We start from the raw sequence: 72,089 nt of genomic DNA, 5'->3' as shown, positions 1-72,089 counted from the left end.
ATATCTTATACTGTGTTTGCTGTGTTGGTCTATGTCTGTCTTGCACTGTTTGGCGAAGCTGCAGCCCTTATTTCATTTTTAATATGTGCCTGCACATTGTTTTTAATGACAATAACTTGAATTGAATTGAATTGAATTGCATGCTGGGTCTTCAGACTAAAAAGATCAACCAGCCACTGTACATTTCAGTCCACAAAACGTACTACTGTATGATAGTGCTGTAGCAAAGCAGGTAAGTGTAAGCTCTACTCGGTATAAAATTGGGTGGAGTAGAAAAAAACTGCAAAACCATACTTGATGAGGTTCACATTCACATTCAGCACGTCATTCTGCCGTTGAAACTACTATCCACCAGTACTGGTTTCTGCATGCATTTGTCACCATAAACATTTAACCAAATCAGCCAAGACTGAGATGCACTTGATGTCATGTGCTAAAAGTGCCTGTGAAATCTCCAGAGTGATTTCAATATCACTGACGCTTATGCGCCCTACATCTACAGTGCAAAACAGAAAGCAGTATGTGAGGCCACGAGTACACATTTTGTCCTTTTGCCATAGTTCCGTCATCAAGCAAACATTTCACATCCTGTATTCCCCTTCCCTTTTTTTTTTAAAATTTTTACCAATAATCATACGGTACAGTTTTGTGGCAACGTCTATGCAAGAAGATGCGTCATGTGCTTTTGCATGCAGTACTATCCCTGGGTCCACTTTTCTTTGCATTTTCTCATTATCCCTAAGTGTTGTCACTGACTGTTTCCACTAAGTGTTTTATTTCCCAGACTGTTAAAACACTGTCTACCTGTTGCACGCCTATCCCTCCTGGAATAGTTCCTGTTGCTGTTCCTGAGGTTTCTCCCATTTCCTCATACAAATTGATGGTCTATGGATAAAAAAGGTGTAAGCCATTGTCACTTACTATATCTACCTATTTCTCACCGTATGAATGTAAAACCCTCTGACTGAGACCGCAACTGACTTAAGGCAATACAAATAAACTTGACTTGACTAGTTCCCAAACAAACGAGCCTTCGCTGAAGACCTAGATGTAATACTGCACAAGGCGATAGGACAACATTGCATTTGAGAGAGTGCAAATAACATACAGATCCATCACAAACAAACATAAACACACAGTCTGCTGTACGACAGTATGAGTCACAGGAACTCGTGTAAACCAGCTGGGCTACTCTATGACATCAGTGGCACAACATAACAAAACTGTGTTAAGAGCAACTTCCCTACATGAAGAGGAGCCGTACTTCTCTTCCTGTAAAGGTGGAACCATACTGCTGGTTGTAAACTCGATTAAAAAAACATTTTTAAAAACGCACAGTACTGACCAACCTACACTGACAAGAGAAACGGGCCTATGGCTAAAAGACTGTTTTGTTGTTTGCCAACATTTATGGTGAAAGGCTTGACGTGTGTCAATATCAATAATGCATTAACAACATTGATTGAACTCCAATAAACAGAAGCAGACCCACCTCCCCCCCCGGAAAAACAACTGAAACCAAAACATTATCTTACATCAGTCCAGTCCTCTAGAAAACATAGTTCATGGGCGTTTACTGAGAGACCATTTACCTTGGTTCAGCAAGGGCCAAACACAGTCTTATAGGTAAAAAGTGCTGAATACATTATTGTGCAGAGACTGATGTTAGAATCTGCTTGCTAAGGATGGTTGACGCAAATACAAGCCAATATTCAGTATGACGGCCTATGAGAACATATAACAGATAAATGTATCCACTATAATGTGCACACACAGACGCGCGCGTGCACACACACACTATCTCTCTATCTTTGTGTGTGTGTGTGTGTGTGTGTGTGTGTGTGTGTGTACATACACACAGGGTGTTGTGATGCATCTAGTGCAGCAGTGTGTAGTTGGAGGGAAGGTGCATGTGTTCTTCCAACCCGCTTGTGTCCTTCCTGCCCTTAGCTTGCTGCCGCTGGCTAGCCTTTGTGGTGAATAGGGAAGCATCCTAGTGTGTAAGCCTTCCCTTTCCAGTACATAGCCTCTCCTTCACCAAGACTCCTGCCAGGCCTCCCCGTGGCCACACATGGTAACTGGGGTCTTGCGGCCCCAGGCTAACTTGGCAGGGGATCTCGGAGCAGCAGTGGGCCCCAGAGATATGGTGTGCAGGCCCACCCTGGTGGACACGCCCTGGCACCTATCAACCACTGTCCCGCTGCCTTGTGGGTGAGTCTGGAAGACATAAGGCTAAGGGAGCTTACCCCAACAGAAAAGCAAGCTGTGGCGGCACGCTTCGAGGCGGTTTCCAAAAAACTGGATTTCCGGCAGCCCCCTGCAGTTGTGTGGAGGTGCCGGTCGTCTAGGGATCCCCCTTGCCATCGGAAACTTCTCCTCTACAATCAAGTCATGTGGCGTTGGGAGAAGCGCACCCCCCATGCCACTTTAAAAACCATCTCTGCGTAGGTATCTTCTGCTATCTGAGTCCTCAAAGGACCCACAAATAGAAGAAGATGGTCATCATTGGGCACGATGGACAACCAGCAAGCAAGTGTGTGTGTGTGTGTGTGTGTGTGAGGGGTTCCCCCTTTTTCTCCCCAATTGTATCTGGCCAATTACCCCACTCTTTCGAGCCATCCCGATCACTGCTCCACCCCCTCTGCCGATCCGGGGAAGGCTTGCAGACTACCACATAACCCCTCCGATACATGTGGAGTCACCAGCCGCTTCTTTTCACCTGACAGTGAGGAGTTTCACCAGGGGGACATAGCACGTGGGAGGATCACACTATTCCCCCCAGTTCCCCCTTCCCCTGAACAGGCGCCCCGACTGACCAGAGGAGGCACTAGTGCAGCGACCAGGACACATAACCACATCGGGGTTCCCACCCGCAGACACAGCCAATTGCGTATGTACGCCTGACCAAGCCGGAGGTAACATGGGGATTCGAACTGGTGACCCCATGTTGGCAGGCAACGGAACAGACCGCTATGCTACCCAGACACCCCTATCGACCTATCTTGCTCGTCATACATCATGTTTTCAACTCCTCCACTATAACAATAAATACTACTAATACTTCTTTTGCCATCTCAGTAGTAACAAGACTTCCTTCCCATCATGGCAAAGCTTTTTGGTATTTCATACTGGCCAATTCATTTAAACTGTATGACATACTATGAAGGTGTTCACATTATGGAAAGTATAAAGTGAGGCCCGTCAAAATCAAATATCACAATATTTTTTTGTCTTTATACCTCGCTATCATTAATGTGGTGATATCATAGGGAGGATTACTGGTGCTTTCATAAAATACTTTAATGCAAAAAACTTGGAGAAATGATTATTAGTAATGTGGATATGATGACCCAGCAGGTAGAGGCATTCATTTCTCATTTCACTAAACTAAAACAGTTCATAAAATCATCTCTTTACCATAATGCAGCCTTTAAGACCAGAGAATGACATTTAAGTTATAGGATGACAATACAACCAAAATCCCAGAAGATATCTAGTCTCATATCATGATTTTGATATAGTGTTATATTGCCCAGCCCTAGTATAAAATGCCTGTTTCCTCTATAAAAAAACCCACATCATTTCTGTTAGGTGATGACTGTGCAGTATGTCCAGTCACCAAGCTAGCAAGGGCATTAATTCAGTATTATCGTTCACTGTATTTCACTTGTATTGTGATGATATAAAGATAGTGTCATAACATAACGTAACATAACATATCATAAAGCTATTATCTAAAACATCACACAAATTGAGGTCTGAAGTATCTGAAGGAGTTGAATATGAAAACTAGTTTTGGTTTGATATTAGTCTTTACATTACCAAAGAGTTCATTGTGGCAAAACTAGTTGGATTCTCTTTTTTTTTTTATCCCCCCCCCCCCTTTTTCTCCCCAATTGCATCCGGCACAGTGGCGCAGTGGTTAGCGCGGTCACCTCACAGAAAGAAAGTCCTGGGTTCGAGCCCCAGGGTAGTCAAACCTTGGTGGGTCGTCCCAGGTCGTCCTCTGTGTGGAGTTTGTATGTTCTCCCAGTGTCTGCGTGGGTTTCCTCCGGGAGCTCCGGTTTCCTCCCACAGTCCAAAAACATGTAAGTCAGGTGAATTGGCCGGACTAAATTGTCCCTAGGAATGTGTGTGTGTGTGTGTGTGTGTGTGTCTGCCCTGTGATGGCCTGGCGACCTGTCTAGGGTGTCTCCCTACCTGCCGCCCAGTGACTGCTGGAATAGGCTCCAGCATCCCCACGACCCTAAGAGCAGGATAAGCAGTTAAGATAATGGATGGATGGATGGATGCATCCGGCCAATCACCCCACTCTTCTGAGCCGTCCCGGTCTCTGCTCCATCCCCTCTGCTGATCCAGGGAGGGCTGCAGACTACTACATGCCTCCTCCGATACATGTGGAGTCTCCAGCCACTCCCTGTTCCCCCTCCCTCTTGAACAGGTGCCAGAGGAGGCACTAGTGCAATGACAAGGACACATACCCATATCTGGCTTTCCATCCACAGACAAGGCCAACTGTGTCTGTAGGGACAACCGACCAAGCTGGAGGTAACACGGGGATTCGAATCGGCGATCCACGCATTGGTGGACAACGGAATAGGCCGCTATGCTACCCGGACGCCCACTAATTGGATTCTTAAACGTGATATTTTTGCATACCTAAGCGGATATCATGATGTATATCAATGCTGTGTATAGTTACTTGTGATTCACATGATAATCTTTTTTTCCATATTGGACCTTGCTACTTAGAAGGCCAATGGCCCTTTCTGCCCTGGACACTGGCATGCTTGAGCAACCAGTTACAAATATGACCGATCAATGACAGATTCAGATCAACTTTATTATCCCACATGGGGAAAGTCATTTGGTCCAGAGGTCCAGACATAAAGGCACCATAAAATCACAACCAATATAATACACAATAAGACCACAACATAATCATAGTAAAACCCATTTGAAATAGATTTGATCACATGGACTGTTGTCTGTGAAAAATCAGCCTTATAAGCTTTGTCTGCAGAGTCCTAAATTAATGTTTTGGTTCACCAGCCAAATGTCTGGTAGATGAAAATTTCTACCCGCCAAACTTTTTTTTTTACCAGCCAAAAAATAAAATTAGATTTTTGTGTTGCGTATCATACATACAGTTAATCTGCATGATAGCAAATTAAGGTGGTGAATAAAAACAGTGGTCATAGCAGATTGTAAATGAAAAATAATTTCATTTCATTTTGTAATTGATAATAAAACAGTTCAACAAAGCAATGTGCAAGAAAGTGCAACAAATTAACATGCCTGTATGCATTTAACTATGCATTTAATTTGAACTTCAAAGTATGGGTTCAAAGTATAGGTCCCACCCCCAGTCACATAATGTTGTTCCTAACGTTAATGCTAGCTACTGTAGTATGCAAGCTGCTATTGTCTGACAGGACTAGAGATGTGATTCACTTTGTGCGCCTGTGAGCTCCGGGCTCGCACTCTTTACGTGTGAGCTGTTTCGTGCACCAAGTTCATTCATTCGTGCGCTGTATGAGCAACCAAGGCTGATATTTTGCTACTAATCTTACTCGCGCTGAACCATCAATGCTGATATTTTATTGGAAAAAAGTCACCTGCCCAAGTGTCTGGTGGCTTCTGAAACTTACACGCCAAATGAAAATTCTAGCCGCATTTGGCGCTTGACGGGTGTTAATTTCAGACCCTGTGTCTGTATACGTCTGTTAATGTTTGCTTTTAACTGCTAACGTTTTTTTTTTTACTGTGTGCCGAAGGAAAGACATCCATTACATTTGTGTATTATTCCATGTACATCTCCACCCCACCACTTAACTACTTCAGCCCAGTGACGGATGAACTACATTTTCTCAAGGAAGGTAAGTGTTGGGTACATTAAGTGCCTGCAATAGACCTTTACAGCTAGCTAGTGACTGTTAGTCGTGATGGCAAAAAATAAATAAATAAATATACACACACATTACACCGACTTCTGTCACAATATATCACACAATATCAATCAATCAATCAATCAATCAATTATGTAATTCCAAGTCCGGAAGACTTTAACTGTTGAAAGGTCAAAAACAAAGCCGCGTTTGCTAATTTCTTGGAGGAAATAGTGTTTTCTTAAAGCTAATTTTTAATTAATGGCATTAAGACGACATGGCCCTTTTGTCTAAGCACACAAAATAGCAACACATGTAGAAGAGTCATGTTGCACCTTGCATCCATCAGCACATTTGCACATCTTACAGGGCCAGACTCTGCACATCTGAGCCCATCCACTTATGAATCTTATATGACAAGAGCCAGCCATAGCTAACAACATAAACACTACCTCTGAATAAAAACTTTGGCACTATAACACTTCATTTAGCCAAATGATTTCTTTAAGGCATCTTCCAAGGAAACGTTTTTGTTTCCTTGAAATAAGACAAAAGAAAGAGGAAGGACAATTTTACTGAAGGACCAGTATCGTAATAGTCACTAACACAGAAAATGACCGCTCATGGCACACTGTGTAGCTTTCTTATCTATGCTTGGCTCATCATGTTCTTTCTTCCTCTGTCACTGTTTTTCTTTGCGTCATCCATCATTCTCAAGCATACATAAAAAGACAAAATGGGAGGAAGGAGTCCAACTCTGATCTAAATATAATTAATCAATATGGCGGCGGGCACGATCATTGCAGACTATAACTCAAATCTTTGTGTAATGGCTGCATTGTTCAAACAAAACTGGGAGGATCCAGTATTTGAATATGAACATGTACTCTAGCCTGTCCTGGAAGCCTGCCCAGAAGCTTTCTGTGGCCATTGTGTGTATATGAGCGAGAGTGAGACAGAGAGAGAGACTCAACATGTTACCACTATACTTGTTAGTACCCTTCTCTTCCAAAAAGTTATGTTTCAAAAGATAGGGTAGTTTATGGTTTTCTTACTGCCACAATGTGGACATCATGACAGCTACCACAATGATTTGCATCTTCACACCATCTATACTTTATTTGCATCATTCTCGCGTTTTCATTCCACACAGGCAAATTCTCTCTTATGATGATGACTTATTGCGAGTGGCTTCAACTTCCATTTCAGGCCTGTTTCAGAACTCATCTCACAACTGTTCCAGCAACTGTGTGAACATACTAAAGATTCCTTACTGTAACCATTTGTCAAAATGTTTAAATATTAAATCAAGACATATTTAACAATGAGATCTTGAAGTCTTCTGGACAGAAATAAATCTAAACATGGCTAAAAATGTGTACCTTAAAGTCAACTAAAGATGCACTGGTATTATTTGCCAGACACCTAAGGTACTCTCAAGTAAAGCTGGGTCTATCGTAATTTCAAACTTAGCCAGCACAAGTGACCAAACGTTACACAACATGCATAAACAATGGCATTATCAACTATATCAGAGCTGCCAAGCGGCATTATTCAGGGGCTCAGCAGCGAAATAAAATAATGCAAGCATGTATAGAACATAAAAAAGTTTACTGTTAAAGTGAGGCATCTGACTTATTATTATTAAAGTTATAGCTGAAATGTTAAGACACTTAAATATTAGCAGATATATGACACTTGCATTTGTGCACATACAGAGGTTTTCTCCACTCCTCACACACTGACAGTCCCCCCAGCATAGTTTCAGAGCTCCTGTCTCGCCTTTCTGCATAGAACCAGCTCCTTCAGCTCTTAGAGCAGATGGATACCATTCATCTCAGGCCTTTTGTGACGAAGTCGTGACGCAGGAAGTGCTTCATTTACATCACCACCCCCGCTTCAGCAAATGTGATATAAATTAGGTTTGTGCTACAGTACTAATGATAAAAGTAAAGGAATATATCACAAGCCAAAAGAGGAATCAGAATCAGATTTATTGAAGTAGTTCAAGATCATACAAGGAATTTGGCTTGGTATGTTGTGCAAGACGGAAAAAGTAACAGCAAGCAGCAAAGTAAAAGTTAAAAGAAAAAGAAAATATAATTATATACATATATTAACGAGATAAAATAAAATAAAAATAGATGCAATAAGGTGCAAACACTGGGAATATGGCAAGTACTCTATTTACAAAATGTAAAATGAGAATTTTATATAAGAAGTTATTTACAGAATGGGAAGTTGTTGCAAAATAAGAGTTATTTGCAGGGTAGTGCAGCTTTATGCAAAGTGTCCGTGTACAAAGGACACAGTAGGGCAGATAGATATATTGCACTGCGTTTATTTGTGCATGTGAGTGTGTGTGCATGTGTGTAGGTTTATGTCATGTTGTGGTGTGGCGAGAGGGTCAAAGGGGGTGGGGGGCAGTGTCAGTAACTGTGGGTGTCTGGGGGCTTGTTGGAAAGGCCTACTGCTGTAGGGAAGAAGCTGTTCTTGTGGTGTGAGGTTCTGGTTTGTATAGACCTTAGCCTCTTGCCAGAGGGGAATGTTTTGAAGAGACCATGGCTTGGGTGGGAAGGGTCAGCCATTATCTTTCTTGCTCGCCTCAGTGTCCTGGAGGCACACTCGTCTTGGAGGAAAGGCAGGTTGAAGCCAATCACCCTCTCAGCAGAGCAAATGATACTCTGCAGTCTGTCCTTGTCCTTGGCAGCAGCAGCAGCGTACCAGATAGTAATGGAGGAGGTGAGGGTGGACTCAACAATGGCGGTGTAAAAGTGCACCATCATTGGCTTTTGAAGGATGAACTTCTTCAGCTGCCGCAAGAAGTACAACCTCTGCTGTGTCTTCTTGGTGAGAGAGCTGATGTTCAGATCCCACTTGATGTCCTGGGTGATGATTGTCTCCAGGAAATGGAAAGATTCCACAGTGTCGACTGGGGAGCCACACAGACTGATGGAGGCAGGTGGGGCTGGGTTCTCTCTGAAGTCCACAACCATCTCCACTCTCTTTAGAGCATTGAGCTCCAAGTTGTTTTCGTCGCACCAGGACAACAGATGGTCAAGCTCCCACCTGTAGGCAGACTCTTCCCCACCAGAGATGAGCCCAATGAGGGTGGTGTCATCACTAAACTTCAGGAGCTTGACTGACTGATAACTGGAGGTGCAGCTATTTGTATACAGGGAGAAGAGTAGAGTGGAAAGGACACAGCCTTGAGGGGAACTGGTGTGGATGGACAGGGAGTCAGAGATGTGTTTCCTCAGCGTTACGTGCTTCTTCCTGTCAGATAGGAAATTGGTGCTCCACTTGCAGGTGGAGTCAGGTACGTGCAGCTGGGAGAGCTTGTCCTGCAACAGATCCGGGATGATGGTGTTGAAAACGGAGCTGAAATCCACAAAAAGGATCTTGGCATAGGTTCCTGCAGAGTCCAGGTGCTGGAGGGTCAGGGTGACGGCTCTGTAGTCATTGAGACTTTTGGTCCTTGGTTTTTTTGGGGATGGGGATGACGGTGGATGTCTTGAAGCAGGCTGATATGTGGCATGTCTCCAGTGAGGTGTGGAAAATGTCTGTGAACACCGGAGACAGCTGATCAGCACTGTGCTTCAGGATGGAGCGAGACAGAGTCTGGGCCAGCAGCTTTGTGGGGATTCTGTTTCCTGAACAGCCTGTTAGCATCCCTCTTTAGGATGGTGAGAATAGTCATTGGGTGGGGGAGGAGGGGGCCTTCAAGGTGGGCAGTTGTGGAGATCTGGGCCCCTGCTGAGGTGGGGGAGGAGGAGCTGGTAGGTGGAGTCAGAGGGGATGGTGTCAGGACTGCCCCATTGTCTTTCAAATCGACAATAGTACTACTCATTGAGATAGTTGCCAGGTGCAAGTCATTAGTAGAATGGGGGCTTTCGGTTTATAGTTGGGTGATCTGTCTGAGGCCCTTCCAGATAGAAGCCAAGTTGTTTTCTGAGAACTGTTGTTGAAGTTTCTCCTTTGCACACAAATAAACATACAGACAATGAAGCAGTACATGAACAGAATCAGGCTCTACAGTTTCCTTGAGTAAATGAAAGCCCGCCAAACAAATTGACATACCGTATATCTTTTATGAGCGCTTGAGCAATTATAATAATTCATAGTTTTTTCATGGTGTTATTGGTCAAGTAGAGAAAATCTATCATATGCAGTTTTGGCAGCCATTTACAGTTTCACTGAGCACTTCTCTTACAATAAATAAATGTGTTTCTTTGGAACTGAAGACATCAATGCTCAATGGTTCCTTGTGTGAACAATCTTTCCTCAACTTCTTTCAGCTTGTTCCCCGTTTCTCAGGGGTCACCACAGCGGATTGTATGGTTTCCATCGGTACCCTGTGAGTGTACACAGCACCAATGGTGGCCGTTGTTAACCCGAGCCACAGCCAATCCGGTATGGCGCCTCGACCGATCCGGTATGGTCTTGTCAATCTGCATAATGATTTGGCAAAGTTTTATGTAAGATGCCCTTCCTGACACAACCACTATGACACAACCCTATGGATGGGGCACAGGTAAAGTGTTGGATGCCGTCCCAGTATTCATGGACTTGCGCCCATGCCTGTCGCTATTTCTATGGTCATCCTCTATGTAGGATAAGAAGGCTTGCAAAATTGCTCTGTTTCTCTCGAGACACCTACAAAAAGAGGATGATTTACAGGCAACGATTCATGTTTCTTTGCAACTATCTTTCCGGAACAAAATAGATAAAAAAAAGATGTTAGTTTGCCCGCCCAGCCACAACTCAAACACTAAATGAAATGGCAAAATTCTGTATATAGACATTTATATTTTCCCCCTGACTTGATGAATTTATGTTTTGCCCTAAACCAATGAATACCTTCAAAGCTTCTTCCTCTTTTGTCTTAGCTTACTGAATTTAATACAGGAAATTGTAAATGTGACGTCATGCAACAGTTAAACATGCCCCATGCACAACCTAGTTCCCAGACATATGATCACCCGAAATGCACGGAAACCACACAGATTCAAGCCCACACAAGCAGAAACACACAAGCACATGCAGACACTCACCCAAACACACGCGCGCACACACGCACAGAAAATAATTAATACAATACAAGCTCAGTCACACACCTACAAACCCACACAAACACACAATGGCTTGAGTGAAAGATGCTACAACCATTTTAGAGAGCACTGTTTGCTTCAGAATAAAAATTAAGTTCAACATGGTTTTTCATAGCAAAGCAAAAGAGAAATAAAATCAGCCACTCTGCTGTAGAAGTACAGAAATAAACTAACATACTGTTCATACTGAGTGAATATGCCGCGTTCAGAAGGAAGAAAGGAGTCTTAATGGTGAAGATTGTGACATTCATCTCTTATAACAAGAGGGAAGAACCTATTTGAACTCTTGTGAAAATGGGTTTCTTATGTAGGAGAGTTGAGCCTGCACTGAAATCTGTTTCCAACAGAAAACTAGAAATTTGTGGTCAAAAAAAAAAAGACGTGAATTTGCCCTTGTGCGTGCATGCATTTGTGCACATATCTTCATGTGACATGATCATGTGATATGAGTAGTTAGAAAGCTTAATGTCCCCACAAATAAGTACCACACCGGGACTCAGGGTTATACGTAATGATGGAATAAGCCGAAGTTTGTCTTTGATACAACTGATCCGTGCTGTGTCCAACATGACTTGGAGATCAAAACATTCAAACAGCAGATCTCTCCACGCCCGGTCTGCTGGACATTGACGCACACCGGCCTGCAACATGTCCGACACGCCGTCGTGCACAACAAGATTAACGATAAAGTAGAATATGAATGCTTTTGTTTTATGACCGATCCATACAAACACAGGGTCACAATGCCAAAAAAAGAACCGCCGCACTTGAAGCAAGCATTATTATCAGAAATAAGCCATAAACTCTATGACTTCTGGGCAACATCCTCAGCTGACATGCCAACCAAATCATATTTTCAAAACAATTTCTAAGAATACTTTTGGACCACGGTTCCAGCTGTTGACATTTCACCAAGCGGAAACTCAACAACACTCACCAGAAGACATCAAATAGAGATGCAAACCGGTCTTTAAAAAAACGGTCTGTATTTTTTTTATTATTTATTTAAGTTTTTATTGAGTTTCTTTAAGGAACATATATTCAAATGAGACAGTACAACAGACCAAAAAAAAAAAAAGAAGAAAAAGAGAAAAAAATACATAAGAACTAAAACAGTAATGACTTAACAAAACTTCACAGCATTTCTGGTCTTTATTTTAAAGTGAATATCTATAGAATAAAGACCGTTAACAACCCTGCACACAGAAAAGCCAGCGTACCTGTTGGACACACAGCAGGCCAGATCAATTTTCAGACACACACACACACACACACACACACACACACACACACACACACACACACACACACACACACACACACACACAAAATGAGACTCTGGAATGTTTTTCCAAACAAACAGAATAGTTATTCCTGACACGCTGTAAAAACGGAAGGTACATATTTGGCAAGTACCGAGTAAGACGTTAAGCTGAAAATGTATTAAAATGCTTTGGAGTGGCTTTTAAATAAAACACATTTAGCAAGTATAGTGTTATTTGATGTTGCTTGAATAAACCCAAGTTTGACAAGGGCTCAGTAAAGTAGAATCGTGTACACACAGACACAGCTTCTGAGGGAAACATACTCAGACATGACTTGTCCATTCATAAATGGAAAATAATAGAATGAGCTTAAAACCTAAAACTTGACTCATTTGTAAGAACTGGCCATTAATACATAGCAGGGCTCCCTGGCGTGGGCTATTATGTCTCTGTCTGGGTTGGATATTTTGGTGTATGCTGAGGCAAAGTCAATAGCTTTGTTTAGTAGCTCTTTAGTTATGAAGGGGTAAAACTCACAAATATCGAAGCATATAAATGTATGCCTGCTCTTGTCATCTATGCCCCTAAACCATTCCAATACTTGGTTGGTGTTCTTCCACTGGTTTAAGGGAACCCCCTTCAGAATCGTCCCGTTTCATATTTTTAATAAAAAAAATGTTGCTTAGCTTACCTATTTCAGGTTTGGTGGGGTTCATAAGCCTACATGTTGGTTTGTTTTTAAAATTTGGCTTGTGGTCTTTCAGGGTAATAAAGGCTTGCTTCTGGGAGGTGACATCAATGTGGTTGCCCAATTTCAGATCCGATGCAATTTTTTTTCCCTATAACTAAAGTGACGTCTCTTTCGGCAGACTTCACGGCCTTCTTGAATGATTTGGTGACGTTGCTATGTAGAAGATTGTCATATTGATCGGGCCCTAGTTTATAAAAAAAAAATGTTTGTGCACACAATGAAATTTTCCCACCACAAATGAGGGGTTAACTATTGGTTAACGACAAACAACTGAAGATACTGGTTTAGAATAATCCCAAATCACAGAGACAATAACGTAAACAAAAATGAACCAATTTGAGAACACTCCGTGCCAAAATACATCACACAAATAGCGGCGTGGCATTGCCATGAAATTAAAATATTGGTAGTTTTTGTGTATCAGTACCACACACCATTCAGCTGTCTGGACGTCAGATAAAACCCCGGAAACGGCCTCCAAGTAATGGTGGCAATGACTGGACAAAAGGGAGTGTGCTCAGTCACACCGAATAAACTCCGGCCACAGAACTCACATCAGTTAACTTGAACACGCCCTGTACATGCAGTTTGTGTGTAAAAAAATTTTTTTTTAAAGAATCATTAAAAAATTAAGTGCACTAGCTACATATGTCTGAGTTGGGAGTTGAATTTTGAGCTTTTTAAACATGAAAAGTATGTCCACATGTTGAGGAACACAAACAGAACTTGGTTATATGAAGATCAGATCAGAGAGCATGGTCTTATTATGCTTAGTCCTACTTGGCCACTGCGACTTCTCCTTCCAGATTATTTAACCTGGACCAGTTTCTATCATTTAAAACCCTTTAGAAACAGTAGTTGCCTGAGCAGTTTTCACACAAATTTTGATTAGTTGAATTAGTCCCACGGACACAAAAATGGGCCTCAGGATGTTAATTCAAGTATGTTAAATATGTTAATAACAAAGGTGTAATGCCTTCAAAAGAGCAAGGTGAGTATTTACACCTACACAGCATCAGCTTTAATGTTACAGGATAATTCATCAGATGTCCTTGGTAATCAACACTAGTATTCTGCTAGCGCCACAAATCAACCACAGGGGAACCTTGGATGGTAGGGGAACCTTGGATAGTAGTTATTAAAAGGGATCATAAAAGAAGGTGACTACAATGCATTGAAAATTATAAAAGAAACGTTGTGCCCATGGAAGGAATGTATCGCTCAAACTGATAATTTCACATTTGTCTTTTGACAAAAGACTAATGTCTGTCTTGAGATGTAGAAATCCCACTTCTTCAACGGTGCTTCTTTCTGTCTGCTGACTGGACAAAGGTCACAGATTGCCCTCATGTACAACCAAATAAAATCAATAAATGATGGCCCACACTTGGTGACTCTCACAAATCACCCCAATAAAAAAAATATATCAAGAAATGTGATCAAAACAGTAGGAAAAGTTCCTCATTAGGAAATGAAGAGTTGTGCTCGCTTTAAACCAAATCCTCAAAACCACCTCACACATGTCAGAAAATATTAACAAAATGCAAAGAATGGAAATAAAGTGGAAGATTTTGACTATCTAAGGTCACGCTGAGCTTTCGGCTTATAAGAACAGATAAGGTGGACGGCAACAGATACACAAACACAGATATAAATATAAGCACCATAAAGACACATGCAATATATTTCAAAATATCTCTCAATTTTGCCCTCTGTGATAAGATATAAAATCCAAGAGAAACAGCCAAGATACTCCCAATAGAGTGTTTTCTGGCTAACTTTGTGCAGGAGAGATTTCTGTTACTTAGGCATTGCTGTAGGTGAGTGTACATGCAGGTTCATGTGAGTGCACAAGAACTGTGTTGCTTCAGCTTTCTAAACTACATGTTGAAACACTGTTAATGTGACATCTATTCATCAGGTAAGACAAGAGGGACTTTCCTGCTTCCCTCACACACACACACACACACACACACACACACACACACACACACACACACACACACACACACACACACACACACACACACACACGATCAAATGTGTCTCCCCAAGTAACCTTCAAAGATTCATAAATATATCTTTTCAGCGTGTTGCTATGGGTTATTTGGTTTGTGCTGTTGTCTATAATAATACAGCCAATGTTTATCGTTCTATATTAACAAGAGTCTGCAAGACGTTGCACTGCACTAAACTACAGAGCACGAGTTGTATTATAGGTGAGGCAGAAGTCCAAAAGGCCTGTAAGAAGGTGTGTTGATGAAAACAATGGGCATGGTAAAGGTAAAAAAAAGCCATAATAGTTGAGAATAAAGGTTTCGTTTTACTACTGAGACATCATTTGGCTTAAGCGCAATCAATTTTAATTAATGAACCTGAGATCTGACGCTTAGTATTTTGTCGCTCCTGTAGTACTTGACAATAGCAGTGCTGTTGCTTTGAGCACCAACACCAATAACTTATATTGAAACTAGGGGTGTGCAGAACAAAACGTTATGAAGATGCTACATCCGCGCAGGTTGAGCCATCTAATAGCTGTGCAAAACATCAATATAATGAGTCTGCAGGGTGATGACCTGTTGGAAGGGGCATTCTGCTGAATGGTATAGGCCCAGGTCCACAGGCCTACTCATGAACGTCTCATGTGTAGAAAATGTCCAGCCAAAGTAAGAATATCTGACCATAGTGGCTACAAGTTGGCTCTTTCGTCGGCCTGTATTGCCCACGGTAAGATTTGGAGGCCATGCAAATGCTTGGCGCATCCTTTGCAACACGATGCCTGTCACCCAGTGTCCACAGCCTCCTTCTAGCTCTCAACCTGCGAACTGTGTTTTGACAAGCGAGCAATCTGCAGAGCCCCTTGACGTTACAGAGAATGTGGCAAATCAGAGGCCTCAGGGACAGTCAAGAGATGTGTAGGTGCTGCAATTGTCACGGTAGTGCATGTGTGTGTGTGTGTGTGTGTGTGTGGGGGGGGGGGTGGGTGGGTGGGGGGGGGCTGGGCAACAATGCTGGGATTATATTATCAGCCAAGCAAAAGGAACAAGGAGAAATCAAATACTCCCTTCTGTAAATTGCGTCAGCGTCCGCGCTACGTACACAGTGTATAGACAAAAGTAGATATCAGGCTATGTTTATGGGGGGGAGGGGGAGGCAGGCGCTGCGATTTCTTTCGGTGGGGGGGGACAATGCTAAAAAAGCAACTTACCGTAGCAGACGCTAAACTGCTGTCCGTCAAGGTGAGGTGGTGCGGCTCCCATCTCCGTAAGAATTTGGAGGTGAGGATTTTGCTGAGGAAGGTCCGGGGATGTTTGACTACACACACCTGGATGTCCCCCTCCTGTAACAGTTTGTATCGCATCCCGCTGCTGCAGTGGAGCAGGGTCCTTTTGCATGGCCCGGCGCCCAACTTGTTGTTATTATTCCCCTCCGGTGGCGTCGGCGCAGACATCTCCCCCAGCAGAGGTTTGTTCTCCTCCGATTGATAAAACTGGTTATTGTGCAGCTCGTTGCCCCCGCCGCTGCAGTTGAAATCCATGGTGAACAGTCCACCACCCCCCCACCCCCCTATGTAGACCGTAGACTTTAAAAAAAATATCACCGACACACGGACGTATAGCCTACATGTGTATATGTTTTGTCTTTATAAAAAGAGATGAATAAGGTCGGATCGAGCTGCTGGGGGGACCCGAGCTGCCGCTACACGACCTCAATTATCGGAGGAGTGTTGCGGGCGAAAAGCAGACGCAGTGAGGAGGAGAAACACCGACACGCCATGAAACAGTCTCGGACGCGAATGTCGTCCGGACGCGAAGTGTAACGAATAATTACCGACGATACAAATAATCCGGGTTATTTTTCTTATCCTCGCACAATACCGCCATAGATCGCCAACGGAGTGCGCGTCTCGCTTCCCCTCTCCTCCTCCTCGGCGAGCTATTCAATGTGATCGGGCCATGGCCTTGTCCATTTCGTCAGCCCGAGTGTGAAGAGCATAATCCACGCCGCGATCGCACACAGACGTTCAGCTCGGACGCAGAAAGCGCATACACGGCAGTGTCGTCTGGCGCTTCTTCGTAGGGTTTTTCTTTTTTTCCCCCTTGGTCATTAAAAAGGTTCATTGGCACGGTTCCTTTTTCTGTCTTTTCCCCCTATCTTCGTATGAGAGCCCAGCAGCCCGTCAGAGCCATTTGGATTGGTCCCCTCTCGTTCATGTGATACCGGAGTGACGTCAATGGGGAGGCGAGCGGATGAGCTGTGCGTCTTTTCGCTTGACTGTCTGCCGAGCGCTGTTTGGGGGGGGAGGGGGGGACGCACGGCTCCCTTTCAACAAAAAAAAAAAAGGAGGGCACATGACCGAAGTGAATCCCCCTACTCTGGAAACGCTGTCGACATCTTATCCGAGGAGCTCCCTGCGACATCCAGAGGATTCTCATAAAGGGGGGGCCTGCTGAAATGGGAGGATCAGGGATTTGCTCACAGCATTTTAATGTTTTGTCAACTGTGGCATGCAGATCCAGTGGGAAGAGCGCTGGTCATTCCTTAAATCGTTATTCCCAGCAAACATGTAGTCACTGAAAGTCTCTCTAGTACCGGTGCTCACACTTTCATACAAACCAAACTAGACTTTCCTGAAACATATTAAGGTGGGTGGTACACCCGCCCCCATATCAGTCATGTCAGAATAATCCTGAAGATTTCATGATATGTGATTAAATAACCCATAATTTTCTGTTACGGCTGTATTGCTCTCTTCTACTTTTACTTTCACTGTAGAGTTGAGCCTAGTTTTATTTATTCATTCATCCCAATTTGTATTATATGTCCAAATAAATTAAAGGAGACTATGAAATGAGGGCATAATTCCAATAGGCTACAGCCTAACTACACATAGGCTAAATAGATGAGAGCCCTTATTGGCCCCTGAGTTTATCAACGGATATTATAGTCACTTGCTGTCAATCAGTGGTCTATCTATAGGCTATGAAAACAATAAACAGATTAGTGTAGCTGGCCTGACAGGAAGCTTTGTTTCGACAAATGAAACCCCATGAAGATTAACATATTGTTTGCCAAAAACAATTTGGTCGTTTATGTGTTGCGCTTAGGGATTTACTAGTGTAGCATAATGTCAAAAAAAAGCACACCTTGACAGAGCGTCAATATGGTGACTGAATGGCGTGTACAGTAAATTAGCACATGGATAGTACGTGAGAATATTTACATGTGCCAACGTGATTCAATCCCCTCATTTCCCCGGAGCTGTCCTGTGTGACTGAATATTACCCAGAGTGCTGCACTGTTAAGACTTACTCACTAGCTTGAATAATCACCAGGGAACTCATGAGGTCAGGCTCCTGTGGGAGGCCTGACGGTTACTAGCCTTCTGTGAATACTCTTTTTCCGAGATTGACACATATCTTTGGCTCCATTTTATTATTATCCTTATTTTTCTTCTGTCGGACTTTCGAAAAGATGTCTCAGGGGTGCAGACATCCAGACCCTGGAATCAATCCTGGAGTATTGCTCTTTTGAAAAATGTTCACCTCTGCTCAATATTACCGGTATAATCCAGCGGCCATTATATTTATAAACTAATCAACATTCAATGTTACTCATGGGATTCATTTTCCCATTGACAGCCACTTTGTTCATATATTTTTATGCTTTCCAAAGTTCAGTGGTTACGTTCGCTCCCAGGGTCACGTTCTAAACATAGGGTGTAATTTCATTTGTCAATTACACTGTGTAAAAAAAAAAGACCAATCTGCCATGAATCTTGCTGTGATAACTTGGGGGCAAAGGGGCTCAATTATCGAAGGGTTGCTTCTTGACAAAGAAAGGGGAGTGTGTGAGCGACAGTGATAGGTAGAGTAGGCGTGGCTGATTGTTAATCATGACTCAAGCGTCTCCCCATCTCAAGGGTCAACAGTTCCTTTGTAAACAACAGGCTCTTTAAAACGCAGCCTGGTCACTGAGGCTGCAGTGTTCCAGCTGGGAGTTCAGCGAATGCCCACCCCCCCACCCCCCCAATATCAGCCAAGTCCTCCCACCACAACACTGCCACTGCCCTGGCCAATGTTGTGACACTGACGTTACAACACTCCAATCAAACCGTCTTTCCGACTGTCTGTTTTTGTGTCAACAGTCAATGCAAGCAAAGGAAGAAAAAAAAGAGTAGTAAGTAGCCTAGTATAAGATTAATGACTCATACATTTACTTCTTACCAAAGCCTAGTATAAGATTAATGACTCATACATTTACTTCTTACCAATGTTTAATTGGTTATATTTAATTGTATACCTTTCCTTCAAAACTGCTTCAAAATAAGCTCGCACACACCCGCACTCCTAGAGAAGTGTCTCGCTCCACCTATACTCTGTAAAATATAACAAGGACAGATAATATGAAGTTAAAATATGGACATTTCTGTAGCCTTAGTATCTCACATGCACAGCCTGGCCCCTTTTATGTCTGATTCAAGGGTCAGCTCAGTGGAGCACAGAAGTGTCGGACAGAGTCAAGCCTAAATCCTGAAATCTTTAGTCTTGAGCCAATGGGGGTTAATCAGATGTGTAACGGAAAAAAAAAACAAGAGGAAGAGAGTGGAGACGATCCAAATATTAAGCCCCGGGTCAAAACAAAGCCATCCACTTATCAGTTGGCTTTGTGTTGGCTTAATTATGAAAGACGTCACGAGAGCTGTTCGGTTTAACTGAATTAACCCCATCCTGATTATGGTCAATAATCCTATTGTGTTAATTCCATGCCTGGTCCTGGCCTGGACACACACACACACACACACACACTCGCGCACGCACACACACATCATCTATACTGAAATCTGATAAGAACTAAGCTATCTGATTTCCTGACATTTTTCCTACAAATAAAATGAAAGACATCTCTTATGGAAATAGAAAAAGGATTACATCTGCAATATTTTCATCTCATGAGTCCAAATTAATGATGATTATTTATATTGATGATTTAAAATAATTTATGATGATTAGTATTGTTAGTACTCAACATGGGTCAATAATTCAAGTGTAGAACTGGTACCAGCATTGAAAAACATGTTCAAGAGCACCTGTTTTACAAAAGAGTGAAGACAAATAGAATAAGTCATACGATTTGACCATGTACTTAATTTAATTCCTTTGATGTAACTTCGCGACTCTCAGTAGCAGTAATAACAACTTACAAATCCTCCTTGGAATCAATTACAAAAGTACAAACTAAAACAATAGTGTCACACCTTACTTTCAGGTAACAACTGATTTACACTGAGCCCATTTAAACTTAATACTTAATTCCCACTTTGTATATTCAAGTGTGAAGGTCTTTAAAACACATTTAATAACATGTTATTGTGCCAGAGCAAGCACTGTTTGGGATACAGAGCAGTGCGGAAACCGTGTAGTTTACTGTAAACGGCAAGATGCTAAGGAATGTCAAGTGTCTATGCAACAATATGAAGCAATGCACAACATGTTGAGCAATGCTATACACAGTAAGTCAAAAGCAGACTGATCTTGGTTCTTTTTTAGTGTCCTGAGAATGATAAGCTACTCTAAATGTGCTTGGTTAGGCGTTTGTACATTATCGCTCTGTACATCCGTATGTTAAGCATGTGTTGGTTGTTTTTTTTCTTCTTTCTCTAAATTGTGTTCCGACACAATGAGTCCTGTTCTCAGTTCTTTTTTGGACATTACAGGAGTTATGCATTTCAACACCACGGGGTTTTTACGAGTGCCACTGTGAGCGTGTGTGCCTGTGTATACCTTGTATGTGCTGCCTCTAAAGCTGCGGACAGACAGCGACAGCTGTAACTCACAGAACAAATGGGGTCAACAGATGCCAAAAACGTCTGCAATGACTGCAGAGCCAGGTCAAAGGTCATCAGGGTAGCAAAATACAAACAGCAACTTAAAGAGTATCACCCACATATATTTCTGAATCAAACCAACCAAATTGAACCTGCTGTGTCTGGAGAGCATGACCAAAGACAAACCACTATCAAATAAAACAGGTAAACAGTCTTGACTTGCATACAGTTTCAGTTCGTATTTAGGGCTGTGCGATATGACGATATATATCATGTGATGATAGAAGATGTCTATCATTTCATATTATGCTCTATCGTTTATTTTGTTGGGTCGCAAATCACACTCTTTACGGCAATATTTTTCATCATTTGGACGACCCTTTCCGCTCTTTGCGCATCATGGACGCAGGCAGGAAATTTGGATGAAGGCAATACAAACAAACATGGTTTGCCAATTGTCGTAGCCCTTTTAGCTAGATAACAATAACAACAAACGTGTTTTGTTAAACTTACAGTTGGACATGGGAAAGAAACATAGAGGAACAAACCGCAGTGGAGAAAAGTCGATGACTATGAGGACAAGCCTCTTGAAAAGCCTCTGAAACTTGTGCTCAAAGTTAGCGGACGCGAGGTCACAGAACTCTCTGGTTCTGGCCATGATTACAGTTACTACAATGACAGATCAGACCATGAACGAGAGCGCCACAAAGAGAAAGAGAAAAAGAAGAAGACAAAGTCTGAGAAGGATAAAGACAAACATGTGGATGATGAGGAGAGAAGGCAACGAAAGAAAGAAAAGAGGAACAAGACAGAGCGTCAGCAGAATGAATCAGAGGCAGCAGCCGCTACTGCTGACAGTGCTGGCGTTCCAGTTTAACCTTTCACAATCCCAAAGTGTGTTACTATCGGAACGGAATACAGCCAGAGCAGAAGAAAAGGAAGAAGGAGAAATTTCACATGGAGCCTGAGTGGAGGAGTTTCACCCTACTGTAAAGATTGAAGTGGAGCAGCAAGGGGACAGGCCGGTCCAAGTATGCAGGACACAGCAAGAGAATGAGCCCACTCCTCGTCAGCAACTACTGGAACATTTCTTGCGCCAGCTTCAGAGGAAGGATCCACGTGGATTTTTTTGCCTTTCCAGTGACAGATGCCATCGCCCTTGGCTACTACAGAGTAGTCAGGGGCGATGGTGTTTAACGATCACAGGATCATCAAACACCCAATGGATTTCAGCACAATGAAAGACAAAATAACAACCAATGAATACAGTACTATTACAGAATTCAAGCCTGACTTTAAACTGATGTGCAACAATGCAATATGTACAACCGACCAGAGACTGTATACTATAAGGCCGCCAAGAAACTGCTCCATACAGGCTTCAAGATGATGAGCAAAGAGTGGCTGTTAGCTCTGAAGTGCAGCATGTCTTTAATGCAGGACATGGACTTTTCTCAGCAGGTGGTCATTTTGGGGGACGAGGATGTTACAGATGAAATGCTCCCACCAGAGATCATCCCAATCCCAGTCAGGTTAGCCAAAAAGTCCAAGAAACAGCCAGTCGAAGATATGAACAAGGCTCAGCATTTTCGGTTTTTATTTTTCAAAGCCATTCAGCATGCCGAATTTCACCACAAGAGAAAAGAAAATCCTGAGTCAGGAAAAAAAAGAAGAAACAAACATGGAGGACAGTGAATGTAACGCAGAACGGGGCAATTCCGAACAGAAGCACTCCACCCAGCCAGGACAAAACGAGGAGCTTGTACCCAAAAGAGGGGCTATTTCTATCGTATGGACAGGGTTTGGGTATGAAAAGTCTAACACGGACCAGAAAACTGTACTTTTCAAAATATGCCGCACGCCGGTCCCCACAACAGTCTCAGACACCACTAGCCTCTTTTACCACCTACACAGAATCATGTCAAAAAGTACGGAGAGAGTCTCCGGATCAGAGCCGCAAAAGCACAGCCGAGTGCTCGAATCAAACCCCAGACATTAATATTGTAGCGAATTTTGGGGGCAGCTGGGAACCGCCGCAGCCGGGACGTGAACCCGATTGCGCTAACCAGTCAACTAAAGGGTTCGACCCGTTAGCCAATGGGCTAGCATGTCTACTCATTCATGGTTGTTACACTACCCCCCTCCTTCAGGAAGCGCGTCCCCGTGCTTCAGCATATCAGCTCCCTCACACCTCTGGACAAGCGCGCTTCCGATGGCCTCACGGTCTCACCATCCCACTTCTCACACCAATGTAGCGAATTCGGGGGGCAGCTGGGAACTGCCGCCGAAGCCGGGAAATGAACCCAGGTTGCCACGGGTGCTAACCAGTCAACTAAAGGGTCCGACCTGCTAGCCAGCGGGCTAGCATGTCTACTCATTCATGGTCACTACATTTTATATTTTGTTACATTCTTAATTGAAAATTTGTGGAAAGGTTCTAAATAAAAGGAGAAAAATAATCAAATATGAGTATGTACCTTTTTTTTGTTGTAATAAGAAATAGGCCTTTCCACGTGGTCATTTTATATAAACTAGTTATTCACTGAATTTGCAGAAAACGTGTTATATCATGATATGTATCGTTATGGTGATATGATTGACCTATATCGTGATATGAGATTTTGGTCATATCGCACAGCCCTACGTCGGATAAATATCTGTGAAAATGTGAGACATGATCAATTCAATAGTTGTAAATATGGCATGCTACATATGGCAATGCCACACATATACAACATTTAAGGTAATTTAATACTTTTACTAAATTCATGTTGCTGCTAATGCTGAACAGTGTTGTCGATCATTTGTCAAGTATAACTTGACAAGCCTCTATAAATCAGGCAGCAGTCAATAAAAGAAAATATAAACTGCAAAAAGATTAAACCCTTTGTCATTAAAAATCTAAGGTTAAAAACATCAACATACCAAAGTTAATTAAAAAAATAGCAATAACCATGTTAATGAAACGTTTCATAATAAAAAGCGTTTCAAGTACTTGCATTCCCATCCAAGAACATACATAATTGGGGAAGAAAATAAAACAACCCAGGATAAAATTCTGTGCTCCCCACAAGGAGGGTCGCCCCCCTCAATACCCAACTTTAATGATTCTTTAGCATTCTAAAATCTCCCATTACCAGAAATAAGCAGAGCACAAATGTGCAAAATGTGCGAGCGTGGAAGTCAAGTGCACTTTGTAGGATCCCTAAGAGAGAAGGACCCTGACTCTAAACATGCCCTGTTGCAGCTGCAAGCGGAATAGTCGGCAGTTAGCAATTCTCAGAACTCCGCATGATGTCTTACAGAGGTCGGTGGACAACATTGGCCTGGTGCGGTGCCATGTCCCTGTGCTGCGTCTAAACTCGCGGATGTAATCGAAAGACGCACCTGCAAACATCAGAGGAGAGCATTCGTTTTAATGAACAATGCTTACTAGATGGTATAATCTGGAACACACTAGCCTAGTGTTTATTACATTTATTGCCATTCATTGAACAGTGTGAATTAGACCATTGCTTTAAAATAGCCAGACCAACATAAAAAAAAGTATTACATGCTGGGATGGAAACTGACAATTCTGAAGAGTCCCACCACTACTCATAAGGAAGAAGCTCTTATAAAGAGATTAATTTTAACTATAGAAAGGTTTGAAATGCTGCATTCTCTAAAATAGTTATGTTTTATTTTGTAATGTGTGGTATCTGACCAGTATCGAGGTCTCCAACTACATAGATGCTTGCTCCGATAGGCACTGCTCCATAGACAAAGGATGAGCTTGTCTGAATACACAGGCTCTGGTCATCCAGGTACATCCACCTACACACAGCAAAGACCACAGCATTTAGCACCAAGGACGGGAATAAGACAAGAATTTGACCATTTCTCTAATCATGACATGGAAACCATTCCACATATTTGCAAAGCTGTAGTTGAAAGAATAAATTATAAAAGGTGTTTAAAGGATATGGCAAGTGACATACGTTGCTATAATGAAAAATATCTTCCATTACCACAAATGCTAGGAGGCTGGTACCAATTTTGCAGAAACAAAAACTTGACTGTCCTTAAAGGAACCTGAGTAATAATCAATAGACACATACAAACACTAAACCTTTCCATTAACTATAGTTTCATACCGACCTCCTCATCTCATCATGGTAAAACTCGGACTTGCAGGTGGTCATGTGTCGTTGCTCAGGATCATCATGTTCTTGGCTTCTTACACCACCAAACACGTACAGCTCCTGACCAACACCACAGGCCACTGAACCAAACCTTAATGGGCGGGACATTACCATCATGTCAGTTCAATTATTTAAAAAAAGAGGTCATTTTTAAAACTAAGCTATCATACAGCTCCTCAACAGCTCACTTTCTGTTAGCATTAAAAACCTTCAATGCTGTCTGTTCACCTGTATAACATGTGGGTTGATCTGTGACAAATAAATCCATATGAAATGACATTGACTCACTCTCATAACAATTTTATCTTTCTCTGATGATATAACTGGTCGTATGTGAAGTAGGACAAAGTGAAACTTAAAAAGAGTGTTCTGGGCAGTGCAACCACGATTCTGGAGATGTGTTTCACTTCCTGTTGCACAATACATACAAGTACACCGCTGGCTGAATTTCTATCTGTATTATGGAGGGGAAAAAAACATGAGTGCATCAAAACTGATGAACAGTTAAGAGTAAGCCCCCCCCCCCCAAAAAAATATATATATAAAAAAATCAAACATAAACACATAATAATCAAAAGATGACAACAAGGACTTAGTTGAAGTTCCTTTTAGATTGCTCTGCTCTACCTTTATCATTGACAGGGATCAAAGTTTGATGTTTTACCTTCTCTCTTTCAGTGGACATAGGCCAGTCCATTGCTGGGTTTTGGGGTCAAAGCATTCCACGGAGTCGTACAACTTCCCGTAGGAACCTCCACCCATTGCATAGATCTTTTTGTTCATGGTGGCATAGCAACCAATCTGATTGAAGAAGAAAAGACAGCCATCCAAGTTATGACACTTGTAGAAAGGGTAATTGTTGAAAATATCAATTACTTTGGCACTTGCTGCCCAGTACTATTTCAGTATTGTAGAGGATTGTAGCCCCCAATCTCAAGGACCACAGAAGTAAGTGGGTATGCTATGACTGCGAGAGGTAAGTTATGAATGTACCATACCAATAATTTCACATTGTCTTATGACTAACTGGGAAAAACACTCTCTATGAGCCAACCAAATTCAGCATAGAAACAAATATTGATACTTTATGAACAGAACTGAATACACAGCTTAACAGTAACAACATATACAGTTTATTACTATGTAGAAACACCTTTCCTTATGTTCACATGCATTCGCCTCCTGATGTTGCATGTTCTTTGTGCTCTATGTATGCAAGTGTCCTACCTTGCGGACCATAGTCATGCTTGTCTGCGGTTTCCAGGTCTTGACATGAGGGTCATATACCTCAACAGAGACTAGCTCCATTTCTTGGTTCTCTCCTCCCAGGACATAGATCATCCCGTCCAGCTCCGCCACACCAAAGTTCTGACGAGCCTGGGTGGATAAGCGACAAGGCCATCAAAGCACTGAAACTTCCTGCATGCCTGCCAACACCTAGACCCCGATAAGTGAAGGCAAGGAGTTCACAGAGTATTCTGACTTCTATTTCATGCCCTCATCGTTTGACAGATTAAATGACAGGATTGTTGACAGACACAAAGAGAAATGAACAGATGCACAAAACATCACCATGTGTGCATCTGGTAGTTTATGAGGCTTATAGATTAGTGCCGCTCAACTAAAGTTCATGTATGTTATTTCCAGTGTACAATCTACATATATTTGTATGCAAAACTTACTCTTTCTCCAGGCAAAAGACCCAGAATCTAATGTTTTGTGAAACTTCTTTTAGAATAGTTACTTTTCTTTTACAACACTGACACCGAGTGGCTAAAAAAAAGAAAGAAAGAAAAATATCAGAGCACCGCGCTGAGGAAATAAACTTTACAGCAGGGAACAAAAACCATAAACGTTACTGTTACTTTATTGGCCAAGTGTGCGTGTGCATACGAGGAATTTGACTCAAAAATATAGAATAATAAATATGATATGGGAGGTATGTATGCAAAATAGGTATTTCAATACTATACAGAGTTTTGTTATGGCTGAATAATTAATAACTTGTGCTTATATGTTATATCATATTGCTTACATATTAATTTACATACTAATATAACTATAACTTTTTATGCTTATGTATATTATATACGTATATACTAAAAATATACACTATGTATTTATCTATTATCTATTATATACTATATTACTCATGTTATAATTATAACAATAACAGTAATAATTTGTAACCAGTATGAAGTAGTTGTATGTGTATTTACAAATGTACATTTGTATTGCACATCTTGTTTAAAAAGAGTCAAAGCATCACTTTTTCAAATATCTTCAAATTAGGGACTTTATATCCTCATCTCAAAACCATTCATTAGATATACAGTATCTGTCATTTCCTCATTAGATGCAGCAATTAAAGGACATTGCTATGATAAAGGTTTAATTTCATCTTTGTATGGCTTGTTTGACTCTGGGTCTGCTAAATCCTCAGAATCATAAGTGAGATCATGGAAGGAGGACACAGATGATGAGATATCTTTAGAAGACTGGTGTAAGACATGTAGGAAGGCTCAGAGGCAGTGTACATACATAACTCCTGTTAAATTGCACAAGTTTAACGATACTATTCCTGATACCTGTATCAAGTGTAATGAGGCAAGAGGGACACTACCACTGTTTATGGTAATGTGTGAAAGTAAAATCCTTTTGGCTAGATATCATTAATATGATTGATCAAATGTTATCAAAGAAATTACCATTAGATCCTAAGCTTTTTATTCTGGGTATATAGCCTATTAACCATTGCTTACAAAGCAAAGACTCTAAAGTCATAGGCGTGTATATTACAAGCTAAATGTATAATTGCTCTTAATTAGAAAAATTTTAATGGGCCAAGAACCGGAATGTGGATTAAAGAAATGGCTTCAAACATGTCAATGGAAAAGATCATATATATTGTTAGACGGAAACAAAATATTTTTGATGATATCTGGAGACGTTGTATGTACTTCTCAAGGCATAATGTTAATGCTGGTAATCTGCTTCAACCGGGAACACGCTCTGAGGGAGTAGGGTACCATCAAATCTTGTGCATTGATCTAAGAAACATCCTTTAATTTATTTATTTAGCTATTTATTTTGTATTTAAATTTAAATTTTATGTTTATATATGTTATGTTATATATATATGTTATATATATATATATGTTTATGTTTTTTTTTAGGTCCCTACTAAGTTGATAGGGATGAGTTATGGGAGGGAGAATGGGGGGGGATGCTTGCTGTGTTTTATATAATTGTTATACATTGTATAATCTGATGTAATTTGCAAAATATTAAAAGAAAAATAAAAGACTCAAAGCACATGATAGGTATGGAGGTGAGACATCTTGACCAGAGGGGTTATTTACAAAGTGTCATATTTACATAAGTGTCCATTATTGCACCATGGTGTTAAGTCTTCATGAGAGAGATGGCTTATAGGAAAAAACTGTTCCTGTGTCTGGTGGTTTTGGTGCACACTGTTCTGTAGTGCTTGCCAGAGGGTAGGAGTTCAAACAGACTGTGTCCTGGGTGTTGAGGTTCCATGCTGGTTCTGCCCGCCCGTTTCTGGGCTCTAGAGGTGTACAACTCCTGCAGGGCGGGCAGGGGAGTACCAATGATTTTATCTGCTGTCCTTACTGTTCGCTGCAATCTGTTCCCATCGTGTTTTGTTGCTGCTTTGAATTGGACCGTGATGGATGTGCACAGGAAAGATTCAATGACTGCGATGTAGAGCTGGCTCAACAGCTCCTGTGGCAGACCAAATTTCCTCAATTGCTGCAAAAAGAACATCCTCTACTGGGCCTTTTTGAAGACAGAGTTGATGTTGGTCTCCCACTTCAGGTCTTTGGAAATGGTAGTTCCCAGAGTTCCCAGAAACTTAAAAAAAATAAATAAAATAAAATGTTCCCCCTTTTTCTTCCCAATTGAATTTTTTGGCCAACTACCCCATTCTTCCGAGCTGTCCCAATCTCTACTCTCACCCCCTCTGCTGATCCAGGGAGGGCTGCAGATTACCATATGCCTCCTCCAATACATGTGGAGTCACCAACCGCTTCTTTTCACCTGACAGTGAGAAGTTTCACCAGGGGGACAGCACATGGGAGGATCACGCTATTCTCCCCAGTTCCTCCCCCCTCCCGAAACAGGCGCCGCAACTGATCAGAGGAGGCACTAGTGCAGCGACCAGGACACATACCTACATCCAGCTTCCCACCCGCAGGCATAGCCAATTGTGTCTGTAAGGACGCCCAACCAAGCTGGAGGTAACACGGGGATTCGAACCAGCGATCCCCATGTTGGTAGGCAACGGAATAGACTGCTACGCCACCCAGACACCCTAGTTCCCCGAAACTTTAATTGTCTCCACGGTTGACACAGGGCTGCAATATTGTGGGGGACAGCAATGCTGAATGGTGTCTGCTAAATTCCACTGTCATCTCCACAGTCTCGAGCATGTTCAACTCCAAGTTGTTCTGACTGCACCAGAGCACCAGCCGCTAAACCTCCCGCCAATATGCAGACTCGTCGCCGTCCATGACTGGTCCATAATGTATGGACCAGTCAACGTTGCATATAACATAATGACTTCATTTTTAAATATAATCTCATTCTAGGTACACCAGCATGCATGCAGATTTGTATACCTGTATCATGGGTGGTATGGGACACCAGGTGTTTGACTCAGGGTCATATCTTTCTCCACTGTCCAGGACAGTCAGCTGTTCATTCACGCCACCCATTACAAACAGATAGCCCTCTAATTAGACAAGGAAAAAAGTATTAGCTCAGATGTGTACTGTTTTCATTGTCAGCTATATGGAATTCATTCGCAAGACCAGTTCATTTTCACAAGACAAGCCAATATAAAAGCTCTTACTAAGTCAACCTTTTCAGGCTAGGTAGATAGATTTTCTCTTCTTTTGTGAAATTTGATCAAGATCTGACACTAACCAGCTGCCACCACCCCGTGGCCTTGGCGGGCAGTGCTCATTGGTTGAAGTTCAATCCAGGCCTGTCTGTTGGCGTCATACAGCGGACACATGCAACGTGTCACTGCAGTTGGCTTTCTACTTCTGTACAGGAAGGAATCATCAAACAGGATGTGGGCTCACTGTGTGGTCTGCTGACTACCACAGCTTTTCAGCTAAAACTCTGTGTTAATCCAACTTCGTGCTCTGGTTCTAGACATATTTCAGCCTAGTCACTGTGTTCTCCTTGAGTCACCCTGTGTCCAATCATGTGCCAGTGAGGCTGAAGTGTATAACGGTTTTCATACAAACCAAATGCTGCACTAGCTGACTTTATTAATTCCCTTCCCATTCTCTTGCTGCAGATGTCCTCCCGAGTGCTGAGCTAAAGTTAAAACTTTGATACTCTTGGCCTCCAATCGCATATGACTGGAGATCATCCTTTAATACACCGTTCCTCGACTTTCTCCTTCATTTAGAATATAACTTTATGGATAATCATCCTCTCCAACCGCTGTTAGACTGCCCTACAGCACGGAAAAATTACTCACAACTGCTCCAGTAAGGCAGACAGACACAAACACACACAAACAGACAAGGCAGACAGTAACTCACTTCCGGTCTTCTCCCCCTGCAATAACAATGCACTCAGAGTAACCTCGGGGTTTGAAAGCAGCAAAGAGAGCCTCCCCCTGTGGCTGAGGGCCTCCTAACGCTGGCTGGCAGTAATCTCTGATCACCTCCCTCATCAGTGGCTCTCCCATGGCCTAATGGGATTAGATGCAACATGAGCTTCAGTTAATCACTGTGTTGGGCAGCTAACTTTTAAAGCCGACTGCCGTTGCTACTTAAAACAGCAAGCATATGGGTCTGATAAATATGTTATTCATTAAACTGAATATGGGTTTGATGCTTGATGGAAAGGTTCTTATAAGTTTACAGAATCAATCGAATTCACTCACATTTGATCACAAACTAGGACATCATATCAAATATGCAATGTATACAAAATATCATGGAAAAAGGTGACTTTGTCAGTTAACTACCTGTTCTCTTAGGTAGCTTAAATCCAGGCCCTGCTGCCACACTGCAGACATCACTTCTTTCATGTGCACCTAGAAAACAAGTCATTTGATAGCTGCTCAGAAAGAAATACAAGTATATTGGTGTAAGATCTCAAAACACAATATTTACTTTTGTGGCGAGCGGGGTGCGGTCGGACCAGTCTCAAGCCAGCAGACCTGCATAGTTCTCTCCCACAGAAAAAGATTTTAGCTGGGGAGAGAGCTATGCGAGTGTGCATCTGTGCATCTTCAGCTCTCTCTCGATCTGTGATGCATCTTTGTTTGGAGTGCAGCCACATTTTAACCTGTCTTGAGCTAATTAGGGTAATTCGAGACAGATACCACCACACCCTATTCACCACAACCTTGTTTTGCAATTATCTGTCACATAAGGGCAAAGATTTTCCCTTTTTATTTACATGGTTTAACTTTTTTATTTTTTATTAAACTATAGTCAGCACATATTAGCAAGCAATGTCTCTTGGCTTCTTCTGTCTTTATTTTTATTCCTTATAATTTTGAAATTCCCCCCAATTTACTTTTGGGAGAAAAAAAAAAAACTCTTCCAAGCCATCCCAGTCGCTGCTCCACCCTGTCTGCCAATATGGGGAGGGCTGCAGACTACCGCATGTCTCCTCTGATTTGTGTGAGGTTGCCAGCCGCTTCTTTTCACCTGACAGGTGAAAGAGTTTTTTTTAGGGAGTTGTTCCTTATCCGATGTGAGGGTCTCAGGACAGGATGTTGTGTTGATGTAAAGCCCCTTGAGGCAAATTTGTAATTTGTGATATTGGGCTATACAAATAAAAATGACTTGACTTGACAGTGGGGAGTTTCGCCAGGGGGATGTAGCGCGTGGGAGGATCACGCTATTCCTCCCGTTCCCCTTCCCCCCTGAACAGGCGCCCTGACTGACCAGAGGAGGCGCTATTGCAGTGACCAGGACACTTACCCACATCGAGTTTCCCACCCGCAGACTGTAGGGATGCCTGACCAAGCCGGAGGTAACATGGGGATTCGAAATGGTGAGCCCTGTGTTGGTAGGCAATGGAATAGACCACCACACCACCCGGACGCCCAGCATGGTTTAACTTTTACATGTAAGGTCTTGACGCATGCTCAATAATCCAGGTAAGAAAATCAAAGAAGGTTGAATCAGTTCATTTTACATGTAATGTTCTATTATGGGTTAAGGAGAACAGGGGTATGTAAATCTGTGTTCACAAAAAAAAAAGTAACACCAAATGAAAGAAAAGCAAGACAAACTGTGATACAGTTGGTAAAGACAAATAAAGCCCTAACTCTTTTTTTCCTCTTTACTTTGATCCTGAAATGAGTCTCACCCACCCTGCGCTCCTCTGGGTCATGACCAAACCAACGCACCACTGCCTCCAACACGTGCTTCTCATTCCCCACATTCAGCTTCTCCATCGCCAGCACCTCACAGAGCTGGTCTTTGGGCAGCTCCTGGAACTCCTCGGTAAGCGCCACGTCACGAAAGTGTGTGTGCAAGTATTCGGTGGCGGCGTAGTGGACATGGTGAAGGGAGTAGTGCAGGGAGAAGAGGCGGATGCCGATGCAATTTTCCGCTATGATGCAGCTCTCCAAGAACTGACAGCAGAGGGACTTGAGATCAATCAGGAGAAGCAGGTCAGATGCTTGAACCATGTCCTGGATGGTCTCTTCACTCAGAAGAATCTGGGTAAAAGGAAGGCATACATACACAAAGCACATGTACACAGATTAATGTGACGGTAGATACTGAGAACGAGAAAATGGGGGAGGGAAAAAAAAAACCCCCAATATATTTAGCAAGAGCCAATAATGATTGCTAGTGGTAATCTTTGAGTGTCAAAACCTATAAGCCTTTGAGTGCACCTTTCCTTGTCAAAGGAATGTTTAAGATTTTAATACTAAATCTAAATTACACAAAGGTTCTAGACAAACTTTTTAAGAGTGTTTAACAGTTACAACGTTACACTTACAATGTTACAATTTCATTTAGCAGACACTTTTATCCAAAGCGACGTATATCTGAGAGTTGATACAACACAAGCAAGGATCTAGTCAGGGGGCGACAACGCAAGTAAGTGCCAAAAAACTAGGTTTAAGTCCGATAGAACATAGGTGTCAACAGGCGGTGCACAAAGGCAATGCATAGGGTGCATAGAAGAGCTTTTTTTTTTTGGATACCATCAGGTGTGGAGGTGTTCGTGAAAGAACTGGGTCTTTAGCTTCTTCTTTAAGATAGAGAGGGTATGAGTGCAGCCGTGCTGACTCACTAGCTCAGGACCTCAAGCCACTTTCACACTCAACACGAATAAGAAAATAAAAGTCTTGAATCCAGAGTTTCTCCCTTTTTTGCTTTTACTACAAAATTAAACTTCAGTACAAATTAAAATGATGAATTCTAGGCTTTTCAACAGAAATGACATAATGTGACGGTCAAAAGACTGTGATGCTCTCTGGTCTAATGCTCCTAACCATACATTTCCAGGCTCACCTATTTATAGTAATTTCAGCAGTCAATCAAAATGCATCAAACTAAATCTTTTCATATGTGAGCTTACATATAAAGATTTCACTCCTCCCATTTATAGATGTTCACTAAATATAAAATTATATTGAAGTTATAACACAAAATAACAAATATGCATATTAAATAACTTTACAGAAATGGCTCTAACAGAGGGACTGAGCGGATTGAATGGATATTGGTAACTTATTCCACCACCGGAGAACTACAGAAGAGAAGAGTCTGGCTAGTGACTTAGGGTCCCGTTGTGGTGGAAGTGCCAGACGCCTTTCACTGGCAGAGCATAGTGAGCGGGACTGAGTGTAGACCCGAATGAGGGAGTTCAGGTAGGCGGGAGCTGTTTTTGTTGCCATTTTGTAAGTGAGCATTAAGGTTTTGAATTTGATGAGGGCAGCTACTGGGAGCCAGTGGAGGGATATGAACAGTGGAATGACATGCTGTTTTGGGTTGGTTGAAGACCAGATGCGCCGCCGCAATCTGGATCATTTGCAGAGCTTTGAAAGTGCAAGCAGGGAGACCTGCCAGTAAGGAGTTGCAGTAGTCAATGCATGATATTACAAGAGCCTGTACCAGGAGTTGTGCTGCATGCTCAGACAGGTAGGGTCTAATTTTCCTGATGTTGTACAGGGCAAATCGGCAGGACTGAGCAATCGAGGCCACATGAACCTTAAAGGTTAGTTGGTCATCAATCATGACACCCAGGTTTCGGGCAGTGTTTGTGGGCATGAGTTGGGTTGATCTGAGCTGGATATTGATCTGTTGTTGTAAGGATGGACTGGCTGGGATGACAAGGAGCTCAGTCTTAGATAGGCTAAGCTGAAGTTGGCGTTCTTTCATCCATGCAGAGATATCAGCAAGGCATGATTGTGATCTGATAAAGTATGGGTGTAAATGCATTAAAGCATCCTGTCAGAATAAATCTTGTTTATACAGCCATAATTAACTGATTTCTTGTTCTAAAACACCAAAGTTAACATGTGTTATGTGCTGTTCCAAACAGCTCAGTGAGAGAATTATTTTTTTCCACAACTTTTTTTATTGAAATTTTCAATTAAAATGTTACACAGACATATATGGAGTCAATGTTTATATTTACATAGAGAGAAAAAAATAACAGCAACCAAAATTCAACATAGAAAAAAAATACAAACAAAGAAGAAAAGAAAAAACAAACAAAGAGACATATAGCCTGGCTGCCTAGCCAATTAGAGAAGACGCAGCTTGTATACTCAAGACAAATAAACAATATTATAAAATGAAATTACAGATTATACAGAAAAAGATATAATGGTAAAAAAATAGTTAAGGGATACACCCATATCACCACACATGTAAATAGATTACCCCAAGTTTATGGGGTGTCAAGTGACTGCAGTTCCTTAACAATTTTAAATAAAGGACCCCATGTTTTATGAAATCTGGTTTTTGAACCCTGTGTGACACATCTTATTTTCTCCGTCTTGATAAAATACAAAATGTCCCTGAGCGACATAGAGTGAGATGGAGGAGTGGGTGATTTCCACTGTAATAAAATGAGGCGTCTGGCCAGAAGACTTGTGAAAGCTACCAGGTCTGCTTTATATGATGGTAATAGCAGGTCAGCAGGAGGGGCACCAAAGCAAACTGTTAAAGCTATCGGCCTAGTTGGAATCTCAACACTATTTGAAATTGTTTAAAACATTTCTGACCAAAAATTGAATAGGGAAGGGCAGGACCAAAACATGTGACTATATGTGGCCGGGGCCTGATGGCATCTGTCACAGGCAGGATCAATGTTATCATAGATCTTAGCTAACCTAACTTTGTTAAATGTGTATGGTGTACAATTTTACATTGAATCAGTCCATGTCTAGCACAAATTGAAGAGGAGTGGACCCACCGTAGAATTACCTCCCACTGGTTGTCTGTGATCTCTACTCCCAGGTCCTCCTCCCATCCCCTCTTAATATGATGTGATGAAGAGGGGCGCAGTGAGGAAATCAGACCATAGACAGCAGATAGAATCCTCTTTGTGCAAGATGAGGGTCTTAAAAAGGGGTCAATAGGAGTGGCAACCGGGAGATTGGGAAATTGAGAACTAATGGACAAAACTACGGATTTGCAAGTATCTAAAAAAATGTGGTTTTAAGAGTGAATATTTCTCAAGATAGTTGTTCGAATGATGCAAACATGTTCCCTTTATAAATCTCTGAATGTTCTGATACCCAGAGTAGACCAGTGGAAAAAAACCTCTATCCATCAGGGAGGGGGGAAAGACAGGGTTAGCTGCAACTGAAGCCCATAGAGAAAAAGACTGTAAACCAAATGTCGTCTAAACTGGTTCCAGATCCTTAGTGATGATTTAACAGTGAGAGAATTATTAAAACAGGACAAAGCAAGTGCCAATCTTGATGTGTTTATCAGTTCAGAAAACACAAATTAAAAAGGTAGGCTATTTATTTGTAAATACTAGAATACTTGTGAACACTGCATTTTTAGTGGATTAATCTGATCTGATGTTACGTTTCCTCAAATAGAAATAAAAAATATTTAATAATTTAAGATATAATCCTGAAAATGTACATACAAATAAATGTCCTTTTTGATACTTTCTCTTCTTGAGGTATTTGAAACAACAGCTAATCCACACATGTACAAATCATGAACACTTATGCAGTTGCCCATTTTAATGCTTAATGTCAGGTAAGAATTTCTCAGGAAATATGGTGTAGCACATAACATTTTATGTCTTTACCACAGCAGCCAAATGCAGAAAAATAAAGCGTTTTTCATGCTTCATATAAACTAGTCCGTACGACTCATCCTATGACCATGCTGAGCATACCTTTACTGAATAGCTAAAGTTGAAGATGGCACAAGAAACTGTCTATCATGGAAAAGGGGTAGGATTAATTATGACTTGAAGAGTCAAACAAATGCAGATAAAGACGAACCCTCTCAGAGTTTCTCCTCAATACTAGTCATGATGAGCGGCGAACAGTCAACACAGTGGTGAAGATAGTTGTGTGAGGAATGAACAGAAGAGAATTTGCAGAACACTTAAAACCCTACCCATTTTCACAGCTAAGTCATCATCATCAGCGGTCACTCGAAGCAAGTACAACTGTCCTTTATGGAGGACGCCTGTGCGTGACTTTGTTTAATGTGGGGAGACTGGTGCACAGACAGTCACCACATGGTCGTTGACAGAGCTGGGTCAGGAGGCATCCGGGTAGCTTGGTGGTCATTCCCTTGTCTTCCAACATGAGGATCGCCGGTTCCAATCCCCGTGTTACCTCCGGCTTGGTCGGGCGTCCCTACAGACACAATTGGCCGTGTCTGCAGGTGAGAAGCCAGATGTGGGTATGTGTCCTGGTCGCTGCACTAGTGCCTCCTCTGGTCGGTCGGGGCACCTGTTCGGGTGGGAAGGGTAACTGGGGGGAATATAGCATGATCCTCCCATGCGCTACGTCCCACTGGCGAAACTCCTCATTGTCAGGTGAAAAGAAGAGGCTGGCAATTCCATATGTATCAGGGGAGGCATGTGGTAGTCTGCAGCCCTCCCCGGATCGGTAGAGGGGGTGGAGCAGCGACTGCGACAGTTCAGAAGAGTAAGGTAATTGGCCGGATACAATTGGGGGGAAAAGGAGGAAGAAGAAAAAAAAAGAAAGATCTGGGTCAGGATCCAGTGGCATGTAGTCCAAGACGACTGAGGGCCCATTTCTGCTGCAGCTTTCATCCGCCTTCCCAGCCGTTGTCATGCTTCCTTAAAGTCAGCCATCATCCTTCGCCTGTTCCACCGTTGAGGTCTTGGTTGGACTGCTTGCTCTTTGTCAGGGACCTCCCCCTTGACCTCACCACCATGGGTGACCCTACCAGGAGCATAGCTCCAAACAGCATTGCTCTCGGGATCTCAGGACCACGCAAGCTTCTCCACCATGACATGGTGACAATCCACAGAAAAGTCACAGCTAAGTACACCTGACAAGTGGGCACAGATTTAGGAATGTAAGTTCTGGAAAGTTATAAAAAAATTGTTTGAATGCAGAACTCCCAAATCCGAATGTCTGGAAGGAGTTTTCCGACGTTATCCAACCTTCTGAACATGCACTTGATTTGACGCATGTATAGCCGTAGGGCAGGTAACAATGAGTTTTCAGAGTTTTAAGGGGAAGCAAAAGTTGTTGAGGCTAATGAGTAGATACGGAAGATCATGCTTGTCGAAGAGCTTAACAAACAGATATTACAACATCAATGGCTACAACTCTGGTTCAACCATGTTCTTTTGTTTGTCTGTGTGAAGGTGCTGCTGGCACTAGCAGTTCTGTTTCATTTTATTTCTTGGATTTGGAGTGATAAAACATCAAAATAATTAGCTACCAATATTACCATAGGTGTCAGCATGTCAAACGTAAAACAATGATCTTCAGGATTGCAGCTATAACAAAATTCCACAAAAAAGTGGATGACATCTCTTATTCTAAGTGGACCAATATGCAGAAAGAATAGCTGTCCAATTAGTGATGTACCATGGATGAAATGAATATTCTTGGCCAATAGTGATAGAAAACAAAAACTTTCATCTGACAGCAATTTTTACAGTTATTTAAACATTTCTACCAATGAATAGATTAAATTTAGGTGCATCTCTTGTTTCAACCAAAGAGAACAGTCTATTTAACTGTTTATGTGTCTAATGCCTACAAATATTCTTCTATTAAGAGGATAGGTTTGTATCAATCGTTTACATCACCCCTTTCAAACCAAACAAAATGTTATTCACAATAAAGGGAATATTGGAACAACAAGGCCTTACTCAAACAAATCTCATGAAGAATTCCATACTCACTTCACCACTGAAAATGTAGTCCAGGATCTGTTTCATGATGGCCATGGAGACTCCCTGGAGCTCTATTCTGTACATTGATCCATCTTCCTTTGGGGGATTGTAGTTCAGCTTGGTCCTACAAAATTATTACCAAAAGAATATGTGACTGGCAACAAGTTGCAACACTGACAACATTATTAAAGATACTTTTAGCATACCAAAAGGAATTCACCCTTGTTGAATTTACCTTGGTTTACATATAGCCTTAATATTCTACAAACTGCAAGATAAAAGTCCAATTATCCAGAGATGCCTCAGGTTACCGGTAATAGGTGAGCATATTTTGAATGAACTTGTGATTATGAAAAGAGGTGCTAAAATCATTTCATAACCATTTCGTAAGGAGAATAGTTGCATTTAAACACTTTTGTGGAACACTTTCTTTGGCTTGAATACCTGTTATTCTGTATGTTTGCTTGTTTGTTCTTTCAAGCACATAACTTTGACAAGTCTTTCCCATAGAACTGCATCCACTAAATTCTGATCCTGGAGAGGACAAGGTTGTTGTATCAAGCTCATAGTTCTTCAAACAGCTGCCATTGCAGTGAGCCTCTTTTATAAATCTCTTTTATTGTTTAATGATAGTCCAATGATTGTTTAATGATAGAACCCAGTGGCTGAGGATGCACAAGCCAGTGTATTCTTAGTGCCGGTCCCAAGCCTGGATAAATGGGGAGGGTTACGTCAGGAAGGGCATCTGGTGTAAAATCTTTGCCAAATTAAATACACAGATCATAAATCAGATTTCCATACTGGATTGGTCGAGGCCCAGGTTACCAACGACCCCCACTGGTACTGTTGGCCAGCAGGGTGCCGATGGAAACTATGCTACTGTTGGGCGAAGGAGAGGCGGGAGGCATGTCCAGAAGCAGCGGTAAAGGAGGAAGGGTAGGAGTGTGGAGGTGAGAGTCGGAACTTTGAATGTTGGCACTATGACTGGTAAAGGGAGAGAGCTGGCTGATATGATGGAAAGAAGAAAGTTAGATATACTGTGTGTGCAAGACACCAGGTGGAAGGGGAGTAAGGCCAGGAGTATCGGAGGTGGGTTTAAACTCTTCTACCATGGTGTGAATGGGAGGATAGATGGAGTAGGGGTAGGAAGACTATGTCAAGAGTGTGCTGGAAGTGAAGAGTGTGTTAGACAGAGTGATGAGTATGAAGCTGGAAATCAAAGGTGTATTGAGGAATGTTATCAGCGCATATGCCTCGCAAGTTGGGTGTGAGATGGAAGAGAGGGAAGAATTCTGGAATGAGCTGGATGAAGTGGTGGGGCGTGTACCCAGGGGGAGAGAGTGGTGACTGGAGCGGACTTCAATGGGCATGTTGGTGAAGGGAACAGAGGTGATGAGGAGGTGATGGATAGGTATGGTGTCTAGGAGAGGATTGTGGAGGGACAGATGGTGGTGGAATTTATGAAAAGGATGGAAATGGCTGCAGTGAATACATATTTCAATAGGGAGGAACACAGGGTGATGTATAAGAGTGGAGGAAAGTGCAGACAGGTGGACTATATCTTATGCAGTAGGCGTGATCTGAAAGGGGTTCGAGACTGCAAGGTGGTGACAGGGGAGAACATAGCTAGGCAGCATCGGATGGTGGTCTATAGGATGACTTTGGACACCAAGAAGAAGAAGAGAGTGAAGGCAGAGCCAAGGATCAAATGGTGGAAGTTAAAGAAGGAAGACTGTTGTGTGGAGTTCAGGGAGGAGTTAAAACAGGCACTGGGTGGTAGTGAAGAGTTGCCAGATGGCTGGGCAACCACTGCAGAAATAGTGAGGGAGACAGCTAGGAAGGTAATTGGTGTGTCTTCAAGACAAAGGAAGGTAGACAAGGATACTTGGTGGTGGAATGAGAAAGTACAGCAAAGTATACTGAGGAAGAGGTTGGCAAAGAAGACGTGGGATAGTCAGAGAGATGAAGAAAGTAGACAGGATACAAGCAGATGCAGTATAAAGTGAAGAGAGAGGTGGCAAAGGCAAAGAAAAAGGTGTATGGTGAGTTGTATGAGAGGTTAGACACTAAGGAAGGAGAAAAGGATTTGTACCGATTGGCTAGACAGAGGGACCAAGCTGCAAAGGATGTGCAGCAAGTTAGGGCGATCAAGGATAGAGATGGAAATGTGCTGACAAGCGTGGAGAGTGTGTTGAGAAGGTGGAAGGAGTACTTTGAGGGGCTGATGAATGAAGAAAATGAGAAAGGGAGAAGGTTGGATGATGTGGGGATAGCGAATCAGGAAGTGCGGTGGATTAGCAAGGAGGACGTGAGGGCAGCTATGAAGAGCATGAAGAGTGGAAAGGCAGTTTGTCCAGATGACATACCTGTGGAGGCAAGGAAATGTTTAGGAGAGATGGCAGTGGGGTTTTAACTAGATTGTTTAACACAATCTTGGAAAGTGAGAGGATGCCTGAGGAGTGGAGAAGAAGTATACTGGTACTGATTTTCAAGAATAAGGGTGATGTGCAGAACTGTAGCAACTACAGAGGTATAAAGTTGATCAGCCACAGCATGAAGATATGGGAAAGAGTAGTGGAAGCTACGTTAAGAGGAGAGGTGATGATTAGCAAGTAGTTGTATGGTTTCATGCCACAAAAGAGCACCACAGATGCGATGTTTGCTTTGAGAATGTTGATTGATAAGTATAGAGAAGGCCAGAAAATGTTACATTGTGTCTTTGTGGATTTAGAGGAAACACACGACAGGGTGCATGTATGAGGAAGTCAGGAGTTTTAGAGAAGTACACTACCGTTCAAAAGTTTGGGATCACCCAAACAATTTTGTGTTTTCCATGAAAAGTCACACTTATTCACCACCATATGTTGTGAAATGAATAGAAAATAGAGTCAAGACATTGACAAGGTTAGAAATAATGATTTGTATTTGAAATAAGATTTTTTTTACATCAAACTTTGCTTTCGTCAAAGAATCCTCCATTTGCAGCAATTACAGCATTGCAGACCTTTGGCATTCTAGCTGTTAATTTGTTGAGGTAATCTGGAGAAATTGCACCCCACGCTTCCAGAAGCAGCTCCCACAAGTTGGATTGGTTGGATGGGCACTTCTTTGAGCAGATTGAGTTTCTGGAGCATCACATTTGTGGGGTCAATTAAACGCTCAAAATGGCCAGAAAAAGAGAACTTTCATCTGAAACTCGACAGTCTATTCTTGTTCTTAGAAATGAAGGCTATTCCATGCGAGAAATTGCTAAGAAATTGAAGATTTCCTACACCGGTGTGTACTACTCCCTTCAGAGGACAGCACAAACAGGCTCTAACCAGAGTAGAAAAAGAAGTGGGAGGCCGCGTTGCACAACTGAGCAAGAAAATAAGTACATTAGAGTCTCTAGTTTGAGAAACAGACGCCTCACAGGTCCCCAACTGGCATCTTCATTAAATAGTACCTGTTAGAGCCTGTTTGTGCTGTCCTCTGAAGGGAGTAGTACACACCGGTGTAGGAAATCTTCAATTTCTTAGCAATTTCTCGCATGGAATAGCCTTCATTTCTAAGAACAAGAATAGACTGTCGAGTTTCAGATGAAAGTTCTCTTTTTCTGGCCATTTTGAGCGTTTAATTGACCCCACAAATGTGATGCTCCAGAAACTCAATCTGCTCAAAGAAGTGCCCATCCAACCAATCCAACTTGTGGGAGCTGCTTCTGGAAGTGTGGGGTGCAATTTCTCCAGATTACCTCAACAAATTAACAGCTAGAATGCCAAAGGTCTGCAATGCTGTAATTGCTGCAAATGGAGGATTCTTTGACGAAAGCAAAGTTTGATGTAAAAAAAATCTTATTTCAAATACAAATCATTATTTCTAACCTTGTCAATGTCTTGACTCTATTTTCTATTCATTTCACAACATATGGTGGTGAATAAGTGTGACTTTTCATGGAAAACACGAAATTGTTTGGGTGATCCCAAACTTTTGAACGGTAGTGTATATACATATAACTTTGTTAAAAGAAACACCCAATGGTAGGGAAAGTGCTCAACAAATAAGGAGCAAAATAATCCAGTTAGTCAAGTAAATTCTTTATGAGACAGCACAAGCCCGTTTTATGCCGTAAGCAATCATCAGTATTGATGACTGATGATTGCTTATGGCATGAAATGGGCTTGTGCTGTTTCATAAAGAATTTATTTGACTAACTGGATTATATATATCTTTTTTGTCATATCTTTTTTGTTATATTAATAATAACAATAATCATTACATTTATATAGCACTTTTCTAGACACCCAAGGTAATGTACAGTAGCAGAATTAATTTAAGAGTAGGTGAGAAGGGGTAGGTTAAAATACGTGTATACTTCCTCCTACTCCTTTTCGAACATGTAGCAAATAATCTGATGTATATGGAGATTTGTTCGCTGAGTTGGATATGTGGATTTGTTTATCACTTCAGATTATTGGCAATGGATTACCTATATGGTATATCCTGCTTGTTTACATTTGGAAATAAATCATTCATTCATTCATTTTTACTTACTTATTTGGTCTTACTCTCATTTTTGCCTTGTCTTATATTATTTCTTTGTAAAGCACGTTGTAACATTGTTTTAGAAAAGGGCTATATAAATAAGTTATTATTATTATTATCATCATTATTATTATCATTATAACAGACATATCATTGTCATAAGAGCATAAAAAGTTAAATGCAAGAAGAAGAGGGCACAGTACTAAATGATATTTAGGTAAGTCGGAGGGTAATAGTAACAGCAGTTACTCGAACAATTCAAACATACTGATGACAGAAAGAAACTACTACATGTAACTGTGGTTACTGAAAAACATGCTTTGTAATATCTGAGCAAGTATTACTGACTGTAGAGCATCAGTGACATGACCAAAAGAAGAGTTACTGTATAAAAGTAACCTTATATATGGGCTGGCAGCGGCGAGGATGTTTTTCTGGACGGGAAGCTCTTCTCCGTTGACGACCAGCAGGGCGTCGTGAAAACATTTCTCCTGCCAGAAGGAGCGCAGGACACGCAGAAGTTTCTGGGCGTGTTGCGGGTCCGAAACTTTGGATCCGGGTCCAGCCTCAGCCGGATCGGACATTGCTAGGGTAACAAAGAAAATGCGACCATGACACTCTGTCCCCATGTCATTATTACGCTACTACTGATTCTTGAGTCAACACATCCACTCACACACACACACACACACACACACACACACACACACGCACACACGCATATATATATATATATATATATATATATATATATATATATATATATATATATATGTTGAGCACTTCCCCTACCATTGAGTGTGTCTTTAAACAAAGTTATATATCTATATCTATATATATATATCTATATAGATAGCTAGATAGATAGATAGATAGATAGATAGATAGATAGATAGATAGATAGATAGATAGATAGATATACACACATACACACATACATACACACATACATACATACATACATACATACATACATACATACATACATACATATATAGTGGGTAGCACGATATTACAGTAACACTCGCGAGCTAGCTACCTAATCGAGGCTAGGCTATACTAGATATTTAACTGGGAACCAGATAGGGACAGCTAGACTAGGTGGTATCTAGTTACGTTAGCCAGCGTCTTAACATGTCTCACGTTCTTTCTTTAGACCTCATATTAGGTTTTTGCATTGACTGATTGGCCTTTAAATTGTCTTAACTTACTTTACGGTTGAGAGCAAGGCGTGTCTTCTTCCAAAATGTGGGCGCACTCCCTGCAGAGCTGCGATATGACGAGGTCTAGTAGTCAACATCAGGCGAGAAATTTGACAAGTTGCAGCGAGGACATAGGTTTCACGTTTAAACACGACATGTCTTATCCTGCATGGTCCTTATCGGGAGAAGACGAAGCTATATAATGCAATCGATTTGTCAAAGTATTACGTCGAACTCATTGTGTTTATAGGATATGCACTACATATGCATAAATAGTTCGCTTTACCGGTGAGATATCTAGGCAGAGGATTGGAAAAGTCAACAATGTTACAGTATCAATAGGTTAACGCCCCATGGTGCGTCATCGGTGTGCGTCTGCAACCTCGTATGTGCGACGCGCGGACAAACCGCAACTTCACTGTGGCGGTTTTGTACGGCATCAATTAAACTTTAACAACTATTATTATTCGGCGATGGATACTGAAGTTCACTGTCCACGGAGAATTCCGACATACGCAAATCTGTTTTTTCTACTAAAGTCTGGACCGTTGTAGTAAGATTTTTAACGACTTTTCGATCCCGAGTGTTTACCCGCCTTCTGACGCGATGGTTCATGAAGTTTGTTCTTTGCTGATAATCATGGCGACATGTTACAATCTACACTCCTTAATCATATCATAGCATTGGATGCGCGAAGAACTGCATTGTAAACGGGTGACTTACGTGACGCAATTGGATATTATAATCAACACATTTGACACTGATTGTCAAAAAAATGCCTCAACGCAGAACAAAACTTGAGCCGTGGATAGAAAAGATTATCCTTAATCACGACACAGAACTGGAGATAAGTACTGGACGACTGAAAGCTCATGTTGTTGGAGTGAGTCAAATGTCATGTTCCCAAGCTCAGGTGACAGAGGGCCCTACGGGGTTACTGTTACTCTCTGATGGAGTTGTCCAGATCCCTGCTGTACTGACTGAGTCTGCATGGGAAAATCTTCAGGAGCAGGAGGACCGTGAGTGTTTCTCCAGCCTTGTCAACACCACTGTTTTTTTGCAATCGTATCATCTGCAGTTCCATATGGCACTTGAACAGGCAAAGTGCAGATTTTTCCTGTCAGTTGGCGAGCTGGCCACAACAGCTGCTGGGACGGTCAAAGACAATACTCCCTGCTGCACATCTCTCCCCTCTGTTCAGTTGAAGATTTCTAAAACATGGAGAAACCTACTGAGTCAGGACTTGGTGGTTACTCAGAACAGCCAGTGTGGCTTTGATCTGTCAGAGCTGCTTGGGGAATGGCACCATAACTGTATGGAGGCCATGTTGGAGGATGTCCGGGAAAGGCTGGCAATATTGAGGAGACCGGTTTCCCCGCAGCCCTCTACATCTTCCTGCATCCCGTCCGTTCTCCACTCAGACACATGCACTGGAACAGAATGGGATGCCGAGAGGATCAGACATAAGGGAACAGAGCCTTTTAGCATCCCACTCACTGATCTTCTTATTCCAGAAGAGGCTGAACGGCCACACATGCAATCAGATGAAGGAAGTGAAACACAAAGTAGACTGTTTGTTCCTTCTGAGGATAGAGAGAGAAATTCATTACCTGCCCTCCAAGATGTACATGCTGTTCAACCAACTGTAAATTACTTAAAATTGCAGACAGCCAAACTAGCAGTTATGGAGAGAAGGCCTGAAGTTGGTGAGCAATCACTTCCTGAGGAAATCATATTAAATGAGGATATGGTTGTGAGAATGATGCATAAGGCCAAGTCAAACCCTTGGGATATTTTTCCCCCACCATCCGATGTGCTCAACACCTCCTCCTGTTCTGATAAATCTATGACCTCAAACATCATCCCACCCCTTTCCCAAAATTTTCCTTCCACTATTGCGTCACAAACTGCGTCTGTTGCTGTCATTACCAGCACACAAATACCCTGCCAAGGGCAAGGGGTTTCCGAGGCATCGGGGCAAAGCAGGGAAGAGCATTACTTTCTCTCCCCATACCAGAAACCGCAGCCAACATCTAGCCTTGTTGCCAACTCCAGTTCTTCAGCTGCAGGCTCACAGGAATCTATCAGCAGACCTTTGAATCTATCGAAGGGTGTAGAGGCTAACTGTTCTCAGGTGACACAACACTTTCTGCTCGTGTCAGACCAAGAAAATGTCCTGGCCGAAAGAGACACAGAGATGCAGGGGGAGGTTATTCAGAGGAAATGCAAGATGGTTAAGAGGAAGAGAACTGAAGACACGCCAGATGATTTGACTGCATTCGAGGAAGAGGGGGAAGCTCAGATTGCCTGGAGCCCCCCCTCTTGGCTGTATGAAACACAGTTTTCCAGGACTGAAGTGAGGAACAGCTTGAAGCAGGACAAAGCTACAGGGACCATCCCAAGGAAAGTCTCCACTTTTCACAGCGATGGCACCAAATTTTCATATTCTTACACAGTTTCTGATCAAACCATGCAGAATTTCTCCAAATTTAAAGTTGATGATAATTTGGCCCATTGGGCCGTAAAATATCTTCTTGTTCAAAGACAGACTGCTAATTGACAAAAAGTTTTTTATGAATAAGAATTAGCATCCTAAAAGTGCTGCAGGCCTATTACTTATTGGTTTCAACATGACATGACAGAAGAGTAGCGTAGTTCTCAGGGGAAAATTGTACATTGCTAAATCAGGTTGAAAGCTGGACCTATTTGTCTTCCATTGATTTGAATGGCTTCACTTGAAATTCGTCAGTTTCAAAAATTAACAAAAGTACAAAAGATGGACTACAATTAGTTCATTTTTTTCTAGACCATTTTCCTTCATGTTATAGTCCATTGGTCATTACAACACACTCGATTAAAAACAAAAAAATTCACAACCTGACTTTTGAGGACAAGATATTCTTTACATTGCAAGCTAGCTGGACTCGGCCTACCTCAGTCTGCTCATGGTCAAAGCAGAATATTTCTTTTTCCCTGTTTGGACTATTGTTATGCAAAGAAGCTCTGGTATTACAGCTGTATTGCTGCTAGTAAAATCTATTTTATCAAAACAATTGTTTTTACTAAAATAAAAGCTGGTATTGCATTATTTTAACTGTAGAAGTGCTTTCTCTCTGTCCAGAGGATGTCGCCAAATACCAAGTTTCTTGTTTCTGATATTGGTGCTTTTTCATTATAGTGTGCCAAAAAAAAAAATCAACATAATTTTGAATGAAACAACAGTTAAGTTGGCACTGTCATTATGGAGACCTCAGGAACACAAGTCATTACATCTGCTAAAAGCAGTAGCCATACAGGTTATAGTGACATTATGAATACAAAGACAACTGGGGTGTTAATATCTGTAACATTCATTTCTATGGCGAAGACTTTAATTATGCAGCAGATCAGACTACCCAACTTCATTGTCATCATGGAATGAATCTAGTAGAGCTGGGTGATATGGAGATGATATGATCAGAGAATTTTATGTATCGATACAGTATATCATTAAACCTGCTTACATATGACAAATGCCACGTTTTGAGACTCCAACTGAAATTCAATCACTTTGAACTGTTTGGGAATGTACAGTATGTCATCAAATCAAATCTAGTTTTCAAATTATGCTGCCTCAAATATTTCAGGCCTCATTTTGTGAGAAATATAGAGATCGAAATTGTGTACGACAACATGACAATATACACATTTCATCCCAATAGATTTATAATGAAAGACGATAGACAGCGATATTGAGCCATTGCCCTGCTCAGATTATAATACACGGGCCTGTGACAGCAGGGAAGCATATTAAGTCCCAGTCGGAGGGGTTTAGGGGTGAGCCAACATTGTGGCCATATCTGGTGAAAGATCCTGAAACACTGCCACAGCGTAGACTGAGCCCGTGTCCCAGCTAGTGAGATTATTATAATAACATTGATGAATCCTGCTTTAGCACAAGTTTTATCCCCTCTGCCATATGGCTTTAACTGAAGCCCCCTGGTGATGTTCCTTGTCTTTGTGTACCCATGTCACATTAAATGACACACGTTTATATATATATAACGTTTTAGTATCTTTGTCTTAACTATGGATGAATGTATGTGTATACACTACCGTTCAAAAGTTTGGGATCACATTGAAATGTCCATATTTTTGAAGGAAAAGCACTGTACTGTTCAATGAAGATAACTTTAAACTAGTCTTAACTTTAAAGAAATACACTCTATACATTGCTAATGTGGTAAATGACTATTCTAGCTGCAAATGTCTGGTTTTTGGTGCAATATCTACATAGGTGTATAGAGGCCCATTTCAAGCAACTATCACTCCAGTGTTCTAATGGTACAATGTGTTTGCTCACTGGCTCAGAAGGCTAATTGATGATTAGAAAACCCTTGTGCAATCATGTTCACACATCTGAAAACAGCTTAGCTCGTTACAGAAGCTACAAAACTGACCTTCCTTTGAGCAGATTGAGTTTCTGGAGCATCACATTTGTGGGGTCAATTAAACGCTCAAAATGGCCAGAAAAAGAGAACTTTCATCTGAAACTCGACAGTCTATTCTTGTTCTTAGAAATGAAGGCTATTCCATGCGAGAAATTGAAGATTTCCTACCCCGGTGTGTACTACTCCCTTCAGAGGACAGCACAAACAGGCTCTAACCAGAGTAGAAAAAGAAGTGGGAGGCCGCGTTGCACAACTGAGCAAGAAGATAAGTACATTAGAGTCTCTAGTTTGAGAAACAGACGCCTCACAGGTCCCCAACTGGCATCTTCATTAAATAGTACCCGCAAAACACCAGTGTCAACATCTACAGTGAAGAGGCGGCTGCGGGATTCTGGGCTTCAGGGCAGAGTGGCAAAGAAAAAGCCATATCTGAGACTGACCAATAAAAGAAAAAGATTAAGATGGGCAAAAGAACACAGACATTGGACAGAGGAAGACTGGAAAAAAGTGTTGTGGACGGATGAATCCAAGTTTGAGGTGTTTGGATCACAAAGAAGAACGTTTGTGAGACGCAGAACAAACGAAAAGATGCTGGAAGAATGCCTGACGCCATCTGTTAAGCATGGTGGAGGTAATGTGATGGTCTGGGGTTGCTTTGGTGCTGGTAAGGTGGGAGATTTGTACAGGGTAAAAGGGATTCTGAATAAGGAAGGCTATCACTCCATTTTGCAACGCCATGCCATACCCAGTGGACAGCGCTTGATTGGAGCCAATTTCATCCTACAACAGGACAATGACCCTAAACACACCTCCAAATTGTGCAAGAACTATTTAGAGCAGAAGCAGGCAGCTGGTATTCTATCGGTAATGGAGTGGCCAGCGCAGTCACCAGATCTGAACCCCATTGAGCTGTTGTGGGAGCAGCTTGACCGTATGGTACGCAAGAAGTGCCCATCCAACCAATCCAACTTGTGGGAGCTGCTTCTGGAAGCGTGGGGTGCAATTTCTCCAGATTACCTCAACAAATTAACAGCTAGAATGCCAAAGGTCTGCAATGCTGTAATTGCTGCAAATGGAGGATTCTTTGACGAAAGCAAAGTTTGATGTAAAAAAAATCTTATTTCAAATACAAATCATTATTTCTAACCTTGTCAATGTCTTGACTCTATTTTCTATTCATTTCACAACATATGGTGGTGAATAAGTGTGACTTTTCATGGAAAACACAAAATTGTTTGGGTGATCCCAAACTTTTGAACGGTAGTGTATATGTAAGTATGTATGAATGGGAACTAGTTTTCTGATGTGGTGAACTTGTATTTTTATGTACAGGCTGTGACAACAAATTTCCTCAAGCAGACAGTTGTCAATTCAGTGTGCCTCATTCATCAATCATTTGTATGTACAAATTTGTTCTTACACACCCATGGGATTTTTTTTTAGCCCTGAGTTTTATCTCAGAGACCAGTATAGAACCTGGGTAACCCCTGGATTTTGACACCAACGGGCCAACAATGATGTCTTTTTGCTAGCCTGAGTGATTGCTCATTGCGAGAGGTAGACAATAGTAGATGTTAGGGGGAAGGAATTACAAATCACCATCGGGCTTTGCTTGCACCTGTCAGACAACCTTAAGGGCTCCAAAAATTCCACGGATGTGTAAGGAATGTGTGTAATTTGTACGTACGTGATTGATGAATGAGGCCCAATGTTTCAAAGTGTGTCCAATGCTGTTTGGCCTGTCCGATGTAACTTCACAATAGGCGTGACAACAGAAGAAGTCAAGGTTGTTGTTGTTTTTTGTTTTTGTTTTAAATCTCATCATTTCAAGTGGCGTAGCAACACCATTTCCAGAGTAAAGTGACGTGTTGTGAAGATGTCATTTGCACAGTGGTCTGGGATGACCTGTGCCAACCCCCGTCTAAGGATGTGTGGTGGATCAGCTCTGAAGCATGGGCTAACGTGGGTTAACCTGGTGCTTGAGCCATTACCAATACTCAGTTTAGCCCTTTAGACTTGTCCCTTTACGGGGTCTTCCGTTCGCCATAACGGCAACGAAATACCACACATGCAGCTGATTTACAATTGCTTTTACAGCAGCAATGGCTTGCACTATAAATCCACTCTCTTCTCTTACAATATGGCGCTAAATGAAGCGCTACATCACAAAAAGGAAAAGAGGGGACAGCATCTGGCCCTCGTGCTCCGTGCTACATGTTGCATAGCTACTTGCATGTGAGTTTTAGTTTATTTCTTAAATGAATCACCGTCTGCCGAGGGAAGGGGGGGAGGACCAACTGCGAAAAACCTTCAGAGTTTATTCACTGAAACCTCGAAACTCCTAATGTAAGCAGGATCCAGCTGGGCGCACTTGTAAAGTTGTTATAATCCTTCCTCGCCCTATAAACAGGAAAATACATAATATAAAGCCTCATGCACGAATCTACAAATAATGTACTTTCGCGCTCCGCCAAGTTATCCTTTTAAGGCGAAAGAGTCGGGGCTGCTGCCGCACAGGTGACGATAAAACAATTAAAACGCCAGTTGGGTCGCGCGTGGATGCCAGCAGAGAGGGTACAAGGGTACCTGACCAAAAAACAGCCAACATGTATTCTGCAGTGCACGTTATTGTGACAAGCAAATCGTTAACAAAGACGCCTCGGAGAGTTTGCCACCCCTGCGAACAGTCCTACCTTCAACTTTTGTTGGACGAGCAGTTAACCGGCAAGAGGGGCTGGCTGACACAAGCTGAGAGAAATTGTTTAAGTTATTTTCCCTCTATACACTTTGTTTTCATTTCAGCTAACCCAAAGCAACTCCCAGAGAAGACTGCGCAATGTTTGCTTGTTCTCTCTGTGTGAGCAACTCTCAGCGTCAAGGGTGGACGTGATATTTCAAACAGCACATCAGTGCGTTTATGTATTGGGTGCCCGGAAATTTTTCCAAATAAACACAGCTTGATTCAACTTGGGTGGGCAGACTTATCAACAGACTAATTCTATAAACAGATGAGGGAATAACCCGGCACCTCATTGGCTGGTGGGCAGAGGGGACACGCGGGGCGCTGTGCAATGAAATTTTAATTAATGTGGGTGGGCTGAGAACACAACGACTGTTTACCACGGATAATTTATTTCCCAGCGCAAAGTCAACACAACACAGCAAACGTACAACAATTATTTAACTCCCCCCCCCACCACCACCCCCTAGAAGACGCATGAGGCCGGGGACGCAGCAGAAGCCACTTGCGAGTGCAGGACTGTCGGCCGCAGTTTGTCTGCGGGACGCGTCGGAGGTCTTCGTGGCACCATGAACCTCTACCACAGCCGGCTGCAGCAGCTCGGGGTCCCGGCTCCGCCGCTGAACCTCCCCAACCCATCCCTGATCTACTTATACGGAGGGGACAACGCCGGTATCGTCCCTGCTCTGAGCTTCGTCCATACCCGCCAAGACCCCCCGCAGAAGCCGCCCTACAGCTACATCGCCCTCATTGCCATGGCCATCAAAAACGCCCCCGACAAGCGCGCCACGCTGAGCGGCATCTACAAGTTCATCATGGACCGTTTCCCGTTTTACCACGACAACAAGCAGGGCTGGCAGAACTCCATCCGGCACAACCTCTCCCTGAACGACTGCTTCATCAAAGTGCCGAGAGAGAAGGGGCGACCCGGGAAAGGCAGCTACTGGACGCTGGACACCAAGTGCCTGGACATGTTTGAGAATGGCAACTACAGACGGAGGAAGAGGAGGCTGAAGAGCCAGCAAGAGACCACGGACTCCAAATCTGGAGTCAGGCGCGCCAAGAGCGCGGGGCCGGTTCACCATCCGGGTCCTCTGAAAAACCAGACCGACCCGCATCCGAGGATGACACAGCTGTCAGCCGGACATAGGGTGAGGGTCGACGAGGGGGAAACGGAAAGTCAGCTGCGCGAACAGTGTTTGCAGCGAAGCGCAGAATCGAAACCAGTTCTTGTCGAAGTAAACCAATCCGAGCTGCAGCAAAACGCGCCTATGCAGAAAACGAAACGTTTCCCTGACGGAGAGCTCGTTGCTCCCAGCGGGGATCCCCCCCGACGCACTTTCGGTAGTCCACATCCGTTTACATCGCCCGGTCCGCTTTGCCCATCAGCGCAGCAGCAGCAGCAGCAGCAGCAGCAGCAGCAGCATACAATGTGGACGGACGGCGCGCACCTATCCGGGTCGCCGCCCCCACTGGACGACCAAGTACCGGATGCAGGATCCGCTTTTGGCGGAGGGGAGAGCGGATCGCTCTGCACCGCCGGTTGCGCAAGAAACACAAACGTACAAGACAAAGCCAAAACAGTGTGTTTCAGCAGCCCGTGCAGCAAAGCCACGAATAAATCGAAAGGTTTTAGCATCGACAGCATTTTATCGAAAAATGGAAACGAAATGCATAACGGCGCCCTGGGTTTGGCCGCGGAGACATGCGCAGTAGACCATGCCTTCAGCCCGTCTGTGGTCCTGGGTGCGCGCGCTCATCAGCTGTACCAAATGGGATTTCCCATTTGTTCTTATCTGTCACTCACATGTCCCGAGAAAGGCGTACATTTGAAATAAAAAGTGATGGGGAAGAGAAAAAAAGGTGAAAACACGAATATCTGAAGTTTTACGCAACATGGGTAAATATGTGCGTCCTTCTAGCGGAGTTTAGCGTCGGATCGTCGGATTTTTTTTTGCGTGAATGTGATCCGCTGTTGCCAAGTTCAGAGCGATCTGTCAACGATATTTGCGTGAGGACTTTAAAATTTATATACGATTTATTTTTTACGCGCGCGTAATGATGGAGCCGAGTACCACAAAACACGTTGTTTAATCGGTTTTCTCTAACTCGTCTCCATCGGCGCCGAACAATTGCGCGAAATGTTTGACAGCCAACGAAAAGCTTTCAGTGTGTTGCTCTTGTTCACGTAAAAGTTTATGGAAACTTGAATTGCGCTTTTCTGTGCGTTCATAGTAGAACAGAGCCGCTGCAGTAAACGCGTATGTAGTGAAGCTAGGCCGCTGTAGTATAACTATACTCTGTGAGCACGGGCCTGTTTATATATCGGGGAGTCTGGCGCATTAAATGCATTACATTGTATCAGTTTTACATTCCATGTTCTTCCTCTGAACTCCAAGCATCAAATAAATTTTAGTTTGGTAATGAAATGAGACGGTGCAGTTCATTTCGTTTTTGAACACGGGGAGTACATGTTGGTGTCTTCGTGACCTGCAGCTCTGTGAGTGTTATATCTGTTTTCTGACTACGAGGGGACGCTTGCTGAAGGCATTCCGGTAGATGGACGCTCTCGGTACTCTCAGTGGGAATACAGGGTAGACCTATCACCCTTCTTTGAATTTTGAGTGTAAAGGTTTAAGAAGACGCGAGCCGTCAAATCTTTGGCTACATTTACCTGACCACCTGATTTAAAATGATCGACGATTGAAATACAAATCACATGATTAGTCCCATTTCAGGAGGTTGCACACGTGCAGGCCTAGAAACAATGTGGTTTTACTGTGTTCTTCACGCTAAATCTGTGGTTCTTCTATTGTGAAAGAAACCACGTGTAGTCCTGTGATTTACACCTGCATGAAATCAGAGGACCACGCTGACAGCAGTGTCACAGGCAGCCTGCACGTCTAAATAAAGCCTATGGTTTAGATGCACACACACACACACACACACACACACACACACACACACACACACACACACACACACACACACACACCAACACACGTGTGCACACACACTAACACACAGTTCTCAGAAAAGCTTGCTCCGCACCATGCAAAGCAGGAATGTTTGTTGAAATAAATAAACTTCCCCACATTTGAGGAGAGGACCTCACAATCACAAGCATTTCCTGTGTATAGGATTCTTTTGGTCAGACATGTAAATAAAACATCAAGATGAAAACCTCTGAAGAGAGAGGAGAGAAGGAAAGAATGACGTGCGAGGGAGAAATGGAGTGCAGTGGAACTGCACACTCCAAGCTCATGATTGGTTCCATCAGCTTCCATCGGCCCCTCGCTCTCCCAACGTCTCCGAGGAGAAACAGGAGTTAATAATTGTCAAATTATCCATGCGATGGCTCTTGTGAGTGTTTGAACAGTAAAAGATCCCCATGAGAAGGAAGCTCAGATCAAGGGGGGGGGGGGGGATCCTAACAGGCTTATTTGTTGTGTTAGAAAGCAACCTCTCCCGAGGGTTTGCGGCGAAAGATCCATAATTAGTAGACATTCTCCAAACCATCAGCGTTGTGAGGTTCTCTGCCAGTAGGACAAGTATTGAAGCCCACTGTCTCAGACTTTTCACTGGATTTTTCAAAAGGCCTGCAAGGGTAGGAGCCTTGTTATATAAAAAAAAAACAGCCACAAGACTTCGCCACACAAACAAAACTCTTATAGGAGTTTCCCAAAATATTTTCATTTGAAACCTGCTGTGTTGAAAAGACACTGTAATGCTGAACTAACAAGGAGAGTCTTCCTTCAGGGGTAAAGTGCCCTCTCACCTCCATCGGTGACAGGTGTCGTCACCGCCGTTGAGCAAGGCACTAAATCCCCCGACTGCTCCGGCGGAGCTGCTGTCAAATATGTGGTCTTATTGGAAAAGTCCTTTTTCATAATATTTCTTTATTTTCCTTGGGTGAAGAAAAGGGAAAATTAAAGATGCCAGCTGGTAATAAGATCTGCTAACTCTCTTTAAAAAAAATCAATTTGGATAAAAGCGTCTGCTAAATGACTGAATGTACAAGTCATGTAAATGTAAACAGAGGGAGAGAGAAAGAAGAAAGAAGCGCAATAATGTTCAGTCCTATGAGGAGGAATAGAACATTTTATAACTGGGATTGGATCCTCGGAAGAAAACCAAGCACCTATTGATGACAGTAAACAGTGGCTGCAGAGTGTGATGTCTCCACACTTGATCATCTATATTATATTCATATCACATTATATTACAATGGGTCTCATTGCTTTACCATGCAAAACCTCCACAGGCCACTGTCACAAACTCATAGTTGAGCTCAGAATGAGTTTGGCCATCATTTCTTTTGTCTATGACCGGTCCTATCGAGTCTCAAGGCCACAACAAGTACCGTGTTAGGGCAGTGCTTTGCACATCATGCATCACAGATTGGTTTGCATGTACAGCATCTGGCTGTAGAATTTGACAGACAAGTAATGTTAACGTGCACACTGCGGATGGGGCCGTGTTTGACTGAATTATCCCCCTTTCCTCACCACTCATTTTTAGACTGAACTGACAAACTTCTACAGGTTTACAAAGGGGGGTGGGGTGCACAGGGAGAGCAAGACAAATAGTACCAAGTCTGGAAAGTGTCATCGCTCTCATTTTATGTGCAATCAAGTCTCAGTTCAGCACTAAATCACACAGTTTAAAACTTGTGGGTTCAAAAGGGGTTTTAATCCGAGTGTTTGTTATATTTTTTCACTCTCTACATAAACCGGCTACACTTGTCCAAATACACACTCAGCACCGGGGGGAGGGTGGGCCAGAGATGAAGATTGATGGGCTTGGTTCAAGCTACATTAGCTGCTAATCAAGTTGGGTTTCCTGGCACAAAGCTTTATACATCATTATGAGCCTCAAATGTCCACCAGACCGTGGCCTACGCCTTGCTGCCAAGGCCGGTTGCAGTCCGTATGCAAGCACGGACATGCATGCACATGCTCAAACACGACGAACACACACCTCCGGGGGGGCTTGGGCTGCAGCCTTCCTCAGACACACTGGGGCATGCTGCCGTGGTGAGATGACATACAGTACCATCACACCCACAAGCAGCACTCATATGAGCGCCTGAAACACACAAACGGCGACATATAGCACGAGTATACAACACCGAAATAAATCTTAAATCATATTTAAGATGACATTTGAATTGCCCACACCAAATTATAACATGCATTATTTAAACACTTCAATTTGCTTGTCATAGGAAGGATCTCAAATCTTGGGAGAAAAAGATGAGTATATTGGCATTGCTTTCATCAGACTCACCAAAAAAAGGTCCTAGATAATTAGAGAGAATTGAATGCTGCTCTCTTATAAACTTGTCTGTGTTTCTCCGGCTTCACTCTCATGAATCATAAATAAATACAGACGGCCAAATGAGCACAGGGTTTGTGTGTATGCATGTGTGAGTGTGTGTGTGTTTATGTGTGTCTCTGTGCACCTCCGAAGGACTTCTACACAGCAGCAGCCTTACCACTCCCGGTATGGGACCACCCCGAGTCTAACACTTAATCCGAGAGGAAGTGTATCGGAGCCTCCCTCAGAGGGCTCCAACAGTGCAGCTTGCTGCCTGAACCCTCCTCCACCCACCTCCCACGCATAGAAGAACAGTATCAATCAACCTAACACACACACACGCGCACACACACACACACACACAGAGTATGGGTGGAGATAAACATATACACATACACCAACAAATGTCTATGTGAAGTATAACTTGACAAATCGTAGATAGACAGAGGGCGAGAGAGATAAAGGGATAGAGAGATAGATAGATGTGACTTGTTGCAATAAAACCTTGCATGCCTTACTGGCTTGGCAAGAGTGGTACAGTTTGTATCCCAGTGATCTCACTGCAAGGTATCCCTACCCTGCTCAACTTGTTTCTGTGTGAATTTTGAATTTCCAAATCAACGTACATTAGGAAAGTAGGCTTTGTATAAACGATTTGTAAAACAGAACAAGGACGGTATTATCATTTTTGAAAGAATCAAGTTTCCTAATAAAGTACAGACACATGCACGCACACGCACACGCATGCACGCGCGCACACACATACACACACAGACACACTTATGATGTTTCATGTAAGGTAAACTGAATGAGTTCAGCTTTACTTTGCCCAGCTGGTCTTCTGCAAATCCAAAATATTTGCAAGACATGCTTTCCCCATTGTTGCAATTGCATCTTAACCTTGTATGAAAAAATGTGCTCATAAAAGGACAACCCACAAACTATTTATGCCTGTGACTAATATGGACCTTTAAAAGGTTGGGATGAGGTATTTAGCGGCTAGGGTCGAAGGCGAGAAGAGGACTCATGGAATAATATATCAAAGAATGAATGCAACATGACTGGATCGAGAGAACGTCATGCATCGTGCATACATGTGCGTTAAGGAGCTTCCAGCCGGCAGGTCTGGCATTAATTAGATTGACCGAGTGATCATGGTGTGACAACGTTGACTGGGCTTTCACAGCTCATTACATGGTGTCCAATCAGGGTGCAGTCGGCATGACCGGTGTTTATTTATATGCAGAGCTGGGAATGGCAGACTGTTGGCAGCTTGGGCCCGGGGCTCTCAAACACTGGAACACTCCACCACATTGTGCTACTACATTGGTCTCAAATCAACACCCCATACGTATTGACACAGACACCACATACACACACACTGAGAGACTTGTGTCAGAGTGTACACACACACACACACACACACACACACACACACACACACACACACACACACACACACACACACGCACGCACACACACACACACACACACACACACACACATAACCCCGGAAAAGTGTGTTAACATCAAAAAAATAATTTTATTACAGTATCAGCAACTCAATCCAACAATATTGTGACAGCACATACGTGCAAATGTGACCATTGCACAATGAAACACAAAGGATTTCATGATTATCACAACAAAGCTCTCCTTACATTTTCCACATGGTAACATCTCCGTGTCTTGCACACCCAACATTTGCATGCAGATCACACAGAAGTTATCACTTAAACGATAGCTAACATTTACTTGATACTTTGGCTAAAACCAGTGAGGTCAATCCTCTTTCAACCCATCAAGCAACACAACGCAGACCGACCGCTGTTGGTTCTTGACTTTAACCCAACCCTTATTTCCCAAGCTGTGAAACACAAGCCTACTTTAAACATTAAACAACAGATATGTTAAAGCTAGAGACAGACCATGCATTAGCCATGCAACACAAACACAGAAAGTGTCAGTCACGGTGACATGTGAGAGACTGGCCTGGTTTTGTCTAAACTAAGAGACCAAACTGGTTGTACTAATCAAAAAAGCTATCAAGTGATAAATACTTAAAAATCAGGGACGTTTAGTTGTCATTTCATTCCATGCACCTGCGCACATGAAACGAAACGAAATATTGTTTCCCCCATCCCACAGCAGTGCAACACAAAGACAAAAACACATATCTAAACTACAAGAACACATATATCCAAAATACAAAAAAACTACAAAACACATATAACCAACATATATATATATATATTATATATATATATTATATATATATATATATATATATATATATATATATATATATATATATATATAAAAATGTCACTGTCCGAGACAGCGAACGCCAGGATGACTGTGGGAACTGCCGGTCTGCATGGGCTAGCAGTTAGCTTAGCCTGTGCCGCTTCCGCGTCCTGTCAGACCGCCCTCGGTGTTTCCTCTTCAGGTTAGCTCCAGGCAGGGCCGTGGTCCCTGGGCCCACAGGACACCATAGACCAGGCTCCCCCAGCCAATCCAGCGCCAGCTCTCCCAGCCATCAAATGAAGACACAAACTTAGACGCAGACATAGACAAAGACACTGCATGGACGGTACTGGGTGAGACCACCTCAAACATAAGTTCGCGCTGCCATCTTCCCACATTGGCAGCAGTGATGACTACCTCGGTGATAACTAACTCCAAGTTAGATATCAAGTTAGTTATTAGGTGATAACTAACCTAAAGCCAGGAGCATTCTGGATAACCCTCCCCCGCCCAGATAAAGGAGCTCAGCACCTTGTTTGCAGTACTCAGGGTACTGATCTTGACATGCAACACAGAGAGGTTTGCATCACCAATACAAACACTAGGAGAGATTCACTGGTGCTCAGCAATTCAGCATATCGCCTCAAAGCAAAAAGGTTTATCAAAGGTGGTGTATATCAAAGGACACAGACAGGTGGAAAGTGAGAGACTGATTTTGACAGAAAAAGAAAGTTCTCTGTTAAAAATATGTGCAAGAAAATTACACTGCACGAAATATAAATAGGACAGACAGTTTTAAACACACACAAAAAAAACCCCAGACAAAAAATGGCTTCATCAGATTTACATAAATAGGAGAAAGGCGACGTATCAATCTGTATGCACTAATAGACAACTCAATCAACTTTGAGGGAATGACTTAAGTTTCCATTAAAGGTTATTGCACTACACTACACTACACTACACGCAAGCACTTTGATGGACCAGCTCTAATGGGGAAAAGATATGATGGCACTTAAGGGTCATAATACAGTTACTACCTAACGACGTTCCGTCTGGATCACAGTACAGGTATCACTCACTGACACACAGCAAATTCATCAGCAGGAAACACCCGTGATATATATATATATATATATATATATATATATATACAGTAATAGCCAGTAAAAAGAGTTTTAATACACCGACTGGAAAAAAACAAACAACATATATATATATATATATATATATACGTATATATATATAAAATCAATTGATACACACAATAGATTAAAACACTATCTATAACAGATGAGTAGATTCACACTTGCCAGAGAGGGAATTGCGTCTGGCATCATATGTAGCTCCCACACGTATTTTTAAAAGCATGATTTGATATTAAAATTGTACTTGAAAACAGCTTGGCAGCCTTTCTTATACCAATTCCTTGGCTCTCAATGGCGTCGCCTCTCACTGAGAAGCGCTTTGAAGACACAATGCTACCGCCCATTGGTAGAATATGGTAATACAATCACAGTTCACTTGCATTATTTTTCAACAGAGCAACACTATTTACACATGCAAATAGATACACACACGTAGATAGGTAAACATACATGCGGGCAGCACAGACGCTGCTGGATGGGTGGAGACTGTATAAAGGTAGTACATGGAGCATCTTTTACAGCCTGCTGGTTCTGCAACATTCGGGTTCTACACACCACTGCTACCCACGACTAACCAGCTACTTCAGCACACCACGAAAAACACCCACAAAACGACAACGCGATGAATTCTGTTTATGTGCATAGGAAGTTGTTTGTCTCGGAAATACTCTTTGTAACTTAGCTGTACAGCTTACCAGAGATCCTTGACGAATTAACGTAGAGGATTGTGTGCAGTCACTGTTGTTACTGTAGGGTTAAAGTAAGAGTCATGCCGGAGGATGCAGACGAGAAGTTTTACTCAGGTACACGGAAGGCACTTTGGATGGACAGGGCGCGTCTAATATCTCAATTATTACAACTAAATTATTAGGTATTATTGATTTTGTGACTATTCCCAAAAACGAGTTAAGTTTGTATCCCATCTCTAATAACGCGAACAGAAGGAAGACTTATGTCGGCGGGGACGGATGTGTTAGTTATTAATACGCTCAAACATATTTGTGAGACCCAGTGTTTTCACAGATCTCTATTAACAAAGCATGATTAATATCACTGTTATGTTTTCTTTTCGCCAACTAAGATGACATATGGATAGGATCTGCCAAATAAGACGATAACTATATCTGTGCATTGATCATCGTGGTGTATTTAAAAAAAATCAATTTGAAATACTTTCTGTGATTATTAATAACCTAACTGAATTTACATTATATGGTAAAAAAAAACGCATCTGGTACTCCGGGTAAAAAGAAACACTAAGATTTATACATTTACATGTGAGGTGACTCAAATTTGGTGTGTGCTGTAAATGTTTCGCTTTTTCTGGCATATGTTTTTATAGCTAAATATAGTTTAATGTGTTATGAATACAGTTTCAGGTAATTTGTTGTGTGCAATTTTGGGAGTGGATAAGCTAATGGCTGAAAACATTAAGCCCTCAGATGTATATACACATCTATATTTGATGCATGAAATATATCATCATACATATTGAAATAAACATCTAGGGTGGCCGACAACATAATCACACATTTAAGTCTGAATAATTACTTCATATGGATATAAATTAAGCCTTTCAACAGAGGCATTAGTGATAACTAAGTGTGTAGGCTACTGTTGGATAACGTTTCATGCGGATAATGTTTGAGTAGCTTAATATTATTGCTGATACAGGACGGGGTAAAGGGGATCAGTGCAAATGCGGATAAATAGGGGCTGAACAAGTCAGTCCAGCGATCAGTTTCTGAGGAAATGGGGCCGTGCCCGTGCAACACCTGTCAATAGGAGGAGGCGGCTGCAGTGATCGGACAAGGGTGAGGAGTTTGTGATACGTGTGCAGCGTCAGGTCCTTGTTTTATCACTTGAAATGCGGCCCGTCGCCTTCTTCCTCGCACTCACTCTGCCGCCATTTTCTCGATGTGGTCACAGAGCAACTTGTACTGTTCTGCAGCGGGAGAAAACAAAGCAGAAGAGTTTCTCTTAAGCATCTGCGTTGTTACGACTCGTGGTAAAAAAAAAACAAAAACAAAAACAGGCGTCACATTAACGGATACCTGCTGGCCCGTGCATCCTCCCGTACTTCCAGCTGAGAGAGTAGCTGTGAGGCCTGTAACACATTATTCCCCCTGTGTGTGTTAATGCTTTGTGAAGTTAAAAGGTTTACCTTCATTGAGGTTCCCAATGACTGCCTGCTTCTTTAGGAAATCATTACAGAGTTTCTTACTGAGCCCAAAAGCCAGCATATTATGGGTGAATGTCCTGAAAATACAAAATGAACCCATGTCACGACAGTGCAAAAGGACGTCATGCCAACAAGGGGCATGCAGTAGTCACAGTCCATACTGTTTTGTTTTGTTTTTTTTGCCCCCTTTTTCTTCCCAATTGTGTCCGACCAATTACCCCACTCTTCTGACCTGTCCCAGTCACTGCTCCACCCCCTCTGCTGATCCGGGGAGGGCTGCAGACTACCACATGCCCCCTCTGATACATGTGGAGTCACCAGCCGCTTTTTTTCACCTGACAGTGAGGCGTTTCACCAGGGGGAATAGCGTGTGGAAGGATCACGCTATTCCCCCCAGTTCCCCCTCCCCTCCCCTCCCCTCCCCCAAGAGGCGCCCCGACCGACCAGGGGAGGCGCTAGTGCAGCGACCAGGACATATATATCCACATCCGGCTTCCCACCCGCAGACACAGCCAATTGTGTCTATAGGGATGCCCGATCAAGCCGGAGGTAACACAGGGATTCGAACCGGTGATCCCCGTGTTGGTAGGCAACGGAATAGACCGCTATGCTACCTGGACGCCCTATACTGTTTTTTTTTTTTTGTTTTGTTTTTTTAATAGCACAATGCATTTCCCTGAACTGACTTCATCAACACACCAAGTATCAAGGGAAATACAGAGTATGGACCGATGGAGAAGAAAAAAAAAACATCCCAACATGACTGTGAAGTCAGAATTTACTAGGTTTATCTTTCATGTTAATATCTATAATTTATGGTTTATATTTATAAGGGTTGGTATAATTTTGGTTGTATTCATGGATATTAACGAAACAAAGTGAACTGAAAAGTTCCTTCATTGGACATGTTTACAACTCAAATACAAAATGCAAACACATCTATGGCGGTTGGGGTGTCTTTGCGAGCAAGGGCACCACCCTTGGGTATCTCCACTCAACCCAGCAACACTTATGACCACTAGGAGGACTCCCCAACCACAAATTCACCCATAAACTCCCATGAAGGCTACAAATTCCTTGTTTTTTCTCCATTGGGAATGTGTGCATGGAGCCCATTGTTCCCACTTGCTCACCCCAGCTGGCCGAAGGCGATATTCTCATCGATTTTGGAGCTGTCGTCCCTCTCCTCTTGTGTCATGTGACACCACTTCTCCCTGGGGGAGAGACAGAGCAGCTGAAGGTTAATGGCTCACTATTGGAGTCTGTTTTTCACCCCCACCTTTTCATCATGAAGAACAGGGAAGGGGTGGATATACAAAAACAAAAACAAAATCAGTATCTATATCGTGTGGAGTATTGGCAGCAATTTTTTGTGGGGTTTTATAAAATTATTATAGCTTCAAAAATGCTTGACTACAGGATCTCAGGTTTTACACAAATTATGTTCTTTTCTATTAGGGAAAAAAAACTGCTTAACATAGAATAGCAGCAAAGAAGGTAGTGTGACCAAGACCTCGGTGGTTGAAAAAGTGGTTTAATTGAGATCCAGGACCTAACCTTACCAAAATTTACCATTAGTGGAATTTGGTTTCAAAGCTTCTATAATACCCATCCCTATAACTCACTTTGAAAAGGGATTTAAAAAAAAAAGGAAAAAATAAGAATACCATTTTTATAAATGCAAGCACATAAAACAGCAACTTATACAACCCATACTCCACATCAACCTGCAAAAACATGTATAACGAGACAAAATGAGGCGTCAAGCATATTATACACTCACAATCACTTGTCATTGTCAACAAGCGGAGGGACGTGATATGTTCACATAAATAATGGACATGTGCTGTCTGCTACCTTTCACATCATATGTAGTGTCTTGACCAAAACCGCTGCCTGATATGTGAAAAACCTTTCCATGCTTCAATACACAGACGCCCCATGAGTCATGAGGCTTGTCAACATGATATTTAATGGATTGTGAACAGGCTTTAACGATTTGACATCTAATACACAGTACTATATACCTGAGGCAAACCCATTTCCCTTTCAAATTTTTAAATGTCACTGTGCTTTAAAAAGAAACAATACCAGATTGTCCAGTTTGGTTTTAAGCCATTGCTTTGAGCTTAAATGTTCAAAGAAGGCAGATTACATCACTGGCAAATATAGACTGTTTAGTGGTTGAGAATGGTGAAAGGTAGACTTTTTTTTTTTGTTGGATTTTTCTCCCCAATTGTATCCGGCCAATTACCCAACTCTTCTGAGCTGTCCCGTCTCTGCTCCACCCCCTCTGCCGATCCGGGGAGGGTTGCAGACTACCACATGCCTCCTCTTGATACATGTGGAGTCGCCAGCCGCTACTTTTCACCTGACAGTGAAGAGTTTCACCAGGGGGTCGTAGCGCGTGGGAGGATCACGCCACTCTCCCCAGTTCCCCCTCCCCCCTAAACAGATACCCCGGCCAACCAGAGGAGGCACTAGTGCAACAACCAGGACACATATCCATATCTGGTTTCCCACCCACAGACACGGCCAATTGTGTCTGTAGGGACACCCGACCAAGTTGGAGGTAACACAGGGATTCGAACCGGCAACCCCCGTGTTGGTATGCAATGGACTAGACCACTACGCTACCCAGACACCCCTGAAAGGTAGAAATTTTATAAAAATACAGTTACAGCAAATCTCAATTTAAGATAAGCATGAACACATGCACGCTTCAGTCTGAATAAAAGACTTCAGCAAAAATGATTTGAATCCCTACTCATATCCTCACATGTAGATTACTACTGCATGTTTGATGCTAGTTGTGCATATATGACAAAACAGGCAACAGGCTAGTTTAACAACATGGTGAACAACCACATTTTCATGTTTCATGCAAACATGTATACTGTACAGTGCACTCTGCCTCCAGTACAAGATTGTTTTTACTCAAACTCTTCTATGACTTTTACGGATGCTGTCTCAGTCAAAGGGAAACAAAGAGAGATTCTTATCATGTACAGCACATCCTTGCAACCACTGTGCAGATGCACTAGAAGGCAAATAAAAAAAAAAAAAAAAGAAACATCAAAAAGTTGAGACAGCAAAAAGGTCATGCAGCTGAACGGGGGAAAATATCACATGCAAATGCAACATTGCAGAAAAGAGATTAGTAAGCATGCAATCATCTGTGGAGAGCGATAACCCTTCTAGACTTTAGATATGATACCACACAAGCACTACATATGCCTCATGATATTACAGTTAGTAGGTAAGACTTAATCACTCATTTCAATCAAGACTACCTAAGCAAATATGACAAAAGCAGCCAAATGATGAGAAGTCAACGCACGCAAAACTTGAAACACCGGGAAAAAAGAGCCAAAATCTGTAAACTGGATTCAAACATGTTAAGTGTCATCATAAAAATGTGATTCAAGCTAACTGAATTTAAGAAACTTTTAAAATGTACAACTCAAATAATGTCATCATATCTGCCATCCAGTAATCGAGGGCACAGTCTAAGACTTGAGTCTGCTCCAATCGGCTAGATCGAGGTTTGAGCCTCAAAGTCACTGCTATCACTGCTCACTTGGAAGCATCTGAAAAACTTTAAATTAGGCACAGGGTTCCTATAAGACCTTAAGGCCCCCCCCCCCCCGACACACACACACACACACACACACACACACACACACACACACACACACACACACACACACAGCACAAAGCTGAGCACCCATCTGCTCGGTTCTCTAATTCACTGCAATGCTCCTCTTCATCTACCAGATTATACAACCACTTCCCTTGTTGATTTATTAGCCTATTCTCTCAATCGCTCTCTCTCCCTTGGCTTGTATTTTGTTTGCTGCCCCTCATGTTTAGCCCTGCCTCGGTCTGACCAATCTTTCAGCGCAGTGAAGAGACAGAAGGACAGACCTCTCGTCTTTCTCTTCCTCCTGCGTTCCCCTGCTCGGCAGCAAGGCACAAGGAGACAAAGGGTTAAAACTCACATGCAGAAAGAGGAAGAAGAATAACAACAGCTCTGAGAAGAAAAAGGGGATAAAGAGGAGGAAGATTCTGGGTAGGAAGAGATAATCAAATAGAGGATTAGTTAAGAGAAGAGCAGCTGAGCAAAGAGAAGAGAAGAAAAGAGAAGAGGAGAGGAGAAGAGATGAGAAGAGAAGATGGGCAAAGAGAAGAGAATGAAAGGAAAGAAAAGAAAAGAAAAGAGAAGAGGAGGAGAAGAGAAGAGAAGAGAAGAGAAGAGGGGAGCTCAGACATCAGTAATCATCAGCAGTATTGAATTAACCACAAATGTACCAACCACTACTGTGCGACTGCACTTAAGACATTATTTAGTGCTGAACCAGCTATACATGGCTGTGGTTTAACCTTTTTATATTCTAGTTAGCAAGACACACACACACACACACACACACACACACACACACACATACACAGAGTAGGAGAGAGAGAGAGAGAGAGAGAGAGAGAGAGAGAGAGAGAGAGAGAGAGATGGACACTCACAAAACAAACACACACACACACACTCACAAAACAACACAGTTTATACATCTTCAAGTTACACCTCATATCAAAATGTTGTATTAATTTAATATTCAGTGTTATATTTACATGTTCACTTATTCAGATTTGGTTTTCATATTCTTGCATTTATGGAACTACTCTGCTGGTATACTTCAGTCTCATTCAGTGAACCTAACAGCAGTGATCTTAACACGCCAACAGTTTGCTTCTTGGTATCTCAATGGTCTGCCGGTGAATTGAAGAATCACATTATTTTACAAACACGTACAACTTCATAATATATCGTGTCAATCACCACTTTTTTTCATTCATCCATCCACTTCCCTATCTGCCCATCAACCCATTCATCACCTCATCCATCCATCCATCCTCACCTAGTAGTAGGTGATCTCTTCTTCCTCTCACAATGGACGGCATCGAAGAATGCAGCATTCCAGAATCTTAGGGTGTGCCTGATAAAGCAGGAAAAATTGCAGGTTATTTGCAACTACAGGTGCTGGGAAGTGACTGCAAATAAGTCTTGTCAAACACCATGGAGGTTTAAAAATTCTAAATTCCATTGGGATATTATATGTCATCACAAAACTGACATTAACACATGCTGAATGTCTGATTACTGATCATCACTATTTAGAGCGTGTCTCATCCAGTCATCTGTACTTTATGGCCAGCTGCCTCTTGTACCAACCAGATGGGCTGCTGCTTCAGGTGAGTGTACAGGTACACCTTTTCCACTTTCTTTTCCTCTGGAGGCTCAGGCACTGGAGTGGAAGACATTACATTACAGATATCAGGCCCCATTTATTTTTATAGCACATTTCATAAAAACCTGCTGTGCAGTGACGATGAGGAGAAATTGCTTTTTGACGGAGTATGTTCCAACCGTACGGTTTTATCATGTTCAGCTCATGCAGACGTTGGTGTACTCACTGTACCTAATGATTTGAGCTTCGTCTCTACTGGGCTCTCTCCCTCCCTAGACAGGAGAACGCAGGCAAGTATTAGGGAAAGCTTTGGCTGCAGGAGGTTAAAGTTTAGGTGTGTACAAAAATAATAAATTGATGAGGGAGGGTTGACTCACTCAGTCTTACGAGCCATCGGACCCCTCAGCTTGCTCTCCAGACCTCCAAAGAAACCCTTGACATCTGTCTTTGATGTGGTCTTCAGCAGGCGTTCAGCAGCGTCCTTCTTCCCAGAGAACCAAGAGTTGGCCTTGTTCAGGTAAGAGTCGAGACCCAAAGGCTGACCCCCACGATCGAACAACTCTGAGGGAGAAAGCTGGAACTTTCCTGTTGGAGCAACAAAGTCACAGAGTTACGTTCTCTGGTATGTTTGATATCTTTATTCATACTTATCTAAATTTGCGGATTTATTCACATTATACTGATGCAACGTTTCTTATGGCACAATTCACACTCAAATCTTCTTGTATGCGTAGGCAAAAACACTGCCTGTATGCAACATTACCCAGAGCTCTGTGTGGTGGTGTTGCAACTGCAACCACAGGGATAGAGAGCAGCAACCCTCCCTATGAGTCAGCACTGAGAAGTGGCATTTATCAATATATAATCAAAAATAAGACATAAAAACAAACAGGCAAAGGGCGGGTTCTTTTTGGATTTGGATCTATTTCAGGTGAGTTTTCAGGATGAGTTTGGTTTAGCATTATTAACTCTTTATTAATGCTACCTACTTATCAAAGAAGGTTGAATCAGTTCATCTGGATCTAAGTGACATCTTACCTTCTTTGATTTTCTTACCTGGATTATTGAGCATGCATCAAGACATTACATACTTATATTTTTTTTTTTATAAATTTATTTCTGATTTTTCCCTTTTTTCTCCCAATTTAGTGGCCAATTGATCCCTATTTTAATTCAAACACCCACCCTCGTATTGCATGCGTTCGCCAACTGCATCTCTCCGGCCGGCAGTCTCGAAGGAAAGCGCCTCCCCACTTTCGTGACAAGGCGAATCCAAGCCGAACCACTGTTTTTCCGACACACACAGAGACGCATTCACATGACGAACACAAGCCGACTCCGCCCCCCTCCCGAAGACAGCGTTGCCAATGATTGCTGCTTCATCGAGTCCGGCCATAGTCGGATCTGACGAGACCGGGGCGCGAACCCCAGTCCCCAGTGGGCAACTGCATCGACACCAAGCCGATGCTTAGACCGCTACGCCACCGCGGACCCCATTACATACTTATATTTAAATCATACTTGTGTTGTGGCATTAGCTCACCGGCAGCAGAATAAATCTGAAAATATGTTGAATATATTTTATTGAACTGTTCAACTTGGGGTTTTTTTTGTAAAGCTGATTGTTGTTCCATTGATATCTGTCATGTTAGGAGATCCAAACATTTTGAGATGTTGATTTTTTCCTCCTACTTTTCCAGTTTAGTAGTATTGTTTTCTGGGTGACAGTTAGGGCTACAAGTGGGGGTAATATGATTTGCTTTGAATATGTGTTGAGTATATCCAAATCGCCGAGTATGCATACGGAAGGGGATAATGGAATACTACAGCCAAGGAATAGGGATGGTGGTTACTTCCCAGGAACGTTGTATTGGTGGACAGAGCCCGAGTGTGTGGAGTGTACAATGAGTGCATATGTCTGATCCGTTTAATCCCATTATTTAAATGTATCTTGTGCTGTGTGTTCTATGTTGTACTGTATTAGCCTTACGTTAGCATTCCTAGACATGCTGAAGATGTTATTACAGATTTTATTCCAAGTGTGGTTATCGGTGTGGATGATGAGGTCTTTTCCCCTTTTATTTATTGGAATATGAGGTGCATTAGTCGAGTCAGTGGAAGCTATTTATTTGATTTGACAATTTTATTGATGCTTTCCAATAGTGGTGGCTGTTCCAGGTGTATGCTAGAGATATCTATTTTTGCTTTGATTGAGTGTTTTAACTGGATGTATTGTAAGTAATGTTGTTTCTCAATGCCATATATGTCAATAAGCTTTTGTAATGTTAACGAAGTGTTATGGTCAAAAATGTGGCAGAGGGGGCGTCTGGGTGGTGTGGCAGTCTATTCCGTTGCCTACCAACATGGGGCTTGCCAGTTCAAATCACCGGGTTACCTCCGGCTTGGTCGGGTGTCCCTTCTGACACAATTGGCCGTGTCTGCGGGTGGGAAGCCAGATGTGGGTATGTGTCCTGGTCGCTGCACTAGCTGGTCGGTCAGGGTGCCTGTTCAGGGGGGAGGGGGAACTGGGAGGAATGGCGTGATCCTCCCACGCACTACGTCCCCCTGGTGAAACTCCTCACTGTTAGGTGAGAAGAAGCAGCTGGTGACACCACATGTATCAGAGGAGGCATGTGGTAGTCTGCAGCCCTCCCCGGATCAGCAGAGGGGTTGGAGCAGCGACCAGAATGGCTTGGAAGAGTGGGGCAATTGGCCAAGTACAACTGGGGAGAAGAAAAAGGGGGGGGGGGTCTAGCGGAGGTGTGTAATCCTTTTTTCTTTCCATTTACTGCCTATTAGAGGTGATTTATTTGCAGAAAAGTCTGGATTGTGCCATATGGGTGTTTGTGTGTGTGATAGGTGTCATTGCAGTGTTTATTTCATTGACTTTCCACCAAATTGTCAGAATTGTGGCAATTGCATTTATCAAATAGCTCTAGGATTGTTGCTTTTCATGTTTTTTGTTCATTTCATTAATTTATTTTTTTCTCCAATAAATCACTATTTGACAAGGCCATTCAATTAAGAATGTATTACTTTCCTGAATAGTACAATGGGAAGCTTTATAGGTCCCCTGTATTCTCAGTATTGTTTCCTGTGGCCCTTTAAAGGCTCTAAAGAGCATGACTTTTGAGTGTTGTTGAGTTTTTAAAAGAAAGCCATGTTGATATAGACAGAGCAGCACCTCCCATTGCTGATGATGGGAGATGGCATATTTTCAAGGCTCAGGGTTTTCGGTTTTTATTTTTCAAAGCCATCGGGCATGCCTAATTTTGCCACAAGAGGACACTGTTACATAACCTCACATGAACAGGAAAACTTTTGGATCCGTGGAAACATAAAATCCGGGTGAAAATCAGTTTAAACCGATCTGCTCCTTTTAAAAAATCTGGGTATTTTTTGGTGAAAATTGGTAAAAACCAAAAACGCTGAGCCTTGCATATGCTGAAACAGAAGGTGGGGCCACATTGTGTGTGTGTGTGTGTGTGTGTGTGTGTGTGTGTGTGTGTGTGTGTGTGTGTGTGTGTGTGTGTGTGTGTGTTCCCATGGAGGCAGAAATACTGCATCTTGTGTAGTAAGAGTGAAGGAATGCAGAGATTGACTAAGTGCATGTCCCCTGTGTGTGCTTGTGTGTGTGGGTATGGCCTTACCAATGTGGTAGTATGTGAAGCACATGGTCATGAGGTTTTTTGCTGGGCTGTAGTCATCCATTTGATAACATCTGTTACCCAACAAAAAGAGGTAATCATGGTATCAAAGAAGACTCAAGGTGGATTTTAAGAAGATTAACAAAAATCGGATTGCCAAATCATCCATCTAATCTGATCCTGACACAACACACAATGGCAACACATTATTCCTTGAGAGCATTCCAGAAATTAAAGAACTGTGTTAAACCTGTCATGAACTTTGCTGAAAATGCACCTTTTGGCTTCAAGTCAGAAGACACAAAGTGAAGATTTGTATTTTTTTTGTTTTGTTTGATTTTGGATCCCCCGTAGGGAAATTACACTCTGCATTTAACCCATCCTTGCTGTGTAGCTAGGAGCAGTGGGCAACCGCCATGCAGCACCAGGGGACCAACTCCAGTTCATCTTGCCATGCCTTGGTCAAGGTCACAGACAGGAGTATTAACCTTAACATGCATGTCTTTCTGATGGTGGGGGAAACTGGAGAACCCGGAGAAAACCCACTGCAGACACGGGGAGAACATGCAAACTCTACACAGAGGACGACCTGGGATGACCCCCAAGGTTGGACAACCCCGGGGTTCGAACCCAGGATCTTCGTGCTGTGAGGCAACAGCGCTAACCACTGCGCCACCGTGCCGCGCAGTGTTGCTTTTATACATACACTACCGTTCAAAAGTTTGGGATCACCCAAACAATTTCGTGTTTTCCATGAAAAGTCACACTTATTCACCACCATATGTTGTGAAATGAATAGAAAATAGAGTCAAGACATTGACAAGGTTAGAAATAATGATTTTTATTTGAAATAAGATTTTTTTTACATCAAACTTTGCTTTCGTTAAAGAATCCTCCATTTGCAGCAATTACAGCATTGCAGACCTTTGGCATTCTAGCTGTTAATTTGTTGAGGTAATCTGGAGAAATTGCACCCCACGCTTCCAGAAGCAGCTCCCAC

The 72,089-nt window shown here is 42.4% G+C and overlaps 4 protein-coding genes and 1 pseudogene across 4 annotated transcripts in view; 3 read left to right on the top strand and 2 right to left on the bottom strand.

The window, feature by feature from the left end:
- Positions 1-21,013: 21,013 nt before the first annotated feature.
- Positions 21,014-22,040, top strand: LOC130128479 (bromodomain-containing protein 9-like; annotated as a pseudogene).
- Positions 21,964-44,338, bottom strand: LOC130128581 (gigaxonin-like). The gene is made up of 13 exons (XM_056298220.1): positions 44,143-44,338; positions 43,331-43,517; positions 38,417-38,531; positions 32,400-32,750; positions 31,038-31,106; positions 30,607-30,758; positions 29,975-30,096; positions 29,668-29,780; positions 26,255-26,404; positions 25,692-25,828; positions 24,984-25,118; positions 24,550-24,659; positions 21,964-24,230 (listed from the first exon to the last, which is right to left on the bottom strand). The coding sequence occupies exons 2-13, from the start codon at positions 43,513-43,515 to the stop codon at positions 24,049-24,051; spliced, it is 1,821 nt and encodes a 606-aa protein (XP_056154195.1). The 5' UTR covers positions 43,516-43,517; positions 44,143-44,338; the 3' UTR covers positions 21,964-24,048.
- Positions 44,339-44,686: 348 nt separating this feature from the next.
- Positions 44,687-47,527, top strand: acd (ACD shelterin complex subunit and telomerase recruitment factor). Its single transcript, XM_056298843.1, has one exon. The coding sequence runs from the start codon at positions 44,909-44,911 to the stop codon at positions 46,691-46,693; it is 1,785 nt and encodes a 594-aa protein (XP_056154818.1). The 5' UTR covers positions 44,687-44,908; the 3' UTR covers positions 46,694-47,527.
- A 4,264-nt stretch (positions 47,528-51,791) lies between these two features.
- Positions 51,792-53,196, top strand: LOC130128477 (forkhead box protein L1-like). Its single transcript, XM_056298079.1, has one exon. It carries the CDS (start codon positions 51,873-51,875, stop codon positions 53,139-53,141), a length of 1,269 nt encoding a protein of 422 aa, XP_056154054.1. The 5' UTR covers positions 51,792-51,872; the 3' UTR covers positions 53,142-53,196.
- An 8,630-nt stretch (positions 53,197-61,826) lies between these two features.
- The window catches only part of LOC130128951 (uncharacterized protein KIAA0513-like), a 14,496-nt gene continuing 4,233 nt past the window's right edge, over positions 61,827-72,089 (bottom strand). The window contains exons 4-11 of the mRNA XM_056298729.1: positions 71,093-71,163; positions 67,820-68,027; positions 67,674-67,714; positions 67,427-67,499; positions 67,113-67,190; positions 63,333-63,413; positions 62,182-62,276; positions 61,827-61,962 (exon numbers count right to left, since the gene is read on the bottom strand). Coding sequence (XP_056154704.1) covers positions 61,913-61,962; positions 62,182-62,276; positions 63,333-63,413; positions 67,113-67,190; positions 67,427-67,499; positions 67,674-67,714; positions 67,820-68,027; positions 71,093-71,163 — 697 coding nt within the window. The 3' untranslated portion in view covers positions 61,827-61,912. The remainder of the gene's footprint in view (positions 61,963-62,181; positions 62,277-63,332; positions 63,414-67,112; positions 67,191-67,426; positions 67,500-67,673; positions 67,715-67,819; positions 68,028-71,092; positions 71,164-72,089) is intronic.

This window comes from Lampris incognitus, chromosome 18 (genome assembly GCF_029633865.1).
Source record: "Lampris incognitus isolate fLamInc1 chromosome 18, fLamInc1.hap2, whole genome shotgun sequence".
Taxonomy (NCBI): Eukaryota; Metazoa; Chordata; class Actinopteri; order Lampriformes; family Lampridae; genus Lampris; species Lampris incognitus.
This window is presented reverse-complemented; position numbering and strand designations above follow the sequence as displayed.

Coding starts and splice junctions, on each gene's coding strand:
- LOC130128581 (XM_056298220.1), bottom strand. CDS start 43,515: ATGTCCGATCCGGCTGAGGCTGGACCCGGATCCAAAGTTTCGGACCCG. Junction 38,532..43,330: donor GCTGCCAGCCCATATATAAG/GTTACTTTTATA, acceptor ATAATTTTGTAG/GACCAAGCTGAACTACAATC. Junction 30,097..30,606: donor GCAGGGGGAGAAGACCGGAA/GTGAGTTACTGT, acceptor CTTCCTGTACAG/AAGTAGAAAGCCAACTGCAG.
- acd (XM_056298843.1), top strand. CDS start 44,909: ATGCCTCAACGCAGAACAAAACTTGAGCCGTGGATAGAAAAGATTATC.
- LOC130128477 (XM_056298079.1), top strand. CDS start 51,873: ATGAACCTCTACCACAGCCGGCTGCAGCAGCTCGGGGTCCCGGCTCCG.